Source organism: Sturnira hondurensis, unplaced genomic scaffold (genome assembly GCF_014824575.4).
Source record: "Sturnira hondurensis isolate 20B ecotype Veracruz unplaced genomic scaffold, ASM1482457v3 Scaffold0015767, whole genome shotgun sequence".
NCBI lineage: Eukaryota > Metazoa > Chordata > Mammalia > Chiroptera > Phyllostomidae > Sturnira > Sturnira hondurensis.
Window position 1 is genome coordinate 95,556 of NW_028088398.1, and position 67,533 is coordinate 163,088.

A 67,533-nucleotide genomic window follows, 5' to 3' on the forward strand; every position below is an offset into this window, starting at 1 on the left:
TCCCTCCCCTTGTTATAACTTAGATATATGACTATCCCTTAATAGACCCGCCTCAGCCTTGCTGTGCCATGCTCTCCATTGACCAAGTCCATGCAATCACAGAGAAGGGAAGAATTGCAACTTGCAACCTGGCTAAGACTCTGCTCCTCCAGCCTGACCAAAGGTTCCTGGTACACCAAGCTCCCCCAGCTGAGAGGAATAAAAGAGAAAGTATAATTTGAGGTTGAAGGATGACATTATAGAGCCCTGGCTGGTGTGGCTCAGTGGTTGAGTGCCGGCCTGCAAACCAAAGGGTCGTTGGTTCAATTCCCAGTCAGGGCAGGTGCCTTGGTTGCAGGCCAGGTCCCCATAGGGGGCATGTGAGAGGCAACCACACATCGATGTTTCTCTCCTCTCCTTCTCCCTCCCTCCCACTCTCTCCAAAGATAAATAAATAAATAAATAAAAGGATGACATTAGAAAGGAGCAAAAGAGAAAGTGATGGAGGCCGGGAGGAGGAGCTAAGGGGCAGGCCCTTCCGTACTGCCCACCTCCCCTTACTACCAGGTCTGGCCAGGCTTTTCATGCCCCTGCCTAGGCCTGTTTGAGACCACTCTGTCTGGTTCCAGAGACTGTAGGCCCACACACGCAGGCCTTGAAAGAGGCCAGTGAGTCTGGCCAGTAAGTCTCGATTGGAAAGCCAGGAATGCAACCTGACACTAACACCGAGGGTTCCCATGGGAAATCAGACCTGATAAATACATTGTATTCTTTGAGGCTTGCTTTGCTTTGTATGACCCTGTTGATACAAGCCAGATATTTAAGTTCAAAGCAAGGGAGTGAACTCCTTGCTTCATGAAATAAGCCTTTACAACCACCTGGCATCAGCTTGTCTCACAGACCCTGACCTGAGACAATCTCTGTGTTTCTTCGATTGTCATCTATAGATAATGTCAGTTTCTTATGACTATAGCTCTTAGGACATCGATTGATAAGCTATGCGTGTATGCTGTATTCCCCTGCACATTCCGATCCTAATAAAAGCCGTTTCGGAGAAGGGCTCAGGGCAGTCTCCATTAGAGGGAATTGCCACTCCCTTTTCTGCGAGAACAACAGATTACGTCCAGGATGACTTATTCTCACCTGCAGTGGCCAGGAGAGCTCCCTGGGACCGGGCATCCCACATAGGCCTCTGTGTCTATCAGATCATTAGGGCTTTCCCATTGGTGCCTGAGAGAAGGGGCATAGGCCAGCTTGGGAGAAAAGGGCAGATTTAAGAATTGCTCATGCTTTTATGTCCCTGCCCCTTTGGGTACAGCAGGCTTCACCTGCAGGCCAGTGGGCTCCTGGCCTCTGAGCAGCCCTTAGAGATTACAGCCGATGGACTGTGAGCACTGTTTCATATTTTCCACCTCTTTTCCATTTCCCATCACAGGGCAAGGAAAGGTGTTTTGGTCCATCCAATAGGGTATATCTCTTCTAAGCTTCCTCCATGCACCATCCCAACATTCTGCAAAAATAACCAATGAGATTCCAAAGTTGGAATGCCATCCCTGCCCCTGTCTCTTTAAACAAGACTTCTTCCTCACAGCCCCCCAGGTTTTACGTCAGGAACTCATTTCACGTTTTGTCCTTTGGGAATCCATGCTCCTTTGTGAAGCTGGTCTAGTCCCAGCCACTCTCCTTGTCCAGTGCAGAACTGACATCACAACAGCCATCTCCATCCAGTTTCTACTCAGATGCCGATCGTCTAGTCCACATAGTCCTTACTTTGCACCCCTGTCCTATTGTGTAGCTGGGTTTGCAGCCCCCAGCATGTTTGCATAGACATGTCCTGCATAGACCCTCATGAGACCCTGAGCTCTTCCCAAAAGCAAGATTCATCCTTTTCACCTAACTTAATGTCTCCCATAAGCCCCTCAGGCAGAATTCTCTACACTCCTAAGGAGCCTGTGCCCGTTTTCCCACAGGCCTGATCACCTTCAGCTGTGCCTATCTCTGTCCAACTCTATCTCCCTATCCAAGAATAAGTGCTCGCACATGGCAGGACCTGCATTCCTTTCCTCTCTGGGGGCTCAGAATAAATGACTTAAGAACACACATCCTGTCCGATTCCTTAGGAATAGGGTTTTTCCTACATCGTTAGTGCACTACAATGCCACCTGTCTCCAACATCACAACACAAACAGCTTCTTGCCCTTGAACCATCTTCTAAATAGTTTATTCTTTAGCGCAGCTTTTGTTTCACAGTAAAAGTGAGAGGCTGCAATTTCCTGTATCCCCTGCCCCACACAGACACAGCCTCCCCAGTTAACAACAGTCCACACCAGAGAGAGTACATTTGTTTCAACTGATAAATCTACATTGACATCATTATCACCAAAGCCCACGGTTTACATTAGGGTTCACTCTTGGTGTTGTACATTCTATGGGTTTGGACAAATGTACGAGTATAATGACATGTAGCCATCATTATAGTATCATGCAGAACCGTTCCACTGTCCTAAAATTTTCTGTGCTCCACCTACTCATTCCTCCCTCCTCCACCTCCACTCTTAGCAACCACTGAGCTTTTTCTGTTTCCATAGTTTAGCTTTCTTTCAGAATGTCATATAGTTGGAATCATACAATATACTTCTAAGATTGGCTTCTGTCACTCTGGCTGAGTAGCTCAGTTGGTTAGAGTGTCATCCTGGTACACCAAGGTTGTGGGTTAGATCCCCAGTCAGGGCACATACAAGAATCAACCAATGAATGTATAAATAAGTGAAACAACAAATGGATCACTCTCCCCTCTTTCTCTTTCTCTCTCTTTTTCTCTCTCTCAAATCAATTTTTAATTGGCTTCTGCCACTCAATAATATGCATCTAAGCTTCCTTCATGTCTTTTCATGGCCTGATATCTCCTTTGTTTTTAGTACTGAATAGTATCCCATTGTCGGGATGAACCACGGCCTCAAACCATTTTTAAAGCTTCTGTTGATAGAACCACTGAAGAAGAGAGAGCAGTCATCAGTTGCAGATTCAAATCCCAGATCAGGGTCTAACCTTGCCCTTGGTCAAGTGACTTGACTCTCTAAGCCTCAGTTACCTGGTTTGTAACAACCTCACAGAATTGTTGAGATTATGAACCTGTAAAAATTAACACCTACACAAATTCACACCAAGGCCACAGTGCTGAGAAATCATGTTATCTAAAATCAGAGACTGTCAGAAAGTTTGCTTTTTGCAATCACAACAATTGTGAGAATGGGACATCTCACTTTTGCCTGGAGGGTCTAAGTCACTCTGACACACAGACGCAGACACAACTTATAACCCAGGTGCAGAGTTTCAAAGGCAGGTTTCAAGAGATAACATTGCATATTTATCTTAACCTTGTGGTTTCCAAGGAAACAGGACCCTGTATCTTCTTCTCAACCTAGGCATAGTGTTGACTCAATTGCATAAAATCTGTTTTGCCTTGGATCCATCAGAAAACTGCTTAATATAAATTTTACCTAAGCTTCACCTCTCCCCAAATCCTTTATTAACCCTGCCTGTATCTTCCTTTGATGAGACACTACACAGTTCTTCTGAAGAGCTCTTTTTTTTTTGGTCTTTTTAAAGAAATGTTTAGTGAATTGACTCAAGGGAATTAAGGTTAAATGATTCGGCATTGATATTGGAAATGTACATCAGAAAATGTATAAAATTGAATATAAATACCCAAGTATAGGCAAATAAAAACAAAAATATTCTAGTATATGGACATTTATAGTTACACGTGGATACAAATTCAACACGTGTTGATTCTGGGTGAGAAATCTGAGATACTAAAACTATCCTCAAGCTTTATAAACAATGCAAAATAGGTTTCAACAACATTCTACAGTGTAAAGGTCCTCATTGAAATGCATGCTATTATCATGCTAGAAGCATGGTTGGTGTTACAAACTGAATGTTTGTGTCCCCCCACCCTCCAAATTAGTATGTTGAAACCTGATCCCCAATGTAGTGGTACTTGGAGGTGGTGCCTTTGGGAGGTGACTAGGGAGGAGGACTCACCCTCAGAGGGTAGAGTCCTCCTAGGCCCTCAGAAAGGAAGCCTCAGAAAGCTGACTTCCCCCCACTCTGCCATGACCACACACAAAAAAGACGGTTGTCTATGAACAAAGGAGCAGGCCCTCACTGGACACCACATCTGCTGGCACCTTGATTTCAGACTTCTGAGCCTCCAGAACTATGAAAAATAAATTTCTGTTGTTTACAAGCCAGCCAGGCTGGGGTATTTTGTCACAGCTGCCCAAACCCAAGACAGTTGGTTTTAATTTTTAACAGATACTGGTATAACATACTGGCTTAATAATTAAGGCATTGTGCATACGCAGTACCTCACTGCAGAAAAAAAATTACTATTCGCTCTGACGGTTTAAACTCTCAGTCTTTTAAACATAAGAAAATAGATACACACATTTAAATGTTTCCACTTTTGCAACAAGCTAACAGTTTCATCAGACCATTGGTGTGTCTTTCTTGTTCTTGAACTGTGTAAGGATTAAACTCGAGTGTGCATGTAATAATACTACATAATCTTTACCTGTGCCTGGCACACACGCAGAAAAAATTGTTGCTGGAATTCGTACGTGATGCACCATGTACAGAAGCAGTCACTTAAAAGAGATAAACAATTGGGATCTCGGGGTTTGCATTTAAATTCTTTCACTTTTTTTTAATGGAAAGACTTAAGACTTGACAGGGGAGATGGACGGCCTAAAGCTGCACAGGTCAGTAAAGCAGATAAATATAAATAAGCAAGCAAGAGTAAGGACTTCGCGAACACATTCAGGCACTAGGAGGCAGAGCTGAACTAAATTCTCCAGGTTCGTCCCGGCCCTGATCTCTCTGCCTCCAGCCTGAGCTGTTGTGAAGTAATTTCCGCCCTAAGAAGGGTGGGGCTTCGGTCGGCTGCTCTCGCGATTGCTAGTGGTCGAAACCGGAAAAGTGGTGGACATACTTGTTTCTACCACTTCCCTTAGGCTCCCCATCACAGTTCCGCCCTCACTATCCCCACTTCCGGCCAGTAAAGCCACTCGGAGACAACGGAACTAGGGGTTTTTTCTGTCCATCGAACTGCTCCATAACTTCCGCCATCACAGTGTCCTCCGCGGCTACTTTGATCAACGCAAACGAAACCAGATCCCCCAAGCTGAAGACAAGAACGCTCTCTCCTCTCTATTACGCTCCAGGAGAAAGAGGGGCGGAGAAGAAACGTGTCTTCAGGACCGACCCCCTTCCCTTTTCCTTTGCCTTCCCACTGCTTCACTGCACACCCTCCCACCTCAGAGGAAGCCAAGCCCCATTCGCCCTAAGATAGGCGGAGCCGCCTTTTCTAACCCTGTTCTCGCGAGCTCTCAGACTTCTCGCGAGAACCGGCGCCCGACTTGTGCGCACGGGAAACCCCGTTGCTCCCTTTCCCCTGGCTGGCAGCGCGGAGGCCGCACGGTAAGGAAAGCGCTCTGGGCTGGGCTGTGTGCGAATGGCCCGGATCCGACACCCCAATCCGAAACGCATGCTTGGGAGCTCCGGGGTGTCCGCGCGACGTCGCCCCGCCCCCAGAAGCTTCAGCCACGTGCGAGCGGCAGGCCCGGACATGCCGGCTCGGCGCGGTCCGGGAATCGAGACTGGGCCTGGTGGTCAGCCCAGAGCGCAGGGAGCCGTAGAGTCAGAGACTGCAGTCGTACGACGTTTCTACAGACGCGGGCGCCAGTCAGGGGAGCGCAGCGGTTTAGGTTGCGGTGGGACCCTGTCGCTCTTCTCCACCAGTTCAATTCCCTTGTTCACGTGCTTGGTCCTTCCCGCAGATGCCCGGAGTTACTGTAAAAGACGTGAACCAGCAGGAGTTCGTCAGAGCTCTGGCAGCCTTCCTCAAAAAGTGAGTGCGGGGCAGGGGTTCCAAGTGAATGGAGGCTGTGGTCTTTGCCTGACCCCTGGGTCCGCAGTGCCCCCTCTGGTAGGGGACTCTTGTTGGAGGTCTCAGTTGGAGCCCATGCTTTCTTCGTGAGGCCCGGGTTGTGTTTGAGTTTCAGCCTCTTTATGTATATTCTGAGACACCTCCAGCTTCTGTTAACCTATGGTCCTGTTGAGAGAAGGGTTTTGTGGAAACTCCTGAATTGTGCCTTTTTTTTTTTTTTTTTTTTTTGCTCTCTTGGTCGCAGGTCCGGGAAGCTGAAAGTCCCTGAATGGGTGGACACTGTCAAGCTGGCCAAGCACAAAGAGCTTGCTCCCTATGATGAGAACTGGTTTTACACGCGAGCTGGTGAGGAACTGGGGGTGTTGGTTGGGTGACCGTGGCACAGGCCATGCTTCTGTCCCCTCTCTGACCTCTTACTTGCCCCCCACCCCCAGAAACCTTTGACTATCACTGCATGCTTTGTGTGATGTTCAATACCTTAATGCTCTGTGTGTTTCTTCATTTGTAAGAGGTCTCTGTGAGGACCGGTGGCTTCCTCTGATCCTCAAGGGAAACCCAGGAACAAACCAGTGTCCAAATTTTGCTTAGAGGTGATTTGTTCTATAGGCAGGCATTATTCGTTTTCTGTCCAGGGATCCCAACTTCCTGAGTTCAGATCCTCCTCTACACTTAATTTGTGGTTTCCATCTGCCTGTACCATCTCTGAAATGGGGTTAATGGTGTGTCAGTGCAGACTATTGTTGGGCCAAATGAGTTTAATGCAGATAAACTGCTTCAAAGTATGCTTGCCTATTGCAGAATAATCATTGAAGAAAAGTCAGCTGTCTTATTTTGATTGCTCAGAGCTGTCTCCCACTCTATAGCAAGTTATTCCTAAGTGGTTGGGGATCTGGCAAGTCCAGAATGCTCAGAAGAAAACTTTACCATCGATCAGCCTGTGACCATCTGCCAGCTCTCTGTCTTACTGATCTTCCAGTAATAACTTAGGAGGATTAAAGTGTAGCCCCTGACTTCACAGTGCTAGTCTTTATACTTGTTCTTGATATTTCCAGTTTCTCCAAACTGTCACTGCCAACCTCCCTCCTCTGAAGTGTGGGGGCTCCATCCTTGCCAAAGCTTGCCTTCACATGGGAAATTGGTGGAACGCAGAGTCTTGAAATTGACAGAACTTTAGAATGGCAGAGAAGAGTTGCCTTGGGTACAAGCTGTCTGGCACTTTAGAACATGTGTTTTGCAGATTGGCGGTGCGCTCGTGCATTATTGGATATCCATGGGGGCTGCTCTGTGTCAGGCCCTAGACTGGGCACAGGTGCCAATATGACTGAGCCGCAGCCCTTGGCCCCTGGAGACTAAAAGGTCAACTTTGTGAGGTGGGAAAGGTGGGTGGCATATCTACCCACCCACTGCTTTGCTTTTAGAAACAAAATGGAGTTGGTGAGGGGAAGCTGACTTCCCTGGACACACCACCATCCCATTGGAGTGAGGCTCCCTGGTCCTAAACATTCTTTGGCAGTGCCCCAAGAGTCAGTAGGTCAGGGCAGCTTTGGATCTAAGATTTGGAGAAAGAATCTGATGGCTTTCCCCATTTGGTCAGGTGAATATATGTGTATATTTTAATCTGTACCTAACAAAAACTTACCAAGCAGGACTGATGCTTCTTGTCTTTTTTTTTTTTAATAGTTGATGTTAGAGAGTTTAAGTAACCTGTTCGGGGTCTGCCAGCTAGTGATTGCCACAGTTCTTCCCACCCTGTCATTGATGGAGGGGAGTGGGGGCTCCAGCTCTTTCCTGGCAACATTACGTACTTGTATTTCTTAGTGGGAGAGATTAGCGGGGAAGTGGGTCCATGCCCTGTATGATTCTCACTTGCTGTGACCCCTTTCTGCCCACTGTGCCCCTTCCACAGCGTCTCATACCGGGCTGGGTCCTCTGCCTGCCCTCGTGGTGACCCTTCCTCGGGGTTTCTGAAGCTGTCGTTTTGACCTCACTTGGTCCTCACTTCTGTTGCTCTGTCAGCATAGAGTGATGGTCCTACACCACGGTCTGTTGTGGACATTTCGTTGGGGGTACAGCCACGTCCATCTGGTTACATCCAGGCAGAGGCCAAGTTACAGTTTGAGCAGACTACGTGGCCTATGAAGCCTAAGGTATTTACTGTCTGACCGTTTACAAGAGAAGTTGGTCTGTCTCTGTTTTACAGTATAGAACAGATCTTACCTGTTAAGTATAGAACCTAGTTCAGTGGTCGGCTTGTACTCTGGACAAGGTGGTGTCACAGGAGAGTCTTGTTCACCAAAGAGGAAACGGGCAGGCGGGTGAATTGGCCCTGGGAGGGCAGGGCAGGGTATATGCTGTTTGCCTTTCCTCTTTTTCTGGATCATAGGGGTTTGCCTCCTTCACACCCTCAGTTTTAGGGTGGTGGCAGTGAAGAGGAGTATAAACTCTGGGGTGTGCCGGGCCCTGTGAGGGTGGGTGGGCTGGAAGAGGGGCAGGGCTGTAGGAGAACGGAGTCTCCAGGCAGTGGTGTGCGGCGTGGTGTGGCTAGAAGGAACCTGCCGCAGGAGAGTCGGGACCTGCTGGAATGGCAGGAAGGGTGGCAAGGAAAGACTTTAGGGGGGTGCGTGGTGGCCCTGGGCAAGCCTCGTTGATCTTGACTCTCGAAATGGCCCACCTGAGAGTGGGGTGAGAAATCAGTGTGTGTCTTGTTGGGCATCTGGCAGTGGACAGCTGCTTAGTTGGGACATGCAAGTGCGCTTTATTGTAGGGTGTAGGTTGAGCCGTCTGCATGGGGCTGGGGGCCTACCTCCTGTTGTGTTAGTGGGAAGAATGAGGCAGGGTGCGCATTACAGGAGCAAGTCAAGGGCTGAATCATTGTCAGGGAAGTGATTTAGCAGAGGAGGGGTCAAAGGCAAAATGCATCTAGAGGGCTTCTTTCCCTCACTTTGACTAAATAGGTCAGGCTGGGGCCACTAATCGGAACTTAAAACCAGCTATTGAGATGCTGAGCTGTGAAGACACCAGGCACAGCACTGCTTGGTCAGCCATGTGTTCCGTGTCGGGTCCCAACCTCGTGGCCCAGCAGGCCATGCAGCTTCCTCTACCTTGACTGGACTTACACTGGGCAGGGGCCCTACGTGCTCCCTGCTTCACAGGTGAGGGGCAGGTTGCCGCCCCAGGGAGCAGGAGGCCATTAGAGGGACCGCAGACATAGCCATTGGTGACAGCGCCTCGCTCACTCGCCCTTGTAACACCTGCAAGTGCGTCCCGGATCTGTGTGGTCACAAGGCCACTTCAGAGGTGGGGCTAGGGGCTGGGTCTCAAGGGCTAAAGCAAGGAGAGTGAGAAGGAGGTTGGTCTTTTGTGGACCTCCGTATTTCCACTGTTAAAGCTTCCAGTTTTTGACCTTAATAACCTTCCTCTTCCTCCTAATAGGCCAGGGAGATGACTATCAATCACAAACTGGGGTGACAGGGGAGGGCCTTGTAACACCTGACATCATGCCAGGTCGGTTAAGAAAGTTTGAACCCAGCCTACCCTGTTGAAGGAAACAACAGGCTTTCCAGGAAGGTGTTCTCCTCCAGTTGTTACCCAAGTGAGCACAAACCTGAGAGAGATAGGCGGGCTGACGCAGCCGATGAGCGGGTTGAAATTCAAACTATCTATTGGGCAGCTCGGGGCTGGGCCGCCTTTCCCATATCGAGCCCGGGCTGGGCCTGATCAAGGTGCTGGTCTCAGCTTGGTGAGACCAAGTTTCGGCATCTCATTTCTGGTAGGCAGCCTCTTCTGGGCATCTTGGGAGTGTCCACCTTACCCCCTCCCTCAGGCTGTCCTCTGCCCATCTCAAGTGGGGAAGCTGATCTCCCCAGACCCAGGGGCGGCGGTAGGTGTTTGGGCAACTGTGCGGGCCTTAAAAGGTAGAGTTTTTCTTGTGATGTCACTCCAGGCAGAGAGATTGTGGGTGCAGGCTTATACCAAGTGAGTTTCTCCATCCTGCCAGGGGGTGGGCAGCTTGATGCCTGCAGGGCAGGGGTGTAGAGGGTAGGGTGAGGGGAAGTTTAGGATGGGAAAGGACCAAGGAGAGGTGTGTTGTTGTTGTTGTTGAGTGGAGGCAGTGAGTCTGCAGGCTGCACTGTCGACCCCCAAAGCCCATGGCTGTATCCTGTCAGTCAGAGGGCAGGGAAGACGGGGACCGGGGGTGTGGAGAGAAGGCGGGCCCCACTCCCCACTCAGTCTCGGCCCGTCCCCAGCTCACAGCCCTGGAGGTGCTCGCAGCTCTCACCTGCCTCTGAGCAGTAAGTAGTTACAGCACTGGCCTCTGGGGTGGCCTGGGGTCCCTGCCCTTTGTGTCCCGTCCAGGCAGTGCCCTGTGACGACTGAAGTCTGGGCACTTGGTGCACCTCGGCCCCAGTTCCTTTAAACCTCAGTGGCCCCTTGAGGTAGAAAACCAGAACAGTCTGGAGGAGCTGTCCCTCCAGAGTTGTGTGACAGGAGGCCAGTGAGTGCCTGTTTTCTGTAAAGGACAGCAGCACTTGACACATTCACATGGAATCCTCACAATTACTCTCATCTGCAAGATAGTTACCCTCTGGTTCTTGGATGGGGACAGGTGCCTTGCCGGGGCCAAGCGAGGACATTTCCAAGGAGCCTTACCCAAGCCAGTGTAGGGACAAGAGCCTCCAAGTCCACAAAGAGGGTGATGCCCAGTGCAGGTTGCAAACATTCACTGCATGGGGGCTTGGCCCTGCCCCCCTTTTCCACCCCCACCACAGTCTTTCCGGGGGTTGAGGGCTCAGAATTGCACTGCAGTGGCAGTAGGTCCCTTCTCCGTACTCCTCCCCTCTGGCGTTCGGAGACAGACACTTGGGGCTTAAGCATTCATTGGGCTTTACCCACAGACCCTCAGGTTCAGCCTCGGCAGGACGGTTCTGGCACTCCCTCCACTGCTTGGGTGTCCTGTGGCCTGGACTGGGCCCGGGGTGCAGCGTGGCCTGGCCGTGGTGAGAGTGGAGGTCAGATGCTGGGTCTTAGTGTGTGTGCTCAGCCCCCCCTGGCTATGAAACAGTATTGGCTGCCACACACAGAACTGATGATGTGTCGGGGCCCTTCCCTCAAGTCTGCCTTGCACCCTACCCAGCTTCCACGGCGCGGCACCTGTATCTCCGGGGCGGCGCTGGGGTTGGCTCCATGACCAAGATCTATGGAGGACGACAGAGAAATGGTGTCATGCCCAGCCACTTTAGCAGAGGTTCCAAGAGTGTGGCCCGCCGGGTCCTCCAAGCCCTGGAGGGGCTGAAAATGGTGGAAAAGGACCAGGATGGGTAAGCAAGGAAGGGGAAGCTGGGAAAGGGGGGTGATGGAGAAGCCTTGGGGCCAAGTCACCTATAATGAACTTAGTGAGGGCTGTCCTGCTCCCCCCACGCAGAGGTGCCAGGTCTGTCTGTGCACAGTCTGGACCTGCCCCTCTGGTGGATGGGGTTCTGCAGAAAAGGGAGCAGCCAAGGGTCTCGCCCCGACCTCTCTGGCTGACTGCCCTGGACTCCAGGAAGGTAATTTAGCAACTGTCCACTTTCATTAGCCTGCTCGTTAACTTTGCCCAATTGATTTTTCGGGGCTTTTGATCTAATGCTTGCACAAATGACACCCTGTCAGCTCCCAGGGGGCCCCCTCTCTGCCCCAAGCTCCTTCGAATGCAGCCCACCAGGGCCATCAGTGGGACTTGGCTGGCAGCACGTGGTTCCATGGCTGGGTACCTTTTCGGGGAAGCCCCATTCACATCCAGCCTGGCAGGGAGGGTGGTTGAAAGCCTTCATTCAGCGGGGGCTGCGTAACCCTTTTCTCTCCCCACCTCCTCCCTCCAGGGGCCGCAAACTGACACCTCAGGGACAGAGAGACCTGGACAGAATCGCCGGACAGGTGAGGCCTGGGTAGAGGCTGAGGCTGTGGCCCTGGGTCACTATCTGGGCATTTCCCCTAGCCTTGGCTGGTGTGGTTCAGGGGGTTGAGTGCTGGCCTGGGAACCAAGAGTGAACCAAAGGGTCACTGGTTGAATACCCAGTCAGGGCCTATGCCTGAGTTGCCAGGTCCCCAGCAGGGGGCATGTGAGAGGCAGCCCTCTTTTTGCCTCCTTTTCCCTCTTCCTAAAAATAAATAAGTGAAATCTTTTTTGAAAAAAGAATTTACTCCCCTGGAGGGCACAGCCTGGGCTGATAGGGGTGAGAGGGGCCTTCCCTGGGAGCTGGCAGGGGAAAACATTTCTGACTCACTTTTTGCTAGAACTGGAGTGAAGGGAACCCAGGGGTTCGGATGGGCTGCTTTTTATGCAGGGCATCAGCTTTGCCCAGATTTCTGTCTTCGGTGTTTCCTCCTCACTCTTCTTGTTTCTGCATCAGGTGGGGTGGCTTACAGCTCAGGGCTCCATCCTGATGGCTGGCCGGCTGGACACCCTGGGGCAGGGTTAGTTCAACTGGAGCCAGTCTCCCTGTTGGGAGAGGGATCTACTTTTGCTTACTTCGGAGTGATTAGGATTAGAATTCGGTGAGCTGCAAAGGGCAGGAACCCTATATCCCGCAGCACAAACCAGCGACCTTGTTGGTTTCTGGAGAAAGAGGGAGGGAAAAATCTACTGGTTGCATTTCCAACGTCCCGATCTGGGGATCAGGCCTACAACCCAGGCGTGTGCCCTGGCGGGGAATCACACCTGCGACCTTCCACTTCGCAGGCTGGCACTCAGGCCTCCCAAGAGCCTTGAAGTGTGTAGTCACTTGAGCCAAGTGTCAGAGGAATGGAAGGTGCTGCCTTCTGAAAGCTGGGTGGCCAGGGTGGGGCTCTTCCAGAGCCGGGCCTGGCACGGACGTCAGGGTGGGTGAGGGCGTTTGGCAGTGTTGGAATCCCACTTCAGCGCTCTTCCTTGGGTCCCACCTGATGATTCTAAAAAAGGTGACAGGCCCAAGCTTGTGGGGGTTCTCACAATGTGAATACATGTGAGGCCACACATGTCAGGAGGCCTGGTGTCCTCTGGGCAGGGCTGGCTCACAAAAAAGTGCCGGAATACAGACCCACAAGTGTCCTCAAGGAACTTCTTCCATCTTTCCCACAGGTGGCAGCTGCCAACAAGAAGCATTAGGACAAATGATGCTGGGTTAATAAATTGCCTCATTCGTAGTCCTGGTCTGAGTCTCTTGACTGGCGGCTCCTCTTCCATGTGGGGGCCTGAGGAAGGGAGAGCCAGGGGTCCCTGCGGGGCTGTGGCTGCCGGAGCCTGGGGTGGGTGGGTGGGCCGCGCTCCAGAATCCCTTGCACCTCCCTCACATAGTGCCTGTGCAGTTCTCAGGAAATGAGAAATGAAAGAGAGGCTCTTCAAGCAGTGGCCCCAACAGAGGCCTGGGCTGGTGGAGTGACCCTGGCCCCTGCTGAGACAAGGCAGGAAAGGGCCCCTGGGGCTATAGTGTTTTTTCGGAAGGAGGTGGACAGGGATGGAGCACAGAATCCAGCTCAGGCTGAACTGTGCCTGCAGTGCACCTTTCCGTTGTCTGCGTGGGCAGGACGGTCCTGCCTCAGACTTCACTTAATCTGACCTTGGACTCTGCTGTGACATCCAGCTGGGTGTACCTGCTCCAGCAGTACAACAGCAGTTATGCAGCACAGAGCAGGCTGAGACCTGCCTGTCACACCCTGGGCAGGAGAGGGAGCTGACATCCTGTTCCCTTCATGTGGGGTGCCGCCCCCATCTACAGTCCTGCATGGCACTTGGTTCTTGGTGCCAATGGCATGGGTGCTCTGAACATGATTGGGCCTCTTGTGTGGGCAGCAGAACTAAAGGGTGCCTGGTGGACAGGTGCTAAGCTACTGGGATGGTCCTGGAAAGGGCCCCTTTCCAGGGGGCCACCCACGTGTGACTAGGCACATCTCCTGATTGGGGAGAACTCAGCCTGAGCTGGCTTGGCCAAGGACTGCAGTCCAAGTTACCCCTCAGAACGGACCCATATCCTTCAGGGTCAAGCCAGACTTCTGAATCCCAAACAACTGGGGTTCAGATACCAACTCTGCCCCTAACTGCACAACCTGGAGTAACTTACTGCCCCTCTGAGCCTTCCAATCCTTGTCTAGTGCTGCTTACTCCTGAGGCGTCCCAGAGATGCAGCATTGAGAGGGTGCCTTGGCTCAGAGCATCCTGCTCTGACTCACGTGGGTCACCCAATGTAAGACCGTGGTGTTCACAGTAGAAGGAATATCAAGCCAGAATTGTATACCCAGTGAGGACAAGCTGTTGTCCCAGCTCAGAATTTGTCAGTACTGGGAACTTGGTGCTGAAAACACTTAGAGCCTTCCACGTGCAAGGCACTTTGTTTACACTCTGCAACCTTTCGAAGTAATAGACAAAAGGCACCTGCAGTTTGGAGATGGGGAAAGTAAGTCACAGGCTGGGTAATTGTGATGTCTCATGCACTGTCCCTCGGAAGTGAGGGAAATGGTAAAATGAGGCCCAAGGTCACCCCTCGTTCTGGCCCCAGTTTCCTCTTTTGCTAACTCAGATTGCAGACTTCTCCAAGAGTTCTCATGAGAATGCAGTGCCAATCATCTGGTTCCCGGGCACAGCGCCAGACCCCAGAGGCACCGGGTGAGAGGGAGGTGGAGGCGCCCAGGCCGGCCAGACAGCCCTGAGAAGGCCGGCAATCCTGCGGCCGCGCCTCTCCACCACTGGGCGGCAGTTGAGGGCCTAGAAACCAGCTCAGCCGCTGGTGGATATGAAGCAAACGAATTTCTAGAGACGCAGCCTCTGTCTGGTTCCAGGCTTCTTCCTTAGAAGGGAATCATAAGGAAGAACTGAAGCAGAAGGGGCTAGTGACCTGCTGAATACATTGAGGGTCCCCACAGGACACTGGGGTCCCTGGAGGAAAAGGGAGAGGGCCACCCGGCCAAAGGAGAGGACCTTCCCCTAGGAACTATGCTATGCACCCTCACAGCCTCACAAGGTGGGGCGTTGTGCCCACATTACAGGAGAAGAAACAGAGGCTCAGACGACTGACCAGTCAGCTGGCAGAGTTGCGATTCAAACCCAAGGATGGTGGTTTGAAGGCCATGCTCTTTTGTGAGGGTTGCCTTTCTACAAATTATGAAATACTTCAAGCATGCAAAACAGTGCATGTGGCAGTGTAAAGAAGACTCATGAACCCACCACACAACTTCAGAAACAAAACGAGGCATAAAGTAGAGGTGGTCCAAGCCCTCTGTGCACCCTTCCCAGTCACAACCTCCTGGCTCCCCCAGAGGTGACGCCCTCAGGAACTGCTGTCACTCGCCCTCATAAGTCTACAACTTCCCTACAGACACACATGCCCCTAAGCTCACAGTGTTGTTTTGCCTTTTGAAAACAAGTCAACTGTATCATGCTACCGTGCCTTCTCATTTTCATGGTTTGTTTGGGGTTTTTTTTTCCCCTCGGTGCAGCCCCATGGACGTGGGAGGCTCTGCCTTTTCCGCCTGCTGTGCACTTCTTTGTGGGAGGAGGGTTCACATTTATTCTCCTATGCATGGGGTTTCGCTTGTTTCCTGGTTTTTTGCTACCAAAAATCGCCTGGCAGTACATTTTTTTCCTTTGTGTCTCCTTATATATGAGGGTGTGTGATGGTTCCCTCACTGCTTGGAAACACCTCAACAACCACGTATCATTCCCTACCCCCACCCCCTCAGACCTCGTTTCACTCCCGTGTGACCTAAAATGATGCTCAGAGGAACCTGGGCACACAGCGACTTTGAATCCCTGCTCCGCCACCAGCCTCCATCACACCAGGCATGTGACCGTGACAACGTCCCCTCTCGGGGCCTCAGCTTCTCCTCTGTAAATGGGCTTGCCCACTTGTGGGGAGGCTGACTGAAGAATGCCGACCATGGCTATTCACTCTTCGGGTACAGGGAACATCGTTTCATGCCAGCACTAGGAAGGTACTCGTACCCTAATCTCTCGGATTAAAAATGCCAAGGCTCAGACCTTCCACTCAAGATGGCAGCATACGCAGACATGGCTCACCTCCTCTCACAATCACATCAAAATTACAACAAAAATATAGAACAACCATCACTCAGAACTATCAGAAATCAAGTTGAATGGAAGTCTGATAACTACAGAATTAAAGAAACCACACCCACCCAAACTGGTAGGAGCACAGATGTGGAACAGGCTCGTCCGTGTGATGGATAAAAATTTGGGAGGGCTATTTCGGAGCAAGGAGCCCCAGCCCCACACCAGGCTCCTGCAGGCCAGGGTTCCAGTGGCTAGAAAATAAGTCCCAACAACTTCAGCTGCAAAAACCAGCAGGGACTGAGTCTGATGGAGGAAACTTCTAGAGCCCCAAGCAGTTCCTCTTCAAGAACCCTCACATGGACTCACCTACTCAGACTCGCTCCCTCTGAGCTCCAGCACCAGGACGGCAGCTTGAAAGGCACCAGTGGTGTAGAGGGAGAAACTGAAGTGTCTGGCATTGAGAGCTGCCAAGCCGGTGCCGTACCTGAGTGATGTGGCTAACCTTATTTGACTCACCTTGGAGATCCACACAGACTCTGCCCCACCCAACTTACAGGCCCACTCAAGCTGCTTTTCCATGGGAATGTCTGGTCTTGTCTCGTGCTTCACAACTTCCTAAATCTTCTCAAACAAGCAACAGCTATCTTCAGTGAGCCCCAGGCCCAGCACTAGCAGCAGCCAGCCTAGATTTACAGGCTTCACTGGGGAATCTCCAAGCCCAGCACAAGTAGCAGCCATTTCAGACTGCTCTATAGCTGAACCAGGGTGGCCCCGGGCAAAACACAGGTGGAGGCTGATCTTGGCCTGTACCACCCAGGAAATGCCAGGGTCAGCATACCTAGTGGACAGCTACAGCCATGTTGGAACACCACCACCCTGCCCTGCACAGTTGATCCTCCATAGAGGGTGGACATTGGTGGTCAGTGGTCACAGCCAATCCTTGCAGGTGACTGGCCTGGGTAAATTCCTCCCATTGGTCTGCCAACAGCAACTAAGGCTCAACTACAAGAGGAGGGTGTACTCTGCCCACATGGAAGTTGCACCTCCAGTACCCAGCTTGGGTGATAGGAGAGGCTGTGCCACTGGACCTCACAGGACACCTACTACATTATGTCATGCTACCAAGACAGGGAGTCAAAGCAGCTCTGCCTAATACATAGAAACAAACCCAGGGAGGCTGCCAAAGTGCAGAAACAAAGAAACATGGTCCAAATGAAAGAGCAAATCAAAACTCCAGAGAAAGAAATGGAGATAAGCAATCTCTCAGATGCAGAGTTCAGAACACTGGTTATTAAGAAGGCTCAAAGAACTTAGAGAGGACCTCAGCAGCACAAAAACAATCCACTCAGAAACGAAGGATACACCAACTGAAATAAAGAACAATTTTATTGTTGGTGTAGCTCAGTGGATTGAGCGTGGGCTGCCAACCAAAGGGTCACCAGTTCAGTTCCCAGTCAGGGCACATGCCTGGTAGGTTGCAGGCCAGGTCCCAGTATGAGGAGCGTGAGGAGCAACCACACATTGATGGTTCTCTCCCCCTCTTTCTCCTTCTCTTCTTCTCTCTCTAAAAAGAAATAAATAATATATTTTAGCCCTGGCTGGTATAGTTCAATGGATTGAGCCCAGGCCTGCAAACCACACAATCGCAGTTCAATTCCCAGTCAGGGCACATGCCTGGATTGCAGGCCAGTTCCCAGCAGGGGACTCACGAGAGGCAACCAAACATTGATATTTCTCTCCTTCTCTCCTTCCCTTCCTCTCTAAAGATAAATAAATAAAATCTTTTTTAAAATCTTTTTTAGAAAAGAACAATTTTCAGGGAATCAACAGTAGGGTGGCTGAAGCCCAGAATTAAATCAATGATTTGGAACAAAAGGAAGCAAAAAACAACCAATCAGAACAACAAGAAGAAAAAAGAATCCAAAAAAATAAGGATAGTATAATCAGCCTCTAGGACAACATAAGGCAATCCAACATCCGCATCATAGGGGTGCCAGAAGGAGAAGAAAAGGAGCAAGAAATTGGAAATCTGGTTGAAAAAAATAATGAAGGAAAACTTCCGTAATTTGATGAAGGAAATAGACATGCAAGTCCAGGAGATACAGAGAGTCCTAAACAAGATGAATGCAAAGAGGCCCACTCCGAGACACATTAAAATGCCAGAGGTTAAAGATAAGGAGAGAACCTTAAAAGCAGGGAGAGAAAAGAAGTTAGTTACCTAAGTGAGAGTTCCCACGAGACTGTCAGCTGATTTCTCAAAGGAAACTGTGCAGGCTGGATAGGACTGACAAGAAATAGTCCAGGTCAAGAAAAGCAGGGACATACAGCCAAGATTGTTCTATCCAGCAAAGATACCGTTTAGAATTGAAGGGGAGACAAAGAGCTTCCCAGACAGGAAAAATCTAAAGGAGTTCATCACCAAACCATTATTTTTTTTAAAAAGACTCTACTTACTTATTTTTAGAGAGAGGAATGGAGAGAGAAAAAGAGGGAAAGAAACACCTATGTGTGGTTGCCTCTCGCATACCCCCAACCAGAGTCCCAGCCCGCAACCCAGGCGTGTGTCCTGACTGGGAATCAAATCTGCGACCCTTTGGTTCGCAGGCTGGCACCCAATCCACTGAACCACACCAACCAGGGCACCAAACCATTATTATATGAAGTGTTAAAGGGACTTACTTAAGAAAAAGAAGATCAAACCTGAACAATACAATTGCAAAAAATAAAATAAAAAAGTCTATCGAGAAGTGTATCTAAAACACAAACTAAGCAAACAAGAACAGAGACAGAATCATGGATATAGGCAGTGTTTGGCTGGTTGCCAGAAGGGAGGGGAGTGTAGGGGAATGGGTGAAGAGGTGAGGGAATTAAGAAGTACAAATAGGGCCCTGGTTGGTGTGGCTCAGTGGATTGAGTGCCCACCTGCACGTGGAAAAGTCACCAGTTCAATTCTCAGTCAGGACGCATGCCTGGGTTGCAGGCTGGGTCCCCAGCTGAGGGCATGTCGGAGGCAACCAATCGACTGATGGTTCTCTCTCTTTCCCCCTCCCTTTCCTTCTCTCTAAAAATAAATAAAGTCTTTTTTTAAAAAAAGGAAGTACAAATAGGTAGTTCCAGAATAGCCATGGGGATGTAAAGTACAGTATAGGAAATAGAGCAGCCAAAGAACTTACACACATGACCCATGGACATGAATAATGGTGGGGAGGTTGCCTGAGGGATTGCGGGGCTGCTGGATGGAAGGAGGCAAAGGGGGGAAATCGGGACAACTGTAGTTTATTGCTTATAGCATAAGCAATGAAATATAATTTAAAATTTTTTAACGCCAAGACTCTTGGCATTTTGGGAAAGGGAAGCCATTGCTTAGTCATAAATAGGCCTGCCTCATTTATTCCTTGTGAGCATTAATAATAGCCAACATTTACTGAGCAACTACTACGTAGCGGGTGGTGTGTGCCAAAGGTATCCCGTGCACGATACCTTTGAACCCTCACCCCCAACCCCACGAAGTGAGGACACAGAGGCTCAGACAGGGCACATGCTTCCCCCAAGGCCAGTAGGGCAAAGACTAACAAAGCTCAGCGTCGCTGCCCTGACCACCTGCACACAGCGGACACCCAGGGAGGAGCCAGGCTGTGAACTAGCCTCTTCCCCCCCCCCCCCCCCCCCGCCCCAGCAAGCTCCTCTCAGGGGAATTGTGGCCACCACAGGTGCAGGGAGCAGTTCCTGTCCGCTCACAGCCTGAAGCTCACTGGCAGGAGCTACCCCAAAGGGCCCAGCAGTGGGGCCAGTGGAGCCCATCTCCGGCAGGGCTGGGCAGGAAGTAGGGTGGAGTTTGGGGCCCACCGGGGTGGGATCTGGTACCCCAGGGCTGCTGCATACCCACACGAACCAACCCACCGGGAGAAGATGCCTGGGGGTCCTGGAGTCCTGCAACCCCCTCCTGGGACAGCCCTCCTCCTCTTGATCTGTGCTGCTGGCCTGGGTAGGTGGCTCACAGAAGTGGGGGAGGGGGCGTGGAGGGAGGGAAACTGGGGAGGCTGGAGAGAGAGCACAGGCAGAAGGACGGGCTTCAGGGACTGGGACAGAGAGGAGCCAGCAGGAGGGGAGTGGGGAGAGGCGTCTGTTGAAGCTCCCTCTGTGTGTCTCAAACAGGCCTAGGGGAGGCTAGAGGAGGCTCAGCCATATTGAAAGGGCACCCCCACCCCATGGAGGGAGGCAGGGGCCAGAGCTGCCTTCCCCACCCTGTCCCACAGGTCAAAGTGAGGAATTAAGACGACCCCTGACTGAGCTTCAGAGCTGGGGACAGGAGGGGGAACACTCAGCTCCAGAGGAAAGGAAAAGCTCTCCCTTTCGCCGGCTCGAATCCCAGCCCCCCACCTCCGCCCCACTAGGAGCCCCTTCTCCTGCTGGGGGAGGGGTTCTTCCCACCACACCACCCTGCCCAGCCTCCCTCAGCAAAGCCAGCCGCTGGCAGGGGCTGTGACCACCTGTTTCAACGGAGGAGTTCAGAGAGGAAGCTGATCACACAAGGTTACACTGAGTCAGGATTAGAACCCTTGACCCTGAGGTTGCTGCCTCTTTCCCCACTTCTTCCTCCTTGTTTCTTCCTCACCTCCCCCGCCCCTCCTTCCCTCTCAGTTAAGAGGCAGCACCAGCCTGTGGACGGGCCTCGGGCACTGAAAGCTGGGGTTTCCCAGAGCACCCAGTCTGGGCCACTCGCCCTGCTGAGACACTCCCGTAATGCCCAGCGCAAGAACTAAGCTCACCCCTGACGTCCAGGTCGACACATGCAAGTTACAGAGAAAGAGGGCCGAGCTCAGACACAGGACAAGGCAGACCCACAGACTGGCCGGGGGGCCGGGGTTTGAACTCCCAGCCATTCCTGCTCCTCTGGGCCTCTGCTGTCCCACTTACAAAAAATGGCATCACGAGAGAACATTCCTCTAAGGGTTTTGTGAAGATTATATAAGATAAAGTATATCAGGGGCAGGGCTGGGCTGGGAAAAGTAGGCAAGGAAGGCCTTCTGGAGGAGGTGATGCCCTAACTAGCTGTGGAAGTAGCTGCCTGGGCAGGGGCACTCTGGCACTGGGGAGATGAGTATCCAAACGCAAGAGGTGGCACTGGAGAGGGGAGTGGGGACCCCTCAGGGGTGTGTCATCACCCCAGGGGTCTCTCTCTCCTCCTCTAGGTAAGCCCCTCACTCCTGCCCCAACGCTACATGCCCTCTGTACCCCCCACCTCCCCATCCTTCTCCAGTTGTGCCTTCATACTCCCCGCCCCCCCACACACGTAGGAATGGGGCGGGGGTGGGAGCCAGGGCTGCAGTGGGTGTGCCCGCCCACAGTCCCTGGCTCATCCAGCTCTCTGCAGGCCCAGGGGGCCAGACCCTGTGGGTGAACTCGGGCCCACCATCGGTGATGGTGAATGTGGGGGACCAGGCCCGCCTCCAGTGCCCACACAACAGCAGCCCCCAGGACGTCAAGATCAAGTGGTTTCTAGTCCCCCAAAGCAACCACGGAAGGCCCGCTCAGCTCCTACTCGATGGCAAGGACCCCACGGGCGACCTGATCTTCTCACCAGCAATGAAGAACCACTCAGGCCTGTACCGGTGCGAAGTCACCGACAACAACAACATCACCAAGTGGCGCTCCTGTGGCACCTATCTCCGCGTGCTCGGTGAGTGCCGGTCCTGGCTCCAGGGTCCCCCCAGAGCCAGGGACTCTGGGGCCTCCTTGTCTGTGAAGTGGGGACGGAGCCGGTGCCTGCGTGGCCAGCACCCTCGCTCCCTGCTGGGGTACACCAACCCCTTCCTCCTCTGTGGAGGGGGGACTCCTGTGGGGCCTTGCTGGGGGGCGGGGCCAGGCCGGGGCCAGGTGGGCACGGGGCTCTGAGCCGCACACCCTCCTCACAGAGCCAGCCCCCAGACCCTTCCTGGACATGGGGGAGGGCACTAAGAACAACATCATCACGGCCGAGGGGATCATCTTGCTGTTCTGCGCCGTGGTGCCTGGGACACTGCTGCTGTTCAGGGTGAGCCGCCCTGGGGGCCGGGCCCAGAGTCTGAGGGTCCCCACCTAAAGCTAGGGAGAATGCACGCACCCGTCCCACAGGGGCTGTGGGGGGTAAACAAGGGAACACAACAACAGGAGTTGACATGGTGCTGGGAGGGGCGTCCTCGCCCAGCCTTCCCTCAGGCTGTCCTCACTGCCATTCTCCAGGGGTGTTCTTGCTCCACAACCCCCACCCCTGCTGGCCCCCCGGGGGAGTTCTGTACTCTCTTCAGACCCAGAAGGGCTGCCACCCTCCAAATGTAGCCAATGCCAGGGAAGAGGGGGCTAGGGGCCTCCCAAACTCACTGACCTGCAGTCTCTTTAGGCCATAGGGCAACTGTAGCTCCTGACCTCTGATATTGCTATTAGTGGAGACGGCCAAAAGGGACTGGATCCCACCCAGAGAGACTCACTACTTACCAGATATGTGGCTTTGAGCAACGTCCCTTACTTGCTCTGATAAAGCACCTCCTGGCATCTAGAAGGGCCTGAAAACATATCCCCCTCCACCATCCCTGCCACCCCCCCACTGAGGCTCCCCATCCCCCACAGAAACGATGGCAGAATATGAAGTTCGGCGTGGATGCACGGGATGACTATGAAGATGAAAATCTTTATGAGGTGAGTGGAGGGTTGGGACAAGTTAGGAGCAGGTACTCCGGGGGCCTCAGGGGTGGGCGGGGGGCAGGGACCAGGGCATCAGGTCACTGAGGCCCACCACCGTGTCTGCACCCCAGGGCCTGAACCTTGATGACTGCTCCATGTATGAGGACATCTCCCGGGGCCTCCAGGGCACCTACCAGGACGTGGGCAGCCTCCACATCGGAGATGTCCAGCTGGAGAAGCCGTGACTGTGGCCAGCTGGCCTGGCTGGCCCTAACTGCTGTGGCCCCAGCTCCAGTGTCTCCCCCTTCCCTGTAACTTGCTCTTTTCACAGTCATTCCTGGGAGTGCCCTGCACGGCCTTCCCCCTTGGAAGGTCTGCTCTTCCTCCAGATTGTCCTCCCTTCTAATGACTTTTCCAGGCTCCCACCCACTCACCCACCCAGCTGGTAATGAGCCCTTAATTGCTGCCCCTAGGGGATTGATTGTAGCGGCCTCTGGGTCACCTCCCCCCCTTCCCAGCTCTGGCATGGCCACTTAGTGTTAATAAATGCTTCCCAACTGCAGATCTTGGCAGGAGTCATGGATCTCATGGGAACCACCCACCCTCCTGCTCTGGGCCCAGGCGTCCAGGCGTCCAGTCCCCTCCTCCCTGAGACCCAAGATTCTGGGCCTCCAGCTGCTGCCCACTCCCACTGCCCAGGACCAGGTAGCCAGTCTTGGCTGCCCCCTGAGAGAAACAGAGAGTGTCTTGGGGAGGGCCCCTCCCCTCCCCAGCCCATGTCTTCCCTGCGAAGCGGGTACACATGAGTGAATGGGAGTGACCACGTTTGTTTACGCGAATTTAAGTCCCAGAATCACAGGGGGTCTGTGATGGGGCTGGTTCCGAACTCTTCTGCGGCTACACCTGTTCTCTGAGAGTGGACTTGGGGCAGGGGACGTGGCGGGTCCGTGGCCCTGACCCGAGGGGCAGTGACAGGCACAGAGGTGCCGAGTCTCCAGACGGAGAGGGGAGGAAGGCAGACGCGCGGAGGGACAGTGACTGAGGCAGAGCTGGTGAAGGGCCAGTCAGTGAAGGGCAGGGAATCAGCGACACAGCAGAAAGCGACAAAAAGGAAAGAAGAGAAAAACGGACACGGAGAGGACAGCAACAGGTGGGGAAATGCCGAGGTGACTGCGCGGAGAGCAGGGACAGAAAGGGAAGGGCGCCGAGGACGCGAGTGACAGCGAGGGGGGCGGACGGGCGGGGAGACCCCAACGGAGAGACGGGGAGCGGGACGGAGAGACGCTCCAGCACAGACGGGCAGGCCGGGCGGGCCGGGACCGAACCCCAGAGAGGCGGCCGCGGGAGGGAGGCTGCCTTTCCGCGGCGACGCGCCCGCCGCGCCGGGAGTGGCCGCGGCCCGGGGCAGACGCAGGGAGAGCGGCGCCCGCGCCCGGCACGCCCTCGGGCCGGCCCGGGGCGGAGAGGTGGGGCCGGGCGCGCGGCGAGAAGGGGAAGGAAGCGGAGGTGCCGGGCGGGCGCGGGGCGCGGGCAGGAAGCGGGGAGGGGCGGCGGGGCGGGGGCCTCCGGAAAAACGCCCCGACTTCCTGCCCCGCCAGAGCCAGGAAGCGGGAGCCGGGACGCAGGGCCGGGATCGCCAAGCCCGACCCCGGGCGCCCCGCCGGCCACCTCCCCGCGCGGACACCAGGTACGCGGTCCGCCGCCCCTCCCGGCTCCTCCCCTCGGCCGCTCGGGGAAGTGGGAGGCGGACCGGGGGCAGGGGCGCGACTGGCCCCAGAGGGACCTCCCCGGCCGCCCCACGCCCCGGGCCTGCGGCCGCCCTCCGGGCCTCAGTTTTCCCATCCGTCAAAGGGGCGAGGGCAGGAGGACCAATTCCTGCCGAGTGCCGGGGCGGGGAGTAGGGGGCGAGGCCTCCTGGTGTGCAGCGGAGGACGGGTGCCCTCTGCACGGGTGGGGAAACTGAGGCCCGGGGACGGGACCGACTCGTGCCCGGGCGCGCGCGTCGTGAAGCCGAGCGGAGCTGGGATTCGAACGCGCAGGGGCCGTCTGCCGAGCGCCGTGCTCCAGCCCCTCCTGCTGGGCTTCGGCCACCTGCACGGAAAAGCGCCCGTTAACGCGGTGGGCCGCTGCGAGGCTGACGGCCGCAGAGCGCTTGCGAAACCGTTTCGGGAATCTCTCTTTCTGGGCCTTGAGTTATACCCTGAGAGCTGGGTTGGAGGGGACAGAGCTGGCGGTCTGCCCCCATTGCACAGATGGGAAGACTGAGGCTCGGGGGAAAAGCAATCGCGTATTCCGGGGTACGCCGCACGTCGGAGGGAGAGGTATGCTGGAACCCAGGGGCTTTGCTTTCCAGACCAGCAGAAGGGGTGCCGGGGTCGGGGTGGGGATGCGGGAAGAACTAATGCACGGGCGTTGGGCATTCGACTGGTCCCCGAGCTGGGGCGTGGACCTGAGAGGCCCGGGTGACTTGAGAGTTCCGACTGAGCCCTGGCGATCCCACTGAAACTGTCCGCACCTCGGGCCGGCCTGGGGGCGGGGCCCAGGGGAGTGACGGGAGCAGTCGAGATACGGAAACGCCAGTCCTCCGAGACGGCCAGAGCGGCCCCGTCTGGCCAGCGTGGCGCCGTGGGGCGCTAGAGCAGCGGGCAGGAGGAGTAGAGTCTCAGGGCAGGAGCTGGGCTAGAGTAGCTGGCGGGAGGAGTGGAGTTACAATCAAAGGCGGCCTCTGGGGCGGCTAGAGCGACTTGGAGGCCGGGGTGGGGGGCATCCCGGAGCCAGCTCGCTGAGGATTCGGTTCTGGCAGCTGCGGTGGCTTCTCCGTCCCCGAGCAGGTGAGGCACGCGGCCCCTGGCGGGCGTGAGACCCTGACTCCGCACGTCCGCCCCAGCATCCCTGGCATTGCACACATCCACACACATCCACGTTTTCTGTAGAATTTGGGGCCCCTGTAGACCCGCCACTTCCCATGTAGATTTGGGGGCTCGTGTACACCCGCCACGTTCTATATAGATTACAAGGTCCCACAGACTCCCCAGGTTTCTGCTAGCCGCTTGCAGAGACCCAGCTCCTTACCGACGTGGGGACCCCATGGATCAGTAGCATCGCCTAGAATTCAGGGCCCTGTAGATCCTGGGGTGGGGATCTACCACAGGCCCCTATAGAATTTTGGTCCCCTTTTAATTCTCCAGACAACCCATAGACTGGCTACTTTTCCTGTGGTTTTATGATCAGATGTAACCTTCAGACCTGTCGACCCACCGTGTGTCAAATGGAATCTGGGCCCCTTATAGACTCACATTGACTGCTCTGTATTTTAGGTTCTTTTTTTTTTTTTAAGATTTATTTATTTATTTATTTATTTATTTTTAGAGGGGAAAGGAAGGAGAGAGAGAGAAATATCAATGTATGGTTGCCTCTGGTGTGTCCCCTGCCGGGAACTGGCCTGCAACCCAGGCATGTGCCCTGACTGGGAATCGAACCGTGATCGTATGGTTCGCAGGCCCACACTCAATCCACTGAGCTACACCAGTCAGGGCTCTGTATTTTAGGTTCTTTAAGGCTCCCAGAGGTTCTTGGAGACCAGGATCATCCTTCAGTATCTCATATAGACCCTGAGCCCTGCGTAGAACCCAGGTGCCCACATCGTCTCTCACAAGTGCCCGCTTTGCCCTAGGATCTCCACCCCTCAACCCCTCTGACTCTGTCAGCCCCATGCACAGAGCACTTCAGGCCTTGTCAGTTGCCTGCAGATCCATCTGACAGCTTCGGCCTCTGTGGCAGCCCCTCACCCTCATCTCCTAAGCAGCCAATCCCCCACCCCCATCCTTCTTCAACCCCAACCCTCTGTGGAGCAGCACTCCTGCCCAGTCCACAGGGCCCACATACCTCTGACTTTTCCAGGCCCCATGAGGAAACCCGATGTGTCTCAGCTTCGGGTCAGACTTGAGTTTCCTAAGGCTGGGTTCCCCGTGCTCTGGTAGTTAAATGCACCGACTGTGAAGTCAGACGGCCTGGGTCTGAATCCTGGTTCTATGACCTGTCTGTTTCCCTCTCTGTGAGGTGGGGATGATAGTAACAATGACATCATGGGGTCGCTGAGAGGATTAAATTGGTTACTGCCTATAAAGAAGTAATGCTGTGCCTACTTAGTGTCACTTAGTGCACGTGAAGTATTAGTTATTGTTTCACATTACTGTAACGAGGAATGAAGGAGGTAATATGTATCAAGTGTGTGATTTCGGGGCCTGCCTCACATTCACTCAGATAACCTGTGTCCTCTCCTGTGCTCTTTTGGGATCTCCCTGCTTCTGTTGAACCTGTTCACTCCTAAGTGGGGTGAACATGGCCTCTCCATGTTCATGGTCATGTTTTCCAGCCCCTGAAATTGCAGCCCACAGCCTGAGGGGTCCCTATTCCCTCTCTGATGGGAATAGCAGTAGCACGGGGTGCCTGTGCTGTGCTAAGTGGACTACTATGTGAGATGCACTCAGAGCGATGCCTGGCACCCTGTCAGTGCCGTGTAAGTTTAGCTCTCAGAATAAATAACTGCTACTATTTTCTGCCTTGGTTTGCAGTGTTATTTTTGTGAACATTTAACAGCGCTCAAATCTTAAATTACCCAGCTTGAATGTTGGACAGATACCCTTTATGGAAAAGAATAAAAATGGTGCCTGCTTGGGTGAACTCATGGGGTGGCATTTGGACACCCCAGAAAGCATCACCGTTTAATGATCATGATCCGAAGCATAGCTGCCGTTTATTGAGTGCTGGGGAGGTGGCCTGTGGGCCAGGGAGAAGGGTGGTTCTCAGGTGACTAGGGTTATAAACAGTCCCAGGCCGTGCAAGGGGGAGAGCGCCCCCCACTGGTCTACCTCACCCCTGTTTCTACAGTTCTTCCCACCTGACATGGGCTCCTGTGGCATTAATCAGACTAATTAAGGACACAGAAGACACGGGTGGGAAGACACACAGAGAAGTGGAGACTAAGGGAGATGACAGGGCAGAGAGAGATGAAGCAGCAAGTCAGAGGGGTTCAGGGGCAGTGGCTGCGGAAGCCAGTGTGGGAAGATGGCCAAGACGGGGAAAAGCAGGGAGCCACAGAAGCAGGGACAGGGTGAAGATGGCCAAGGGGGAGAGGAGGAGGGCGGGCGGCAGAGACGGTGGGAAAAATGAGGCAGGTCTGAAGGAAGGACGAGAGAAAATGAGGAAACAGGGAGAAGAGAGGCAAAGATAAGGTAGATTCAAAGGGAAGATACCAGGGAGTGCTGGCTGGGGGAGGAGAGCCAGGGAGATGGACAGGTGAGGGAGACAGACGCACCTTGGGGATGAGCTGTCCGAGGACCGCTCCTTATTTCTCTGGGACTGGACGCCGGAAAGATATCAGACCCCCGAGGGAAAGAACTTGTGGGTCCAGGGACACTTGGTCCTTGAGGGAGGAGGGTTCTGAGTTTTGTTTTCTTATGTAGAGAGAGTTGGGGGTTGGAGGGTTTGCCATTGTGATTTCCTGTCACAGGAAGTGGGGCTGGTGGGTTCAGAAGCAACATCCTGCCCCAAGCCTGTCACAGATCAGAGGAGAGCCCCCACACACCCCAGTTTTATCCCTCCTACGTCCCCTGTAACCTTCCCAACTCTGCTGGCATGCGGCCCTGCCTCCCCAGGGCCCAGCCCCCAGCCTCTCTCCTCCCTCAGTCCTGGGAGTCCAGGCCCCCAGCCTCTCCCCCCTTGGATCCCAGAGTCTGAACCCCAGACCCCTCCTGCATTAAGGACCCAAAAGGGCCAGGCTCTCCTGGACCCAGGCTCCTGAGACTCCAGCTTCTCCTCCAAGACTCCCTGCCCTTGGTCTCCCCGCCCTGGCTGGCCTCTGAAGGGCTCTTTGTCGCCACACAGAGGCCCCATTGAGCTGTGGAGGCCCAGATTGGGGAAGGCTGTTTACTCACCTTCACACCTGGGCCAGGAATCTGTGAGTAACCGCCCGGTGCCACCTCCTCCCATCCCCTAACCTCAGCCCCTCCTCCTCCCCCAGCCCTGCAGAGCCCATGGAGACAGACAGCGTCGTGGCCCGAGGGGCGGTGAGTGGAGAGAGCCGAGGGGTGGGAGGACTGGGGGTCTGTGAGGTGGGGAGCACTGTGGGCTGAAGCCAACCCTCCCCTTCCTTAGGCTCCAGGGGCTCCCCGGCCTGGCCTGGTGCCCGTCAGCATCATTGGGGCTGAAGATGAGGATTTTGAGAACGAGCTGGAGACGGTGAGGGGGGTGGAGTGGAAGGGCTTCTGTTCTCTGCTCCCTGGGGCCCCAGCCCCTCAAGTCCCATCCTCAGTGTCCCCTCCCCCGTCTTAGATCCAGTCCTCTGTCCTTGGAGGCTGCCCCACTGCGCGCTCTCACTGCCCTTTTCTCTTCGTGGTCCCTCCTTCCTCACCCCACCACCCCGTTCTTGTTCCCACTGTTTTTTACTCCAGCCCCAGTTTTTACCGCCGGCACCCCATTGCAGCACACCCCCCATCCCATCTCTGCTAACTTCTGTCCTCATCGCCTCTCATTGTGATATCGTCCTCTCCATTCTTCCTGACACCTGTCTTGATGCCACCATCACAGCATAGATACCGTCATCACCCCCGTCCCCCAGCTTGGTTCCATTGGACATGCAAGGGAAGGGGGAAGGGCAAGCCTAAGCCCCCCCCCTCCCCCCCGTCTGCTCTCTGCAGTCTCACCCCCATCCTCACCCCCTAGAATGCAGAGGAGCAGAACAGCCAGTTCCAGAGCCTGGAGCAGGTGAAACGGCGCCCAGCCCACCTGATGGCCCTCCTGCAGCACGTCGCCCTGCAGTTCGAGCCCGGACCCCTGGTGAGGGCGGGGCTGGGCCAGGCCACAGTGGGCAATGCATTAGGCCAGTGCAGATGAGCCGGGAGGGTCTAGAAAAGAGATCCGAAAGCAGATCTAGAACTGGAGAGCCGGAGGGACCACTGTTGATCCAGACAGAGATTGCAGGCGCCCCATGTAAGTCTCAGTGCGCAGCGAGTGTGGGCTGGGAGAGCACACCCAGCTGGGCTATGCAGAGAGCAAGAGTCCAGGAGGCTGGCGGAAACCCCGCCTCCACCCCGCTCGGTGCCTGTGGCAGTGACACCCATCCGAGACGTCACCCCTTTCCAGGGACTCTGGAAACTGAGTCCCTTGCTCCACGGCCTTGGCCGGTGCCACCAGTCAGTCATTAAGGGCTGGTGCCTGGGATGATCCATTAGCCACCTCGGATCTAGGTGGCTCAGCAGGCCTGGATTTAGGAAAAGACACCGCCACAAGCAGCCTGAAAGGCAGAGAGACCGAATGTAATTGATGACCCAGAAACCTTTATCAGGCAGAAGACACCTGGGAGCTCCCAGTGCAGAGCCACGCTAGGCAAAATACCTGGGAATCTAGAGAACCGGGCAGGTGACGTAGGAGGGAAGAAAAGCTCTGTGAACACAGGTCCCCTCCCCAGAAGCCCCATGCCGCCCAGCACTGGCCAAGAGTGGGTTTAGTCAAGGTGCTAGGCCATGTAGCTGGGGGGATGCCGAAAGCAGGGCAGGCAGACTGACGCTGAAGCTTCAGAAACAGGCAGGAAATTGCCTTCTCTTCAGGGAAGTGGCAGGCCTGAGCCTGGGGGGCTTGTGGAACTTGAGCTCCGGGACTCAGTCCAGGGGTGATGCTGACTGCCATGTCCTGGCACAGCTGTAGAACCTGAGGCTTGGCTGAGGTGACCCACATGGCCTTGTGAGAGTTGTCCTCATGCTGCTCCCTCACCTCCTTGGCCAGGGGATAGTTGTGGTCCCCTGGGCTGCTCCCCAATGGCCTTTCATGCTTTTTTGCTTTGGGGTAGGGGTGACAGGTTGGTTGAAAGTGTTTACAGGGGCAGAAACGGAGTCCCATCCCCACTGGGCCGAGTCCTTAGCACACTGAGACCGAGACCATGTCCTTGACCTGACAAGAGCCCCTCACCCCAAGGAGTCAGGACAGATTGGAGTCCCCACGGTATTGCCAGCGTCACCCAGCACAGAGCCGATACATAGGCAGTCCCAGGAAATGCTTGATGAATGAATGCGTGAGCCCCCTCGTGCGCCTGTCCACTCACCCAGTCCCTGCAGTGCTCTGGGCTTGGTGTGAGACACAGTGAATCAGAGCCTGCGTCCCCACCCCCACAGCCCCAACCCTCGAGTTCCTCACGGGATTTCTAGTCAGTGGCTGGACTCCATGCCCAACTTGGCCACTTCCTAGCTTTGTGACCTTGAGTGAGCTTGAGCTCAGTTTTCTCATCTGTGAAATAGGATAGCGGTGCCCCTATGAGCTACCAGGTTCATGTGTACAAAGGGTTTAGGAGGAGCCCGGTGTGTCCCTGGGCAGCTGGTAGTGGTGGCAGCAGGGAGGGGACAGAGCCACAGAGAACCATTCCACGGGGCGAAAAATGACCCGCTGCTCCCGGGGTCCCTGGGGAGGCCTTGAGAGGGGCAGGGCCTGGGGGTGGGGGTGGCAGTCAGGGGGCACACTTCCTAGAGGGTTTGAGCCTCAGGCTTTGCGAGGGGAAGTGCCGTCTGGGTGGTCGGGAGGGAGACTAGGCCATTCTCTGTCCCCCCAGCTCTGCTGCCTGCACGCGGACATGCTGGGCTCCCTGGGCCCCAAGGAGGCCAAGAAGGCCTTCCTCGACTTCTACCACAGCTTCCTGGAGAAGACCGCGGTGAGAGACACCTTCAAGGGGCCCCAGTCCCCCCTGCCTTTGCCCTGAAGAGCCACCTGTGCCTCCTAACCCCCACCCCGCTGAGGGCAGCGTGAAGGGCGACTCGGCCTGGGGAGCCCCTGGGCCAGGCTGTGCCCTGCCGTCCAGCCCTTCCCTTCATTTGGTTCTCTCTCCTGAGCAGGTTCTACGGGTGTCTGTCCCTTCCTCGGTCGCCTTTGAACTTGGTAAGGGAAAGAGAAGGGACTTGGGGATGTGGGAGAGGTCTCTAGCAGGGGCTAGGCCCCCAAGGAGGCCCAGGGAGAGAGGGAGGCCATGCGCCCATGCTCCTCGGTCAGCGGAGACGCCTTCCTTCCTCCTGGCCACGGCAGAGCAGCCCAGGGAAGCATGACTGTTGGAGTCCAAGGGTGGGTGGGGAGCCGGGGCCCAGGAAACTGGCTCCAGCCTGCGCCCTGTCCCTACAGACCGCACGCGGCCTGACCTCATCTCCGAGGACGTCCAGCGGCAGTTCGTGCAGGAGGTGGTGCAGAGCCAGCAGGTGGCCGTCAGCCGGCAGCTGGAGGACTTCCGCTCCAAGCGGCTCATGGGCATGACACCCTGGGAGCAGGAGCTGACCCAGCTGGAGACCTGGGTGGGGCGGGACCGAGCCAGCTTTGAGGCCCGGGAACGGCACGTGGCAGAGCGGCTGCTGACCCACTTGGAGGAGATGCAGTGAGTGGGGCCGGCCCCTCCTCCGCTGCCCCGCCCATTTCAGGGCCCCCTGCAGCCTCGTGGCTCACTCCTTAGCATCTTCCCTTGACTTCCGGGTCCCATGGCCCTGGCATTTTAGTGCATCTGGTTTTTCACCTTTCCTTCCCAGTTTTGGGGTCACTCCCGGTTTCCAGGCCTGTCCAAGGCTAGTCTTCGGGCCTGGTGCTCAGGTCCTGCCCTTGTCACTCCTGTCCACCGCACCAGGACGAGATCATCTTCCCCCAGAAATCCTCCTTCCCGTTGCTCCAGCAGCACCCACTCTGCCCCTCCTCTGTCCTGTCCCAGCCTCAAAGGGACAGCAACCTGGACATTTGTGCTAGGTGGATGAGGGACCCCAGGCTTAGCACACTTGTCCTTTCCTTACAGGCACACCATCTCGACTGATGAAGAGAAGAGGTGATGGAAGCAGAGCGAGGACAGCCCGACAGGCGCTTTAGTCTCCGGGCCCCAGGGGGGAGGCACTGGGGGTGTGCGGTCCTGGGCGGAGCAGTGTCTGGTCCTGTCCCCGGACCCTCTCCCCGTTCCTCGGACGCGCAGCAGGAAGGGGCTGTGGAGTCGGGGTGGGAAGTGAATGTGGAGGGGAAGGCCGTGGGGAGCAGCGCACACGTCCGCGTCTGGTGTCCTTACCGTCCCCTCCCCACAGTGCTGCTGTGGTCAGTGCCATCAGCCTGTACATGCGCCACCTCGGGGTGCGGACCAAGAGCGGGGACAAGAAGTCAGGGAGGAATTTCTTCCGAAAAAAGGTGCTTCCCTGAGTGCGCACACCTGGGCCTTCCCCCACCACCCCGTGACCCCCTGGGGGGGCCTTGTGACTCTGAGCCCTGGGTCCAGTTCCTCCATGTGGGTGGCTCAGAAATAGCAGCCCCCCGGCCTGCTCACCTCTCACAGGTGATGGGGAACCGACGGTCAGATGAGCCCACCAAGACCAAGAAAGGGCTGAGCAGCTTCCTGGACGCCGCCCGCTGGAACCGGGGAGAGCCCCAGGGTGAGGTGCCTGGCCGCTGCCTGCCCTGCCTTCCCCCACCTGCCGCCCCCACCCCCACCCCGTGGTCCCATTGGTTCCATGTCTCGTTTCAGCCCCAGATTTTCGGCACCTCAAAGTGGAGGCTGATGGTAATGGTCCCCAAACCAGAGCCTGCACCCTGGGAACCTCAGAGGAAGGGGTCTCTTGGGTCTGAGGGAGAAGGGGCTGGAGGCTGGACTCCTGGCACTGAAGGAGGGTGGGGACTCTCCGGGATGATGGAAAGGACGAGGCTGGAGCGCAGCATCTCAGACCTCCCCCCCAGACCGCTGTGGGTTAGATTCACTGGACTCTCACTTCCCCCTTTCTCCCTCAACGTCGCTCCAGCTGAGAAGCCAGGCCTCACAGAACGGAAGGGAGGCCTGGGGGTGCCCTCCCGGGACCGGAATGTTGGAGCTCCTGGGCAGGACACCCCTGGAATTTCTCTGCAACCTCTGCCTGGAGAGAGTCCTGACCGCGAGCCAGGTGAGAGTTTCCCGGTCCCCATGGTGAGACCGCCCCCTGGCTCTCCCCGAATGTTCCTCCCTGCTCCCTGTCGCCAGTGTTATTAATAAAAACCACCCTTTCCCTCAGTGTACCCTTTCCACAACTTGCCTCCCAGACTCTGACCTGTGTCCTGGTGGTGTGTTTCCCACCTCCCTGGACTACATTTCCCATCACCCCCATGGCTTCTTTCCCAGAATCCTTTCTGAGGACATTGCCAATCAGCCCCCTTTCATTGGTCCCCTACTTTTTTGGCTCCAGGGACCAGTTCACAGACCAAGGGAAGCCGGCAACGGGGAGTGGGCAGGGTGGGGAGGAGGGGTGCGGATGCGACTTTGATAGCTTGCCACGCTGCTCGCCTCGCCTCGTGCTGTGCTCCCAGTTCCTAACAGGCCACTGACCAGGACTGGTCTGCAGCTGGGGTTTGGGGACCTCTGCCTTAGAGGGTGAGCCCACCAACCCCATTGACTTCATTTCTCACCATCCATGTGTGGCCCTCAGCCCCTGGGACCTCAGACAGCTCGGAAGGGCCCAGGTTCAAATCCCAGCCCTCGGTTTATTGAGTTGTGTCTTGGCAGTCACTCTCCCTCTGAACCTCTATCCTCTCGTCTAAATGGCGTATATCCTCGTCGTGAAAGCCCTGGTTGAGGGCGGAGAGAACAGGTGGATGTGGAGGCATCGGGCAGAGCATCTGGCCTCCTCACCAGTTCTGTGGGCCCCCGCTGCCCGTGGCTGTGTTCTCAGAGGTCTTTCCATCTGTCCATCCCCCTGTGGAAGTACAGGCCCTGGATGTCTGGTCCCTCAGCCCTCACCCCATGGCGGAGGAAACTGAGACCCCCATTCTGGGTCTCGATGCCGAAGGGCCTCCCAGCCCGCCCTGATCGCCCTCCTGCTCCCACAGGTGTGGATGCCTCACCAGAGCTGGGGGACCCGCCCCCACAGGGCCCGTCCAGCCTGGAGACCCCTGCGCTCATAGAGAGCACCGAGGAGGGTCCTGATACTGAGAGGTGCCCAGGCGGGGGGCCGGGGCCGGGCGGGGCAGAGTGCAGGGGTCGGGGCGGGGAGGGCGCGAGTCGGGGGTCTGCTGCCGTCTGCACCTGCTCTCTCCACGCCCTCCACTCGGCCTGTGCTCCTCTGTCTTCTCCCTCTTTTCCCTTCTCCCCCCTTTTCTTTTGTCGTCTCCTCTCTCATTCCTTTTTCTTCCCTCTTTTCCCACTCTTCTCTCATTTCACAATTATTTCTCCTCCTCTCCCTCCTCTCCCCTTTCATCTGCCTCTGATCCTCTCCCTCTCCTCCCCTGCCCACCCTGCCCTCCCTGCCCTCCCTGCCCTTCACCCCTCAGCTCCTCCTGCCCCACCCTCCACCCCTTTACTTTTCTCACCCCCCTCCTCTCTTTGAAGCCTCAGCCCAGCTGCCTTGCTCCTGCCTCCTGGTGCCCCTCCCTTAGTCCCTGAGTCCTCTGTGCTCCGTGCCTGGGGGCCCTGTCCCCCTCCAAGTTGGGGGGCAGGCTCTGCCCCCTGCCCGTCCTTGTGCTGCTGCTTTGGGGACCCTTTGGTGGGTGGGGGAGGTGCGTTGGGTTCCATCTGGGCCCACCTCTGACCCTGTGCCCCTCTCTCCCCAGAAGGTGGAAGAGGTGGGTGCCTGGGCCCTGGGTGGGGGGAGGGCTAGCCCCTCCCCCATTTCTCCCAGCCCCTCCCCTCTCCCCATGGGCCACCTACTCCCCTTCACCCCTGAGAGGGGTGGGTGGGGACATCACCCTCCCAACCAAAGAGCTAAGTATTAAAGTCCCCCTCTTCCCACCCCAACTCCTGGCTCTGCCCCCACCCCCTGCCTCAGGGAAGGGAGGGGCCAGTCCCCTGTGCTCCACACTGGGTTCCCCTCCCCTCCCCCACCAGACATCAGCATCCCTCCGGACCACCCCTGACTGCCCCAGCACCCCTAGACCCCACTGCTCCTCTGACTCTCTCCTCTCTTCTGTTGCATGTTTGATCGCTGTCCTGGTCTGTCCCTGTCCCTGTCCTGGTCTGTCCCTGTCCTGGTCTGTCCCTGTCTCTGTCCTGGTCTGTCCCTGTCCCCATCTCTCCATGTCCCGGTCCCTCCCCATCTGTCCCTGTTGTGGTCTGTACCTGTTCCCCATCTCTCCCCATCTCTTCCTGTCCTGGTCTTTCCTTGTCTCTGTCCTCGTCCTGGCCTCTGCCTGACTCTGTCCTTGGCCTCGGGTCCAGGCTTTCGGGGCGTCTGGGGCGCTCGGAGAGCCTGCGGGTGAGTGACCTCCGCCGGCCTTCCCGGGGCAGCCTCGGGGCTAAGGGCCGGGGTGGGGGCCGCTCCCGGAGCGACGTGGACATGAACCCCAGCTCCGCCACGGCCGTGCTTGGCCCCGCCCGACGAGCCACGTACGTCACTCCCCACCCCTCCAATCCACTGAGTCAGCCTGGAGAGTCGGGGAAGACGGGTGGGGGGCAGTGGCGCTGTTGCCAGAGTCACGGGGAACTGGGTATCAGATGCTGGGGTCGCTGAAGACCTACAGTGGTCACAGGAGAGGGGTAGGACAGTTCTTTCTGAAAATCTGGGGGCTGGTCCGTACCTGGGGGCGTGGAATGCTGAAGGCATGGGGCGGGGGGTGGGGGGGCACTAGCAGTCAAAGTCTCCTCTTTGGGACACCCTAAGCCAGGGCCCTAACAAGGCCTTTGTCCCACAGCCCCGAGCCTGGAGAGGAGGGGGAGCCGGGCCGGGCCGGAGTAGAGCTGGAACCAGAGGAGCCCCCCGGCTGGCGGGAGCTCATCCCCCCAGACACCCTGCACAGCCTGCCCAAGAGCCAGGTGAAGCGGCAGGAGGTCATTAGCGGTAAGTGCCACCCTCTCCAGCCCACTGTGACCAGGGACACGCTCCAGCTCTGGCAAAGACGGAGGCGGATACAGGGAGATGACCGTCAGGGTGTCTCTTAGGAACGGCAGGCAGAGCTTGAAGACAGAGGTCTGTTTATTGTGTGCACTGTCGCTCGGCCACCCCGAGGACCAGGGTGCTGCAGGCATGGTCCCACAGAGTGTCCGGTGGTGCCAGCCCTGCTGCCGCTGAGAGCTGCATTTCCAGCAGAGGCCACCTGTCCCGTCCGTGAAGCGTGGGCAGTGGGGGTTCCCGTCTGCCAGGGCTGCCACGACAACGAGATGACAAGACGGCTCACGGGACGCGCTCGGCACAGTGCTGGGCGGGAGTGGCTGATGTCACTGCTGTGACCCCAACTGCCTGGGGGGGCAGGGCGGGGGCACCCTGGGGAAGAGCCTGGGGGCAGCATCAGTAGGTTAGTCTGCTTGCTTCTGGCACAGAGACGATGGGGGGCGTCATTTGTGTCTTGATTCTCTTCTGTGATTTCGAATCGTGTGTGTGTGAAGGGAATTTGGCAAAGGTAGATGCTTTTTGGAACTCTTTTAGAAGTTTACTTAAAGGAGGTACTCATTCAGCATTTTTAGGGCAGCAGGTAAAGGCTTTTTCGGTCACAGATTCTTCTAAGCATGTCATCAAAATGAGCAGTGGTCTCAGAACTTTCTGGAATGATGGATTTTGAAGAGCTGTATGTGACTGGTGGCTACCACATCCGACAGCAGAAAAACACACCTAACACACAAAACCGTGTGTTTGGTCTCCGGACACTGCTGGGCCCCTTGGAGCCTGGGCGAGCGCCCTGTGGGGCCCCGGGACCTGAGGCTGTCCCATGCACAGAGCGGTCGTCCCAGGACCCAAGGCTGATTCCCTTGTGGGGCAGTCAGACACTGAGCGCAGCTGCAGGCCCGCTGGCCGTGGGGCAGCCGAGTCGCCCTGGTTTGCCCAGGACGTTCCCCTGTTTGGCACCGAAAACCCCATGTGCCGGGAAGCCTGTTGGTGCCGGGAAGACTGGGACACGCTGGTCGCCCTGGCTGGCTGCCACGGCTGAAAAGCAGAGGCAGTGGGTCCACGAACCCTCAGTGGCTGTCATCAACCCAGAGTTGCCCCTGTCCTGCCCCACCCGCAGAGCTGCTGGTGACGGAGGCGGCCCACGTGCGCATGCTGCGGGTGCTGCATGACCTCTTCTACCAGCCCATGGCCGACGGGGGCTTCTTCCCCCTGGAGGAGCTGCAGAACATCTTCCCCAGCCTGGACGAGCTCATCGAGGTGCACTGTGAGTGCAGGGCCACAGCCCCACGGGCCCCCATTGCCTCGGCAACTAGACTCAGGGCCTGCTGCGTTCTCCTTGCGTACCCCACCCTGAACCCCCAGAGCTCCCATTCCAGGCGGGGGGGGGGGGGGAAAGTCCCCAAGTGTCCCACCGGCCCTGAGTGTCAGACAGACACACTTGCAGCCCCACCCCTGCCAGCTCCTCCTCCCTCTTGCGACCCTGACAGCACCTCCCATTCTCGCCTCTCCCCACAGCCCTGTTTCTCGATCGCCTGATGAAGCGGAGGCAGGAGAGCGGCTATGTCATTGAGGAGATCGGAGATGTGCTGCTGGCCCGGGTGAGGGCGCGAAGCCCCGCCCCTCCTCCCTCCTCCCAGCCAGGGACCTGGAAGCCAGGGATCTGGGCCCCCAGCCCTGTCCTCTTGTCTGGGCTTCCATGTCCCGCCTGAGACACCCCCTGGCCTGAATCTCACTGTAGTTTGATGGTGCTGAGGGCAACTGGTTCCAGAAAATCTCCTCCCGCTTCTGCAGCCGCCAGTCATTTGCTTTAGAGCAGCTCAAAGCCAAGCAGCGCAGGGAGCCTCGTTTCTGCGCCTTCGTGCAGGTCAGCTGGGCGGGGCTGGGGGCCTGGGCCAGGGTCCCGGGGCGGAGGGGCTGGTGTCCCTGTCCCAGAGGTGAGCTCCAAGGGTGGGCCACCTCAGCACTGCTGTCCCCCCAGGAGGCTGAGAGCCGTCCGCGGTGCCGCCGCCTGCAGCTGAAGGACATGATTCCCACGGAGATGCAGCGGCTGACCAAGTACCCCCTGCTCCTGCAGAGCATCGGGCAGAACACAGGTACAGGCCCCAGATCCCCATCCCGGCTGGGCACCGGCAGCGCCCAGGCTTGGGGCTTACCGGGGCCGGCCCCCCCTTCGCCCACAGAAGAGCCTGCGGAGCGGGAGAAAGTGGAGCAGGCGGCCGAGTGCTGCCGGGAGATTCTGCACCACGTCAACCAGGCCGTGCGGGACATGGAGGACCTGCTGGTGAGCCTGGCTTCGCCATCTCAGGCCACTTCTGCTCTGAGGTTAGGCCTGCTCTTCGGCTTGACCCTGAGGAGTCACTGCTTGTCCAGGGGTTCCCTGGACCCTTAGCTCCTCCCTCTCAGGGTCACTGGAGGTCAGGCCTTGCCCGGGGCTTAACCCCTGAGGGTCCCTGTGGGATGGCCCCAGCTCTTGGCATGTACCTAAGACACTCTGTTCCCTACTCCAGCGGCTTAAGGATTATCAGAGACGCCTGGACTTGTCCCACCTGAAGCAGAGCAGTGACCCCATGCTGAGCGAGTTCAAGGTGACCCCACTGGCCCTTGACCCCAGGGATTCTCTAATAACGCACCCAGGAAGCCAGAGAAGCCTCTCGGCTTTGACCCCTTCCCATTGCCACCCAGTGCCCATCCTGACCCCCGACTGCGCTACCCAGCCCCATGGCCATCTTCACCCTCCCCTGCCCTGGCCTGTGCCGACCGTCACTCCTTCCCGCCTGCAGAACCTGGACATCACCAAGAGAAAACTGGTCCACGAGGGCCCGCTGACATGGCGGGTGACGAAGGACAAGGCCGTCGGTGAGCCCCAGGGCGTCAAGCGGGGGCCTTGGGGGTTGGGGGTGGGAGCTCAGGTGGGGGCTGCTGAGCACGGCCACGCCCCCGCCCCTGCAGAGGTCCATGTGCTGCTGCTGGACGACCTGTTACTGCTGCTCCAGCGCCAGGACGACCGGCTGCTGCTCAAGTCGCACAGCCGGACGCTGACGCCCACGCCGGACGGCAAGACCATGCTGCGGCCAGTGCTACGGCTCACCTCTGCCATGACCCGGGAGGTGGCCACCGGTGAGGCCTGGCCCCATAACTCAAGGCATGGCTGCCTAGGGAGTGGGTAGGGAACCCTGCAGAGAGCCGGGGACACGCATTCTGGGGAAGGGGAGGCCGCGGCAGAGGTTAGGACACAGGAGGCTTGGCGGCCGAGGCCGAGGCTGTGGGAGGGAGGCCTGAGAGCTGGGTGGGGCCAGGGCCTAGGCTGGGTTGTGGGTTTTATTAAGTAGATGGGAAACCGCCCCAGGTTTCTGCACAAAGGAACAGCCAGCTCTGCCTGCTATTTTGAAGACACCTGGCTGCGGCTTAGGGATTTAGGAGCACGGCAGGAGCTGGGAGCCCAGTGAGAAGGAATTTGCAAACAAGTTGCCAAGGAGCTGCCCCAGGGCCATGGTGGTGGAGATGCATTAGCTGGTTGGAGGCGTGAGGAGGGCCCCTGGGGGGTGGATATTAGAGACACAGGAGAGGGGATTAAGTCAGGGGAGCCCTGAGGGCTCTGCCATCGCTGGGGGCGGGGGGGGCACCCTGGCTCTGAGCTCTGCCTCTCCCTTCCCTTGCAGATCACAAAGCCTTCTATGTCATTTTTACATGGGACCAGGAGGCCCAGATATACGAGCTGGTGGCACAGACCGTGTCAGAGCGGAAGAAGTAAGGGGTCTGGGTTCTGGGAACAGGTCGGGGACAAGGGCCAGGCCGAGGGGTGCGGGGAGGCCCTGGCAGAACTTCTGGGGCTCTGAGCGCCCAGGGGCTGGCCTGTCTCCACAGCTGGTGCAACCTCATCACTGAGACTGCTGGGTCCCTGAAGGTCCCTGCCCCAGCCTCTCGCCCCAAACCCCGGCCCAGCCCCAGCAGGTAAGGGGGTCAGGGCGGGAACAGGAGGGCTACAGTCCGGGCCCGGCTTCCTTACATGTCCCTCCTCTCCCTACTCAGGCCTGTCTTTTACTGACCAGGCTTCTCTGAGCCCCTGTCTCCCAGCCTGGACCTCTCTCCCTGTCTCCACACATCCCCACCTCCCCGCCTCCAGCTCCGTGTCTCCCTGCCCCTGCTCCCCACCCCACCTCCGGGGTCAGGGGTGTGGCCGTCACCCTGCACTTGCGCCCCACAGCACCCGCGAACCCCTGCTCAGCAGCTCTGAGAATGGCAACGGTGGCAGCCGTGACATGTCCCCAGCTGACGGTGAGCCCGGATGGGCCTCAGATGGGGGCGGGGGTGCCCACAGGGAGCCGGGCAGGATCTGACCACCTGTCCTGCTCCCGACCCAGGCCAGATGGAGAGAACCCTCAGCACCCTCATGCCCTTCTGCAGACCCGGCCCTGAGGGCCAGCTCGCTGCCAAAGCCCTTCAGAAAGGTAGGCGACCCTGCCCCTGGCGGGGCCGTGGCAGCCCACACCGGTGCTTTCCAGCTTGGCTCACCCCCAACCCCCGGGCATGTCCCACCCAACCGCACGCCAGCCCCAAGCCTCTGTTGTGGCTTCGGCCCCTTCCTTGACTTTCAGTTCAGTCTCCCTGGACCCAGCCCCACTCTGCACTTCCTTTCACACCCCGGCCTGTCTGCAGGCCCGGCCTGGTGCCCACCCTCACCTCTACACACAGGCCCCTCGCCTGTCCCCGTCTGAATCCCACATCCCAGCCCCAGCCCCACCTCTGACTCCGTCCCCTTGTCTCTGGCCAGTGTTATCCCTGAAGCAGCTCCTGCTCACCTCAGAGGAAGACAGCGGGGCAGGGCCTCCCCCTGAAGGGGATGGAGTCCCAGGGGGCGGCCCCCGGAGCCCCACACAGACCCAGGAGATCAGAGAAGAGCTACTCAGCCTGGAGGAGACCATTAAACAGCTGGAGGTGGGGGCCGGGGCCGGGGAGGGGAGGAGGGCAGGGCTGACTGGGCAGAGGACCCTTCTCACGGGTGACCCCCAACCAGGAGATGGAGGAGAAGTTTTGTCGCCTGCGACTCGTCCTCTCTCAGCTTGGGGAGAACACTGTCCCACAGCCAGGCTGCACCTGAGGTTCCCTGCCCCAGGCAGGTAGGTGGGGCGCTGGGGGGCCCGCGGACTGCCCAGAGAGGAGAGACCAGAGTCACAGCCCCATCCATCTTTCCCCTCCTGTCTTCATCTTCCTGAGTCTCCCCGGTCCACCTCCCTGCACTCCGTCCCTGTCTCTGTCAGTTTGTTTCTCTGGGCATATTTTTTTTTTTATGTTTTTCTCTCCACCCACCACTTTTCCCATCTCCCCCTCCCCGTCTCCCTTCTTCTCCTGCATCTCCCCAGGCCTCTGCAAGATGGAGAGGATGTGAGGAACACCCACCCGCAACTGCACAGCTGCCACAGCACCTGCCACCCCGAGGGCCCAAGGAGAGGGAGCCAGGCTTCAGGGCCACGTCCGGGGGCCACCTGGGACCACCGCCTCCACCCGGCCTACCGCTGGCCTTCTGCTTGGGGGGCGCAGGACTTCGTTCCCGGGGCACCACAGCAACCCCCATTCCTGGGCTGTCTCAGTATTGTCTGGGGGACCACCCCACCACCTCCCGCCCCCAAGTGCCTTTGCTCTGTTTTTATACCCTGAATTGGAGGTTTATTTTTTAATATATATTATCTAAGGAGAGGCCTGCGTCGTGAAGGGTAGGGTGCTGCAGCTCCCGGCCGGCCGGCCACACTGCCTCTGTGCCCCCCGACTTTCTCCACTTGTTCTCCCTTCCGAGTTCTGACGGCTCTTTCCCAGGCACCCCCACACCCCCTCCCAGCTCCCACCCCCAAGCCCCCATGGTCACCCACAGTCCTTTCTGTTCTTTTATTTTTGTAGTAAACTCTGGAGGTGGCTGTTGGGGGTCGTGGGGAGGGGAGCCCTCCTGGGCGGGGGCTGGGGGCGGGATTATTGCTCTGAGCGCCCTGTCCCAGGGGGCCTGTGTAGAGGGTGTCAGGACTGGGGCCAGCACGGGGGACACACGGCCGCACAAACACAGGTCACAGCACGGGGGGGTGGGGGTGCGGGTGGGGGAGGCTGGGCGCCATATTGCACTTTGGGAGTGGGGCCAGGCGGGGACCCCCTCGAACTGGAGCCTGGGGAGGACACTGGAGGCCATCATGTTCCGTCTCCCCTATGAGGAGGAAGTGAGACCCCCAGCCTGGGGTTGGGGAAGAAGACTAGGGCAGCCATGTGTCTGGCCCTGGATGGGGCCACGGGCTGGTCCCTGGCCTCTGGTGGGACATCAAGGGCAGAGGAGACAGCAGCAGTGGCTGCGTGGACAGTGGCCCTGGTCCCCACCCCTGCGGAATCTGTCACCCCACACTGGCTCAGCTGCTGAGCCCGCCTTTGCCGGCCTTGGCCTTGGGGGGCACAGGGAGGCCTTCTTCGCCCTCGCTGTCAGAGCTGCAGCCGCTGACATCCGTGATCTCCAGCTCCGAGTCGCTGTCCTCCTTCCCTCCTAGCGCAGCCTCTGGACCCCCAGCCCCCGGTAGTGCCAGGCGGGGGGCTGCTGCCAGGCCTGAGGGGCGCTCAGGGCCCAGGCCCTCTCCTGTGGCAGCCAGAAGGGGCGTGGCTGCGGGCCCTCCCCCTGCACCCGTGGAGGGCAGGTGGCCCAGGGAGCTGGCCAGAGGGTTGGGGTAGAAGTGCGGGGGGTAGAGAGAGGGCGGCAGCTTGGGGAAGGGGCCAGCAAGGTATGGGTTAAAGTTCCAGGGGTATTCTGGGAAGGCTCGGCTGTAAGGACCCAGCAGACCAGGGGGCTTGGAATAGCCGGTGGCACCTAGGGGGCAGAGGGGTGCCGTGCATCAGGCTGGGCCACTACGGCTGCCTGCCTGGGCCTTAGTGAAGGGTGCCACCGCCCTACTGCACGGTTCTCCCCACTGTCCCTCCCCCATGAGACTTCCACCACTGTCCCCATCCCTTTAGTGCCCCTGAAAGCCCTTCTCCCAGCCCACCCCCCTTTCCCGCTTCCCTCCCTGCCTCCCTGTGGATCCTTCCCCAGCTTTTAAACCACATAGCAGCCTGCCTGGCCTCCTGCCTAACTGCTGTCTCCTCCCCGGGTCTGCCCCTCCCCTGCCCTCAAACATGTGCAGCACCCTCACCAGCTCCCCTGGAACCCGGGCCCTTACTACCTGAGCCCAGGAATGGGAAAGGGCTGTCCAGGCGCAGTTTGTCCGTCTCAGGGGTGAACAGGGGTGCCCGGGCCCCGGGCTCTCCCAGGCGTGGGGCAGAGAACAGGGTCTGCAGGGTCTGGAGAGGGAGGCGAGGGGGGCGGTGCTGCTCAGACTGGCCGCCCCCTCCCGAGGACCTCAGTGCCCCCTCCTGGGACCTCAGCCTCCTGACTCACCTCGGGGGTGAGGGGAGGAGCATCTGGCCCTGGGGCACCCGCAAAGGGGCCAGGGGTCAGCAAAAGCGGGGAGCCCGTGGTGGCTGCCGCCACGTCCAACAGTGGGTAATTGACAAGCACGACTTTGCTGAAGTTGAACTTGTAGGTGAACCTCTTCCCTTTGGTCTTGTGGAGGATCCGCTTGTTGTAGTAGTAGCTGTGGGGAGAGGGGGAAGGGAGGTGGAGGGGGGTCCCTGGGCCCATGCTGGGTGCCAGTCACAGAGCACAACTGGGGAGAAAGGCGCTCAGGAGTCCCTGACCAAGGTCCCAGGGCAAGGAAGAGGTGCGGCAGGGGCTGGGGTCTGGCCTGTGCGGCTCCCACACCCAGAACGTGGGCCCTTTCTCCCGGCCTGCCTTCCACTCAAGGAAGAACTTAGACCGCAGAGACCCTGGGTGTGATCTACTGGGATTCTGCCCCGGACGTTCGGGAAAAGCTCCCAGGGTCGGGGGTCCAGGGGACCAGAGGGGAGACGGGAGGAGGCCCCGGCCCTCCTTACCGCAGGGCCCGGCTCAGCTTGTCATAGTTCATGTGGGGCTTGCATTTGCGGATGCCCCAGAGCCGGGCCACCTCGTCGGGGTCCTTGATGACGAATTCCCCGTAGTCCCCCTGCCAGGCGATGACACCCTGGTACTCCTCCTTCTGCAGCAGCTCCAGGATGAAGTGCCACAGCTGGATCTGCCTCGAGCCAGGAGACGACTCGGGCTTGTAGGCCCAATCCGGGAAGGCAAAGCCTGGGGACGGGAGGCAGGGGAGTGGCCCCTGCTTGGAACCTGGGAGGCAGCCAACCCTCCCTGGCTCCTGGCCTCTGATGAGCAGCTGCCCGGCCTCAGCATCTTGAGGGACCTGATTCCCCAGTCTCCATACCCGGCTTGCTGTCTAGTCCCCAGATTGTGCCCACAGTGGAAGAGAACTCGGCATCGGGTCCCTATCTTGGCACAACTCTCCCAGGTTCAGTGTCCTGGGGTGGAGGGTAGGAGGCACCAGCTTGCAGCATCCTTGACTGGGGAGAAGCTGGGAAGGGCCGGCTTGCGGGGCGGGCACCCCCTGACACACAGCATGAGCCCTACTCTACCACGCACCCACCCTCTTGCCCCAGAGGTCTCTGGTCTCTTCTGCATTCCGAGCAGCCCAGGTTCTTGCCGTCCCCCCTCCTCCCTGGCCCACCTCCCTGCTCCATCTCTCCCCAAAGCTCCATGCCCCCCAGCCCCACCCTAGCACATCCAGGCTGGGCCTGTGTGCACAGGTCTCCACATGTGTCATGTATGCATGCCTTTCACACCCCTGTGCCCCTCCCTGCATCCACACTGTGGGTCTGATGGTGGTGTGTCTGCAGACACACACAGCACACAGCATGCCACACACATGCCCACTCGCCCTCCAAGGACACCAGCTACACCCTGCTACACACGTGCCCCAGACTGGCACACGGCTGCTGGGGCACAACCCAGCACAATGTGCCAAGGAGACAGGCGTGCCAGACGCCCAACATCGCACATGCATCCCACACACAGTCACACGAGCTCCTCAGGCCCCTCACAACTGGGGCTCACAACAAGAAACACGCAGGACCCCAGAGCCCCAAATAAGATAGTGTGGTGGAGATCGTGAGTCAGCATCAAGACACACAGATCGACCTGGCTGACAGACACACACAGGGCGACACCAACCTACCCACACGCTGAGCACCCACAGCTCACTCAGCATCACACATGTCACACCCAGATGGCACCCTGCACTCCGTGGTCTGAATGCGCCCAGACGCTGGGGGGAAATGGGATGTGCTCGCCCACCCCGAAACCTCACCACCCAGAAGGCCCCAGGCCCTGGGTTCCACCTCCGTGCTCACTCCTGGGCTGCACCCTCTGTCCCCTTCCTGTTCCTGAGACCCCAGGCCCTGGCACTGAATGGGAAGGCAGGGCTGGCCTACAACGAGCAGAGAGCCATGCAAGAAAGGGAGGTTAAGCAAAGGAGCCAATGTTGCACAGGGGGCCCAGCCTGTACCCACTTGCTCTGACACCCACCTCCCCCCCCCCCCCGAGCAGTTCCTTGCCCTCTCTGGCTTATGATGATTTCAGGGGAGGGAGGCAAGGGTGAGCACGGTCGGCCCCGGGCTGCCTGGTGTGTAAGTGTGGGCACTAATGCTGCCAGCCTGAGGCTGGGGAAGGCTAGGTGGTCCTTCCCCGGAGGGGAGAGTTTTCTCCCGGCTCCATTTCGGTCTCTCTCACCTCAGACCACAGGGCTCCATCAACATGCGAGCTCTGGCCCATTTGACACCTGGAGCACATCCCACCACAGACACACCCACACGACCCGAAGACGACAACGCAGACACACAACCCCACCCAGAAACACCTCCTGTCCTCAAACGCGTTGTGCCTGCTAAGACAACTAGAGAGAGGGCCCACAATGTCAACACAAAGATGCACATTGTGACAGGTAGCCTCCAGTACCCAGTCACACTCAGTGACACAGAGATGCAGGGAACCCCCCACACACACCCCAACGCAGACACAGCCCCCAACACAGAGGCCCGGGGGCCACCCACCCTCACAGTGCCAAGACACCCACTGGCAATGCCGTACACCATGCAACAACAGACCTGTACGGATCAGGCGGAGGGTCTTCACGCCGTTGCAGCAGGCGTGCATTCAGCGAGCTGGGGACAGCCCCCCAATCCTCAAACAGACACATTGCACGTCCCAAAGAGACATGGCACGCCCAACCAAGACTCACTCCGACAGCTTCAGCTGCGCACGTACAAGTGAGCACACCAGCTTGCACATGCAGATATGCTCGCCCAGTGTGACTCCTTCTTTCAGAAACACTCAAGTGTGACCCAGGGACACACTCTGCGGCCCCAAATAGCCAGGCACAGAGTCTCAGTCTCCACAAACACACACAAGTGCACACACACACACAGCCTGTCTGTAGGGGCGTGTGACTTGGGTTCAAATGCACAGCCAAGCCAGTCTTACTGTCCACATCCCCAGCTCTGAGCATCCACTTCTGGGCAAGCCACCGTCGCTCCCAGGCTCTGGCTGGCTGGGCCGTGTCTCCCAGTCCCCCTCCCCGGATAGTCCCATCTGTCCATTTGTCCCCCAGCACCCGGCCTAGTGCCCACTCTGGTCCCAGTCCCTGCTCCATCAGTGCCTGCTGGTCTCCAGACACCCGGCACCTCTCTGCCTGCAGGGCCCATGACAGCAGGCTGAGGTGTGCAGGGCAGGCACCTAGGACCTCAGAAGCCTCAGTCCTTGTTCCTCCCCAACCTCAGTTCCTCACCTCCTCTCCGAAAGACCCTCCCACCCCAGTGGGCAGGTGGCAGGGACATCGGGCTGTGAAGTTTTTAGCCAAGTTTTTCATTAAGGAATTGGATTCGGGGGACCCTGACGGAGACCCGGAAGGTGGAGGAAGGAGAGTCTGAGATCAGAAAAGGAGGAGCTGCTGGGAAGGCCCGAGGGCTGGGGGTGGGAGGGTCCAGGCCAGTTACCGGGGGTCCAGAGAGCCGGCAGGGCAGGCGGGGCGAAGAGAAGGTCGGAGACGCAGCTGCAGTCCATGGTGGAGCCGGCCCTGCAGAGAGGCCGGGACAGACACGCAGGGACAGGACGGGAACAGGCGGGAGAGACAGACAGGGGTCAACACCAAGGCCCTGCCCAGCCTGACGCTGGCCACCCTTTCCCCACCACATTCTGCCTGGGCACCCTTGTGCTGGTCCCTTTCCCTGCCCTGTGCCAAGGATCCTTCCCCCAGGCTGCGCCGCCCCTTACTCCGTGCCTGGATCACTAAGCACCAGGGTGCTCCCAGCCTCCATTCTCGCTCCTTGCCCCTCTCTCTTGCTCACTCACACTCGCTGGCTCTCCAACGGCCCGCCCCGCACCGTCCCTGCCGCTGTCTGCTGTCTCTCCGTCCCCTTCTGGTGCCCGACCTCTCCTTATGTGCGTCTCTGGTCTCCCTCTGTCTCTGCCTGTGGCTGCCTCAGCTTTATCTCACTCTGAACCTCGGCCCCCTCGGGGTCCCCCGGCTGACCCCCAGCTGTTTCGTCCAGCCCCACGAAGAAGCCCCGCGCTGGCATCTGCCTGCCCCCAGCTGGCCGAATTGGGTGCCCGCCCAACGGGCTGGGAGGGGACAGGCCCAGCCCTGCCCTCCGCCTACCTATCAGCAGAGCGGCCCCCAGCGCCCGCACGGGCACTCCCACAGACACCCGTCCCTCCACCCGCCCGCACACCCGGCCACTCCACCGGCATCTCTTCCCCAAACACCTCTCTCCCCTCAGACCCGCCTCCCCCCTCACACACCCCTGCCCCCCACCATGCCTCCTCGCAGACCCCGACTCCCTCAGGTGCTTCTCCCTCTAAGACACCCCACTCCTCCTTGCCCCCCTCTCTGAACCTTCCCCCTTTCCAACAGCCCTCCCCCTCAGGTACCCCACCACCCTGGGGCCCTCCCCTCAGGTACTTCAGCCCGCATACTCTTAAATGCACAATTCCACTCAGACTCCCCGCTGCTCCCCAAAGGCCCCCATGCCCTTCAGAATCCCAGTCACTCTGCTCCCCCCAAAACCCCACCCACCTCACCCCCTGGACACCAAACGAGCCTTGTCAGATAGCCCATTCCCCCCATAGACGTCTCCCATCTCCCACAGCCCCCCTCACCCCAACCCCCATGGTGGTCTACTGACACCCGCCTACACAGTTGCTTCCAGTTCAAGCCCCTCTGGGGGCCCTGCCCGCCCCACCTCGTCCGCCCCCACAGGGTCTGCCTCTGTTTCCAGCCCCATCCGCCCAACTTTCTCCGCTGGTCTCCCTCCCCCTCCCTCTCTGTCTCTCTCTCCTTACTCGGGTGTTTCTTCCCCTTCTCTGTCTCCTCCCACCATCTCTCCCATTTTTCTGTCTCTCTTCTCTTTCCTTGTCTCCCCCCAACCTGGGGTGTCTCTGTCCCCATCACTGTGACCTTCTGCCCCTCGGCATCTGCCTCTGTCTCCCTCCCTCCACCACTGGACCCCTCTTCCCATTTCTCTGTCCTCCACTTGCGCCCCATCTCTTCTCCACGTCTGTCCCCCGTCCCCGTGTCTCTCACTCCCTGTCTCCCCAGTTCTTCCATCTCAGTCTCTCTCGCTGCCTCTCGCTCAGTCTCTTTCCCTCCTTCTCTCTGCGTCTCGGTAACTCTCCCGTCTCTGGGTCTCTGCCCCCACCCAGCCCTTGTCTCTCTCTCTCCCTCCCCTCTGACTCCCGTCTCTTTCCTTCACCCCGACTCCGCACCTCTCCCCGTCCACCTCTCCCACCTCCCCAGCGCTGTATGCCTCTCTGGGTCCCCTCCCTCCTCCCCCCAGCCCCCCCCCCATTGGCCCCTCTCATTTCCGTGTTGGTTTTGATTTCTCTTCCCGACGCTTTCAACTCCCCGCCGCCTCCTCCGGACACGTTATAACGAGGAGCCGTGGGATCGGCGCTCCAGGCCCTGCTCCCACGCTCCCCCGCCGTCTCTCGCGCGCGTCTCTGCCATCTCGCGGTCTCTGCCTGCCACTCCTCTCATCTCTGTCTCCCGCCTCGGCCCTGTCAGACCCACCCCGCCGGGACGGGGTCCCTGTGCCCCCCTCTCGTTTTTGTCCCCTTCCCTGCGTCCGTTGCCCTGATCGTCCTGGTTCGAAGCCCCGTCTCCTTTCCCGTGCCTCTGGGTCCCTGTGTGTCTCTCTCTGCGTCACGGTCCCCCCAGTCCCTGTGTCCCCGCATCGCTCCGCTTCTGTGGCTCTGGTCTCCCTGTCTCTCTGTCCTGTCTCCCGCTGTCTCCGGGTCTCTCCTTCCATCCCAGTGCCCATCTCTCGGGGCCCCTTTGATCTCGCCCTGCCCCTGGCGCCCCCCTGGCCCCATTGATCACTGATCGACCGAAGGAAGCAAGTGGGGCCTGCGGGGGCCAGGGCTGCAGGGCAGTCAGGGGTCCGGTAGGACAGCAGCACGGACAGGCGGACAGACGGACAGCCCCAGCCAGGGTGGCTGTGGAGGGGAAGCTGCTGCACCCCCTGCAGCTCCCCACCGGCCTGCGCTGTGCGGATGGGGACTCCGGGCGAGCTTTAATTTTTAATTTTATTTTGCTTCCTCCATCCCCCCTTGCCCCCCATCTCCACTGCCTGCAGCCATGGCACTGAATGTGTGTGTGCGTGTGCGTGTGCACGCGGCAGTGTGGAGAGGGGCTAGGCAGGCCCAGGCTGCCTCCCTGCTCTCCCTGCCAAGCAGACACACAGACCCACACCGCAACCCAGGCACACACACCACACTGTCACACAACACACCTCACAGACCTGTGTCACCAAAGTGAAGCACACCTCTCTTCACAGACACATGTAAGCAAACTGACACACACTGCACCTTCACACACAACACACCTCACAGACACGTGTAAGCAAACTGACACACACTGCACCTTCACACACAACACACCTCACAGACACATGTCAGCAAGCGGACACACACCACACCGTCACACAGCACATTTCACAGATCTGTGTCAACAAACTGACACACCACACTGTCATACCACACACCTCACAGACCTATCTCAACAAAGCAACACACACCAAACCTTCACACACAGAACACCTCATAGACACATATCAGCAAAGTGACACACACCACACCATCACACACAGCACACATCACTGACCCACGTGAGCCAACTTACACACACCATACCAACACACAACACACCTCACACACCCATGTCAGCCAACTGACACACACCACACTGTCACACAACACACCTCAGACACATATAAGCAAAGCACCACACACCATACCATCACACAAAACACACCTCACAGACATATGTCAGCAAAGTGGCACACACCACACCATCACACAACACACCTCACAGACACATGTCAGCAAACTGAGACACACCACACTGTCACACAACACACCTCACAGACCTATGTCACCAAAGCAACATGCACCAAACCTTCACACACAGCACACTTCACAGACACGTGTAAGCAAACCGACACACACCACACCATCACACACAGCACACATCACAGATACATATCAGCAAACTGAGATACACCACACTGTCACACAACACACCTCACAGACCTATGTCAACAAAGCAACACACACCAAACCTTCCCACACAGCACACTTCACAGACACATGTCGGCAAACTGACACACACCACACTGTCACACACAATACAATACACAGATATGTGATGCATGTGTCAACAAAACCTTATGCACAAAGAATTTACAACCAACACACATCGCATAGACTCACAGAGCAACTCAGGGACAAATACCGCCATGTCAAACATGACACAGACATGTGTGCCGAAACAGTCACACACATCATGACGGTCACACAAACACATCATGATCAGATATTTGCACAAACGAGAACACACAATTGTACACAGATACACATACAAGAGAAATGTTCGTTCAGTCCCACACATAAACAAAGACCCCAAAACACAAAGCACAGACACGCTCTAACAGACACAATCACACACCAAGGTTTATAGTCAATGCGGATACACAACCACAATGCCACACAGAGGCAGAGCGGCGATCAGGCAGCCAGTCCCACACAATGACACAAAAGCAGCGAGTTACCCAGACAAGCATGAGAGTCCCTGCGTGCACATGTGCTGCGTCATGCATAGGGACAGAGACGCACACTCACACGTGCACACGGACCGGTCTGATCATTGGCACACTCAGACTCACAGGCCCTCTGAGTGAGGGGCTGTGTGGGGACTGGGGTGGACACTCAGAGGGAAGCCCACCTGGGGCCCTGCCGGTCCTGCACCACCTGCCAGCTGTCTGCCTGTCCGCCCACCCACCCACCCTTCTCCAGCAGGTATCTGTGTGTGCGTACATGTGTGTAAGGTGTGCCACTGTCTCAGGCACGCTTCTAGTGCTGTCTCTTCAGAGACAGGTCTTCTGGCCTCTCACAGGCCCCGCTGGGTGTCAGTGTCTCTGCCTCTGTCTGTCTGTCTCTCTCACTGAGGGTCTTGTGGCTCCATCTCTCTGTCTGCCTCTCTCTCCAAATATCTTTCCAGGGGTCTCCATCTCTTGTCTCTGTCTCTGGGCGTCTCTGTCTCTCTCTGTCCCTGTGTGTCTCTCCGCCTCTTCTCTTCACCGCCCATCCCTGGGGCCCCCCAGGCTGGGGTTTAACCAGTTGTTTTGATTTCTCTAAGCTGCTCCGGCCGCCTCGGGAGCTGCCTCGGGCCTCACCCACCCCCCCACCCAGCCCCTTCATCCCTCACCCAGTCCCCCCAGCTCCCCTTAACACAATCTGCACAAGTGGAATGAAAATTGATTTTTTTTTTAAATTTCATATCTTCTCCGGGGCTCTGTCTAAAGAGGAGAGAGATGCGGCCCGAGACCCTGCTCCCTCCGCCGCCCTGACACGCACACACCGACAGGCACACACACACACACACCCTGACAGGCTGCCTGCACCCGCCCAGGGAACACCCCCCCAGGACACACACCACGCAGGGCACATCCGTGCGCACACACAGTGCAGACACACGGCAGACCCCCGCACACTCCCTCTTGAGACACCCACCGCGGGGCCCACTTCCCACACCACACACAGCCAGGCTGTGTGCTGTCACACACAATACGGGTGTGTGCTGACATGCACACCTGTCCTCTAGATTACGTCCACGTCTGCATGCACGCAAACACTGGCACAGGGACTGTCCCACCACAGGCACTGAGGGGACCCAGGAAGACAGGTTCAGGAGGGTGACGGGGACCCCCCTGCCAGGACTTGCCCCACCCCTGAGGTCACCCCCACTCCTTCCTCTGCCCACACCAACCAAATGCCCTGTCCTGACCCTGGGTCAGGGTGCATCTGCGCCTGGACAGCATGCACATGCGTGTGCGCACCCATACCCACCTCCCTATGCCTCTGAAGGCTGCACACTGTCCTCCCCACTGGGGCACACAGAACACACACACAGGCACCAGGCACATGCCGACATTCACATGTCATCACAAGAGACACAGCCCCCCACATCATAGGGCACAGCTCACGCAAGGAGCACACACACCTCACACAGTCACACAACCACACACAGCCCCAGCAGTCTTAGGGCTGGTCACACGCAGTGTCATTCACTCAGCTCTTATGAACTGGCACACTCCTCGTCCAGCCTGTGACAGCTTGCTCCCCCAAAGGATGCCACACATGCACAGGCACACACACAAAGCATTGTTCACGCCTGACCCCAGACTCAGGCACATGCCCACAGGCTCACACACACAACAGACCCCTTAACACAGACGCACTCCCACACAAGCTCACACAGCCAGTCTCTGAGGCAGATTTGGGGGCATTTTTGTGACCTTTTCCCACAGTCGTTCTTCCCCCAGCAGCTGGGCCCCTGGGGTCCTACCAGGAGGCACTCGCTCAGTCCTTCCGCCCTGTCTCCCTTGGCCCTCAGAGAAGTGGGCTGTCCTGTGCTGGCTCTCGGACATGCCACACGCCACACACCACATGGCACCCAACCTGGGAAGTCCAGACCCGGCACAGCTCCAGAGCTCGGACACTCACACTGGCCTCTGCGTGGAAGTCACACCCGTGCTCTCGAACACAACACACGTGGCTTTGCCTGGGCACCTGGACTGAGTCACCTGCATCCAGGAATGCACACGCCTCCACAAATCACGCTCACACCTGCTGTGACACAAGTCGCACAGTCACAGGAAGAGACAGCCAAAACGTCCCCGTACACATTCATAGTGTCACACACAGTCACCAAAGCTTACACACACAGGCACGCGTGCACACGCACACGGCAACTTCCGCCGAAGCGGCATTATGTGTGACAGACGGAGGGACGGTTTGCAGACAGACAATGGGGCACAGGCCCCCAGGCCCGGGGAAGGCGTCGGAGACGCTGGCTGGCTTGGGGTGGTGAGGAGGCACCGAGCCAAGGCAGGGATGGAGACCTCACAGCACCCTCCCTGGGTCTCTCCCTCTCGCGGGCATCTCTGTCTGGGGCCGTGCATCTCTCTGGGTCTCTGTCTCTCTCCCTGCGTCCCAGTCTCTGCACGGACGTCCCTGGGGCTGCGGCCAGCATACAGAATGGTGTCCGTGGCGGGGGGGTGGCAAGAGAGCGTCCCCAGGGAGGTGGGAGCAGAGCCGCAGTGCCACGCACCCCGCCTACCAAACAGCACTGGGAGAGGGAGGAGCAGGCGGAACCGCTATGCGGGCCCAGAGCTCAGGCTGCTCCCCTCACCCCTGCAGGGGGGGCCCTGCCCCTCCCTTCAGAGACCCAGAGAGATGGAAGAAGTGCTGGGGTGGGAGGGGAGACAGAGGGAGAGACACCCAGAGAAGGGCAGAGACAGAGAGAGGGAGAGAGAGAGGGAGACAGAGGTCGGGGGTCCAAGTCAGAGAAACCCGGAAAAGGCGAGTGAGTCAGGCTTGACCAAGTGAATTAAAGAGCTGGAGGTTAAGGGGAGAGAGCTGCTGGAGGAAAGACCCCGGGTCAGGGAGGAAGGAGAGGAGGGGGCAGAGATGCGGAAAATTGAGGGATTAGGGCAGAGTTGCAGGAGTGGGTGGGGGGAAGCTGCAGCCAAAGGGCAGAGGCGGGAGGGACAGGAAAGGCCCAAGAGTCTGGGGTGCAGGCCGCGGGCCCTGTGAGCTCAGGGCTGCGGAGATACCGGCCTCGGCCCTTCAGCAGTGCGAGGGGGTCAGCTCAGGGCTCCAAATCCCTCCCCTCCCCCTCCTCACCTCCCCCTGGGCCTATCCCCACACCCTAACCTGCCTCACCCTGAACCCCAACCTCCCCCCAATGCAAGTTAGCCCTCAATTCCAGCTCTCACCCCTCTTGACATCCCCAAACCCCAGGCCCACCAGGCTGCCTCAGCTGGACCTTCTGGCCCGCAAGCCCTCCACCTGAGAGACAATGACAGACAGGAGCTGGCCGGAATGGCCAAGGGGCAGGGCGCTGTGTGTCCTGTTCATGGGGCTCGGTGCCAAGTATGTGCTCAGGGAAAAAATGTTTAAATGGAATTCAGATGAAGCAGAGCAAGGCAGGGAAACGGAGACAGAGAGCCGGTGAGTCAAAGGGACGGGAAGCCGGAGAACAAGGGACAGAAACGGAGGTGGAGCAGCAAAACAGAGGGTGAGGGGTCAGAGGGACAAGGGTGGAGAGAGAAGTGGAGCGGTAGGTGGCAGGGGCGCAGGGCAGTGGGGGACTGAGACACAGAAACAGAGAGGAACAGGGAATGAGATGATGAGGAAACGGGCTCCGAAACAGTGGGGAAGTGGGTGACCGCGGGTCAGAGAAAATGAGGAACAGGCACACTGGGTCAAAGGCCCAGGAAGGCAAACATGAGGGGCAACGTGGGGCAGTGAGGGGGACAGAGACCCGGGGACAGGGACACCGAGGGCAGAGAGCAGGGCCAGAGCACCTGGCAGGGCCCGGGGTGGGGTCGGGCCGGCTGGAGCTGGGTGCCGGGGCTGAGGAAAATCCCCCAGGGCTGGAGAAGGGCTGGGGTCCCACAGGCTCGGGGAGGCTCAGGGCTCCAGGGGCAGCGCGCGGTGCTAATTCAGCGCCATCGATCAGACGGGATGAGAGCAATAAATTATTGTGACAAGATGCAATCCTGGCCCGCGCACTGCCGCCGAGCGGATCGATCCCTGTCCCCAGCCCCACACTGGTCCCATGCCCAGGCCTCGGCCGGGACGCCTCTGCCCACCTCTCTCTCCATTTCCCCCACCGCACACAAGCTCACCGACAGCCTGGTGGGGCTGCGGCCTCCCCGGGAAGATCAGGAACAGAGAAGGACCCTGGGACAGATCAGCCCCTATCTGTCCCAGGTCCTCTCACTGCCCTCCGCACCCATCGTCACCACAACCTGGGCGGCGGCAACTGTCATGACGCCCATTCCTCAGGTGTGGAAACTGAGGCCAAAGTTTCACAGGGGTGAATGTCAATGCCTGGACTCAAATGGGGGTCAGTATGCCTTCAAGCCCCCCAACATCTGCACTGTCAGAGAAGAGAGCAAAGGACAGAGAAGAGGAGGGAGGACACAGACACCTCTGTCAGCGCGCAGTGAGACAGCGCACAGGACCCAGAAACAGAGTCAGAGAGTGATAAAGAGACACGACGAGACACGGAGACACTGAGAAAGAGCCAGAAATGGGGAGACAGAGAGCTCAGGAGGGAGGAAAGGACGGAGAAAGAGACACGGAAAAGAAGACTCAACTCAGAGACAGGCAGAGGAGGAGACGGCAGAGGGAGACAGGACAGGAGCAAAGGCCGGACAGGCACACAGGAAACATGAGCAGGTCCAGAGGCGCCTGTGGGGATGGTAATTCCGTAAACCAAGGTGTGTCTGGGGAGACAGGCAGGTGGCTGTGCTGGCTCCTGGAGGCTGCAGGGGGGGTGGGGTGGGCAGGGTGGCGATGGGAGTGAGAATTCAGCTGACAAGCTTGGCTGGGAGTCAGTGTCAGAGAGTGACAGGTGTTAAGACAGGAAGGTGGGCGTGTCCGAGGGCAGGAGGGGAGAGTAGAATATGAGGTTGGGGTGTTGGAGAGCTGGCAGGTGATGGAGAAGCAAGTGTGGCCCCAGTGACCACGGGACAGAGAGTCTTCGAAGGAAGTAGGAGGCAGGGACACCAGAATGACTTTAGTCGGATGGCCTCCGTTTGTCTCAAATGTCCACTATCTACCAGTTTCTGAGACCTTAAAGAAATGACTCCACTTCTCTGGGCTCCATTTCCTCCTCTGTAAAATGGGGGTAAGAGGGAGCGCCAGCCTCCTATGGGTCTCCTGAGGATGAAATGAGACGATGGATAAGAAGAATCCAGAACAGTGCCTGTCGCAGAGACAGGTGCAATAAGTGGGAGCTGGGAAGGTGTGCTGCTCAAGGGGGGGCCGTGGGCCAGCAGCAGCGGAACCCCCTGGAGGCCATCAGGAACGCAGGGCCTCAGGCTGCCCCAGACCTGCGGCAGCAGAACCTGTGGGGGGAGGCCCGGGGCCTCTGTGCTCCAACAAGCCCCCACCCCAGGGGTTTCCGGTGCAGGCTGCAGTCTGAGAACCTCGGACCTGAGGGATTCTGCATGACGCAGCGAGCAGGTGTGCGGACGGCTGGGAACAGATGTGACGTCTGCAACAAACGCTACAGGTGTTACTTATGCTCTCCAAAAAGGCATTCCTGAATCCTTCGGGAGATAGACGGCTGGGGGCGTGTTCCGTGAAAAGAGACAGGTGTTTCCAGAGGGGAGCAGGCTGGAGACAGCTGTGAGGGATCTGAAGGTCTATCTCTCAAGGTGTGGAGGTGACGGGTTGCATGAACAGGTAGTGAGGACAAGCGGAGCAGAGACCAGGTGTTCCTGGGTGCACAATGTTTGAAAAAGCTACGACGAGATGAGGGTTACATGGATGTTGAAGGGGAGGAGGAGCACGGAGGGGACCCAGTACTGGGAGTCAGGTGGGCGTCCGTGGGGCAGGAGTGTGGCCAGGAGTAGCTGACCCCTTCGGGGGTAGGATAGGAGGGCCAGGATGACCGAGACTGAGCTGAAGACTAGCGAAACAGAGAACGAGAGAGATTAAGGTGGGCAGTGTGGAGTTCCCAGGACTTGTTTGCTGAAGAAATGAATGAACATAGTACCAGGACAGCTGAGGATGTTGAGGTAGAAACAGGTCAGGCACAGGCAGGTGCGTGGAGATACTGGTGTGACCTTGTGCAGCAAGAAAAAGGAAGTGGAAAGCACGGGATGTTAGGTGTGCAGAGAAAGAAGGGAAGTGGACGGAGAGTACAGGAAGGGTAGGGGCAGGGAAGTCGGCACGCAGGGGAGGCAGACACCTATGCCCCAGCACAGATTCGCTGCCCTGCCCAAACCTGTGCATGTGTGAAGTGGTGCTGCGTTTTTGTGTCTGTTTTGAGACAGACAGGCAGAGACAGAGACAGGGGGGAGCCGGATACACAGTGAGCAGCAAGTATGCATGTGGGACAGGTGTGACTTTTGGAGGACAAGGGCTTGTAAGAGACCTTATGGCAGGAGAGAGCCATGAGGAAGAAGGACACACGTGGCACCCAAGGACCAAGGCGTGTGTGAGCACTCAGCTGGCGTTGGCTGCGGAGGCAGGTGACCCTGGCACACGTGTGGACTGGGATGAGTCACCCGAAATGACAAGGGGGGAAGACAGGTACGGCGGAATGAAGTTGCAAGTAGGTGTGATTATGTACAACGATGGGAGATGAAGTCCTCGGGAACTAGGTCCGGGCAGAGAGAGTGGTATGAGGCAGGTGTGTTCCTAGGTGGCACATGTGTGGGAAGTGCTTCTGGAAGGACAGGTGAGAGGGTGGACACCCTTAACTCTGCCAGGGCGCAGTGTGGCTGAGAGCCAGGAGCGTGGGACAGGACAGGTGTTATCTGAGGACAGAGTAGGAGGGCGCACGTGCAGTGTGAGTGCTTCTGTGCGAAGGAAGGGGCCTGTGTGTGTGCGCGTGTGTGCACATGTGTGACTCTGCGGTACGCAGGTACTGCTTGAGGGGATACAGATGTGAAGAAACACGAGTGTGTGAAGAACAAGTGTATTCCCAGTTTTAGAGGACAGGTGGGATGGTGCAGGTGCCAGTAGCAAGGGGACAGAGGAGAGGAGATAGATGCAGGGACTCAGGTGGAAAGGGCAAATTTTGGAGAGCAGGTGTAACCTGGAGAGGCAGGTAGGAGATGCTCAGGTGTGAGAGATCACGGGTTTCTTCAGGGAAGGTTTCAAGGGGGCAGGTGTTACCTGGAGGCAGCAGGTAAGAGGAGGGGGTGAGAACTATGGGGGCTGATGAAGAAAACAGATGCAGAGGACAGATGTCACCTGCAAGGGGCAGGTACAAGAAGACAAATGTTACCTGGAGGCCCAGATGTGGGCAGCTGAAAGGAACACGGTGTGGCAGATGTGTCGCTAGACAAGTGTGGATAAAGGTGTTACCTGAGGCCACAGGTGTGTGTGCCATGACTCTTCCCGGCGGTTTGCTGCCTGGGTGTCACTCACTCCCCGCCCCTCCCCAGAGGTCAGTTCTGGCTCTGCGATCCCTCCCGTGGTTCCAGTCCTCAGACGGGCACACAGTTAGTTCTGGGCTCCTCGAGGCTGGGCCTGCCGGGCGGCGGTGCTCCTGAGGCTGCTTGGCGATGCGGAGCGCGTCTGGGCCTCGGCCGGCCGGCAGGGCGGGGGAAACGGGAGGGGGGGCCGTTTAGCCGTGATAGATCCGCGCGCCGCTTGTCTCTTAATCTCCGGAGCGACCGATCGATTCGCTATTTCCCTTTGTTGCCAGAAAATTCGATCCTGGGCCTGGAATTAGGTCCCCGGCTTAATCTGAGCGGAAACCAGCGAGGGGGAGACAGAGACAGAGGTGCTGGGAGAGACAGAGACAGAGAGACCGTGAGAGACCCAGAGGCAGAAACAGAGAGACAGAGAGATGCTGAGAAAGATGCAGAGGGAGAGAGGCCAGCAGCTTCTGAGAATCCAAGAGTTGGACCCAAAGAAATAGAGGGGCTACAAGAGATGGAAGAGACGGATGCTGGGAGGGTGAGAGCGGACGCAGAGAGGCTGGGAGAGACAGAGACACAGCGGGAGAGAGGCCGCCGGGGAGAGGGGGCAGAGGGCTCAGCATGGCCCTGTGCCAAGAGTGGAGTCACTGGGACAGAAAAGGTGTGTGGCGCAGCAAGCCACCTGACCCCAGAAGGGCAGGCCAGCGCCCCCGCCCCGAACTGTGCAGACCCCAAAATGGGCCCAATTGTCTTTCCCACAGCCCCGTTGACCCCCTCACACCAAATACCCAGATCCAAATGTGAGGCCCCTCAGCCTTGAACTCGAGCTCCAGATAGAGACCTCCCAGCCCCCCCCCAATCCAGCCCCCACGCCGACCCAGCCCCGAATATCCACACACCCATTCCTGACCCCCAGCCCCAAACAGTCAGCTCTCAACCCCAAATACCCAGTGTCCTGGCTCTGTGCGCCCAGGTCCCAAATTTCAAGCCCTCAGCCCTGGCCTCTAAACCCCACGAGGACTCTTGCCAAACGTCCAGACTCACCCTCAGGTCGGCCCGCCAGCCCCATTCCCAAATATTCAGACCCAGTCTCTCGCACACTCTCACAGATTTCCTGGCCCCGGAGCCTGATCCCTATCCCGGCCCCCTGCCCGGAGGGCACACCCCCAGCTCTTTCCCCCATCCCCCGCCCCCAGGGATGAGCGAAGCCCCACCCGTCCCCACTGCTCGGGCCGCGACCCCACCGCCTCCCCACCTCGGGCTCCCGCGGCCCAGCTCCGGAGGTCCCCCGGGAGCGCTCCGGCGCCCCGGCCCCCGCCCCGGGCAGGAATCCCCGCCCCCCATCCCCGCCCCTGCGCGTCCCGCCGCTCACTCACTTGCCGGGTTTGCGCATCCGCCCCGGTCCGGAGAGAAGTGTTTAAAGTTCGGGTCCCGCAGCCATGGCACCGCGGCGTCCTGGGGAGGAGGAACCGGGGCGAGGACGGGGCGCGGGAGGCGCGGGGAGCCCCAGGGACGGGGGCGCAGCGAGAGGGGGCCTAGAGCGAGAGCCACTGAGAGACCGGGACGGAGGGAGACCCCACACCGAGAGACAGCAGAGACGGGGCGGAGCAGAGACCGGGAGACGCAGAGAGACGCGCAACAGAGACGCGCAGGAAAGACGGAGGCGCGGGAAGCTGGGGCCGGGGCTCCGGGCGGCGGCGGTGCCACCGCGAGCGGGGCGCGGGGCCGGACGGAGGGCGCGGGGGTCGGCCTCTTGCCCCTCCTCCTCCTCCTCCTCCTCCTCCTCCTCCCCGGCTCCTCCGCGCGCCTCGCGCCTCCCGCCCTCGCGGCCGCCCGGCCCGGCTCGGCGCGCAGATATATGGAGGCGGCGGCGGCGGGCGGTGCGGGGGAGGGGGCGGGAGCACGATCGATGGAATATAATTTTCCTCAAACTCGGAAAATAAAGTTCAGAGCTGATCAAATTTGAAAACAGATGTCGAATCGCGACTCTAAATAAGGTTCGATCCCGGGACTGAGAGAGTGGCGGTGGGGGCGGGGGTGGGTGGAGGGGCGGAGGGACCCCCGCCCCTTCCTGCCCCGCCCGTCCCCTCCCGGGGAGGACGCCCTTGGACGCTCGGGCCAGGCCGAGGTGGAGGCCAGAACCCCTGCTGGACGTGCCAGACTGGACCTGGACACACACACGCACAGCACGCACAGCAGACACATGGACATGAGGACACACGGAGACGGCAGCCCTGACAGCGCAAACACTCTCACACAGGACTGCCCAGTGGGCACGCGGACACTGGACCCTACTCGGGAACACACACGCAGAGAAGTGTGCACACAAAGAGATGCACGCACGGCCTGTACACACTGACCCGCCCTGACCCACGAGCTGGACACGCGCACACACAAGACCCATGGGGACATACAGCTACACCCCCACCCCTGGCACACAAAGCCTTCACTGACACTCGAGGCTGGGGTGTGTAGACAGACACACAGACAGGCCGGACTCAGGCAGGCACCCCGAAGGCCTCCCTCCAACACTGAGGCAGTCCCAGGAGCACAGGCCCACACCTGCAGTGACAGGGAAGGGCCCCCAGCTGTGCGCCCACTGAGATAAGTAACTACCCCCTGGTCTCCAGCCCAGAGAGCAGCAGGCCCTGGCTCCCCGGCCCTCACCCGCCCCCACCCTTATCATCCACCCTTCCCCTCCCCTCCCTGCTGCCTTCCCCTTACCCCTCCTCTCTCTCCCCCTCCTCACTTCCCTCCCCACCTTACTCTCTCATTCCCAGGTCAGGCTCCCCTGCTCCCCAAGCCCCAAAGCCACATTCTCAGCGGCTGCCCCTAAAGTCCTCTGTCTCAGGAAGGGGGAAGGGTCTGGGGACAGACGACAGCCCCTGAGTGGACATGGTGGCCATGCCACGGCCAGGACAGCTCTTCCAGGCACAGCGGGGATGGAGGGGGCTCCAGCAGGCTCCAGCTCCACCACCGCTCACTGGGGCAAGTCACTAAGCATCCCCGGCCTCAGTTTCTGCATCTGTAGAATGGAGCGATAATGAGGACTCCCTGCTAGAATTGCTGGGAGGGTTAAGCGGCAGGACAGGGAGCATAGCTGGCACAGTTCCAAGCACCAGGGAAACACCCACTTGCTCTGAGCATCACTACTTTGATTTAATCATATTAAAAATACTGAACATTCTGCTAGAAAACAAGAATCCCCTCACTGCCTCCACCTAGAACTTCACTCTTTCAGGGAGCCAGCAGGAAGTCCGCGCACTGGGTGTCTCTGCCCCGGCATGAGGCGGTATCAGACACCCCTCGGGAGGCCCCCGGTCCTCTGGCATCCGCAGCAAACCTGACTGCACACTGCGTGCTTGAAGACAGCTCGCCAGCTAGACACTCCTGCCCCTCGAGGGTCTGCGATGCCCACCAGGCTGTGGAGGGAGAACACCCTTCCAACACCTTCGTGGTGCGTGGCTCCGAATGCCAAGGAGGGGGTTCTGGAGTGGCCTCTGTGGGGTGGGACTCCTCACCTCCACGTGACGCCCTTTGGGAGAGAGAAAAAACCCCTCAGGTGGCTACGGCACCCTTCAAGAGAGCTAGAGCACCAATGGGAATGGATTGGATGACCAGGAAATGTGCAAAAGGACACCTGCGGAGAGAGGAAGAACACCTGAGCGGAAAGAGCCTGATGGACCCACCGCAGGGAGCAGCCCTCGGTGAGACAGAACGCTCTCTCGGGGAAGAAACCGCTCGTTACAGTGCACACAACACCCTTCCAGCAAACAGAACACCCATTGGACAGCCCAGAGCATCAGCAAAGAGGGCTCTCACACTCTTGACCTCTAAGCCCCACCTCTGGGAGCGATGGAACCATCCCAGAGTGTGAGGAACACTTGTTAGACTGTAGACAACACTTGTGAGGGGCTCACAATGCCCAGTGGGGGGTATGGGAGCCCCCACCCAGGGAAGGCCCTGGTGCCTTGGGTGGCCAGGACATACTAGGCTAGACCACATGCCAACAGACATGTGAAAAACACTCATGTGACTGCTTAGAACGACCCCTCCCAAGACACCTTCCTGGTTTCTGTAACATCTCTTGAGCTGTGCGTTCTGAGGCCTCCTACGTTCCCTCTCTGAGCCCCAGGTGGCTGGGAGGATTCATGAGAAAGAGGACATTGGAGCGTGCCATGCCCTGTGCACACCTAGATGGTGCCCGGTAAAAGTGAGAGTTCCTGCTATACAGCATTTCCTGAGGAGGGTGTGCCACCCACCAAGGCTGTGTACGCGCCCCTTCGCGGTATCGCCAACACCTCCTTGACTGAAGAAAGCCTCTCACAGGAGGGGGACCATTGAGCTGTCGTTAACACCCCCAGGGAGGCTGCAGTAGCAGGCACTGTAGGTAGGACCCCCGCCCAGAGAACCCCCTCAAGGTGTTGAATGCCCCCTAGAAGGGAGAGAGACCCAGAAAGAAGGCAAGCACACCCTCACCAGCCTTTAACACCCAAGGGATAAATTCATTACCCACAAAGGAGCCAGGACGCCTCTGGAGTCTGTAACCGCCATTAAACTCTTTATAACGCCCCCAGACAGTTCAAGGACCCCTCTGTGAGGACTCACACCCTCCTGCAGATTGGACCGATCACCAGAGAGGGAAACCAGGGTGGGTGTGAGCTGACCCCTTTACCCAGGAATGCATCCCTACAACCCACTCCCGGCTCGGCCCGCCCTGAACCTCAAGGTCGCAACAGCTGGGGCAGGGGGTGGGACGGAACAGTTTCCGGGCACAATGAGAATGACCACGACACTGGACATTTCCATGGTGTTTGCCCTGGACCAGACACCCGCCCAGACTCTATACACAGACGAACTCATTCCATTCTCAGGACAACACCTCTGCGAGGCAGGTGCTGTTGGTGTTATTCCCATTTTACTGATGAAGAAACTGAGGCCTAGACGTCCCTTGTCCACTGTTACACGGCCAGATAGTGCTGGAAGCAGGGTCGGAGCCAAGGCAGGCTGGCCCTAGGGGGCAGGGCTGCGTTCCTAACTATTGGCAGTATGGGCACGCCCCACCCCACGCCACCCTCGTATCAGACCCTCGTGGCCACCTCCCACCGGACGCCAGCAACAAGCAGAGTCCACCCTACCTACCCCCCACCTCTTCCAGCACAGTCTGACACCCCCAACCCGCAGGGAGTGGGGGCGGTCCCTGGCTCAAGGCTCCCTGAGGGCAGGCCCCGGTCTGACTGGGGCGGTCTGGGGCCGGCGGAGGAACAGGAAGGGCGGGAGGGCAGGCCGATAAGGAGAGCAGGGAGGGCGGAGGGGAGAGGGGTGCAGGGAGAGGGAGAGGCAGCTTCCCGGGGAGGTGGCCGGAAGGCAGGGGCGCGGGGCTGGAGCTGGGCCGGGCTACCCCCAGGGCACTGGGGGGCGCTGAGGGACTGCAGAGCCTGGGGGGTCCCGTCCCCGGTGGGGGAGGAATGGGGTACAGCCGACAGCACCGCCACCCCTCCCCCACCCACCATTCCATCGCCCCCCCTGGAAGGTGGTGGAAGGGTGAAGAGGGGGGACGTCTTGGCTCGCGGCGGGGAGGACACACAGACAGCCACACAGACCGCCGCAAAGCAGGAGAAGGCAGCCAGCCGGGGAATGTGTGCGGAGGGGGGCGCGGGGGCTGTGAGTCAGACAGACGGACAAGGGCGGCGGGTTGTGGAAAAGACCGCTGGACTGACGTGGAGGGGCCCCAGGAAAAAGACCGACAGGCTTAGGGGCAGAGAAGACAGACTGCAGGGGAGGGTGGCCACGTGGGAAGCAGAACAGACAGAGGGCGCGCAGGGAATTGGCGGACAGATGGACGCCGGAGGGACCGCGGTGCAGGCAGGCCCGTGAGGCCGGGGCCAGGCCGAGGGCGCGCGCGGCGGCGGCCAGAGCGGGAGGCGGAGGCCGGGCGAGCGCGGTGTTTGTGGAGCTGTCGGCTGCGGTGGAATTATGAAAAATAGCAGGCATCGGAGCCGGCCTTCAGCTTCGATTAGGGGAGATGGGACATGACAGGTGCGATCAATACGCAGCCGTTCTATAAAGTGTCAAGTAATGAATCAATTTCGACTAAATTTTCCATTTTTCAGAGGCCGTTCTCCGAGAGAAGAATATCCTCTTTTGTAAAGATATTATTATCGATTTCGGCGGCAATTTGACATCAGGGGTAGTTAATTCCACTCAGAATAAAATTGAAAACACTTGAGAGAGAAAAGAGAGAGGCGAAGAGTGAGACAGAGAGGGAGAGAGGGGGAGGCAGGGAGGGGCTGGGAGGAGGGAGAGATGGATGGACAGAGAGACAGAGACAGAGAGAGGGACAAACAGTGAGAGAGAGGCCCAGAGAGATGCAGAGACAGGGAGACACACAGAGAGAAACTTAGACACGCTAAAGCTTAGAGTTATGGGGGGCGCAGAAACAGAGACGTTGGGAGAGAGACTCAGAGACAGAGAGACAGGATGAGGGCCTCGGGAGAGACAAATGGAGCGCGTCTCACAGAAACACCCAGATGTCAGAGACTTGCCAGAGGGTGCAAAAAAAATGGGCAGATTCGGGGGAAGAGAAAGACAGAGGAAGAGACACGGAAAGTGGGAGACAGGGAAGGAGGAACTTGGGGAGCTGGGGAGAGAGACCCTGAGGGACCCGCACAGCAGAGAGGAGAAAGTCAGGGAGGACAGAAGGGGGGTCAGAGGGGAGGGGGAGGGCGGGCCGGGGCTCCCGGGACAGAGGCCCAGCCAGAGGGGTCCTGGGCTGAGGACAGACGGAGAGATGGAGGTCTGGGAGGAGCCTCCTGCCCTGCCTGTGCTGTCCCCCAAAGTCCCTCTGAATGGGGGGAGTGTGTGTGTCCAGGTACAGACTGCAGGGCTGGCAGAAGCAGAGAGTGAGCGTGGGTTGTGTGTCTTGGAGTGCCTCTGAGGGGTGATGGCAGTGTTTAGGATGGGGGCGTGTGTGCCCTTGCACACGGCGCCCCGGGGAGCCCATCTGTGTGTCAGGACCCCCCGGCTCCTGACTGCGCATGGTGTGGGTCCTGGCTTTGCAGCCCCCGTGGGTCTCTGCAGCAGGCAGTGGTGACAATATTTCTGGTTAGTGCCTGTCACATCCCCAGCTGAAATCTCTATTTATCCTGGGGCAGGCCACAGGCTGCCTGGAAGAGAGGAAAGAGGGGCTGGAGAATAGGACCCCTGGATTCTAAGCGAGAAGGTGGCTGGGGACCCGGACTCCTGGGTCTGAGGGAGGAGGGGGGTGGTTGGGACAGACCCATGGACGGGATGGTCTGCAGACTCGCCATAGGGCTGGCTGGGAAGCTCCTCAGCCGTCCAGCCCACCGACCCACCTGAAAACCCTGTACCTGCTGCCCCCTAGTGGACACGGAGATTGGGCCCGTGGACAAATCAAGGAACCCAGGGAAGGGAAGGCAGAGGGACAGACCCCATTGGCAGCAGAGACAGAGACACACAGAGAGAATATGGACAGAGTGACAGGTGGACACATAGAGGGACAGAGAGGAATATGGGACCTAGAGATAGGAAGGCAGAAGATCGAGACCCTGGTTGAGAGAGTGGGAGAGGGAAAGGACATGGAGACAGGGACCAAATCAGAGAGGGACAGGGAAAAATGGCAGACAGAGGGGGTTCCCCGAAGACAGGGGGCAGAGAGTAAGGGTGACAGGGACACTGCTGTTGGGCAGGGAGAGTCTGGGCTGGTGAGAAGACTCAGGTAGAGATAGTAGGAGAAACAGACAGGAGCCCTGAGGACAGAAGCACGGTGTGGCGGAGGGATGGCAGACAGACCTAAAGAAGGGAGGAGAGGGAGATGTAAAGAAGAAGAGGAATCACCCCTGACTGGTGTAGCTCAGTGGATTGAGCGCGGGCTGCGAACCAGACGATCGCGGTTCGATTCCCAGTCAGGGCACATGCCTGGGTTGCAGGCCAGTTCCTGGCAGGGGCCAGTTCCCAGCAGGGGATGCACCAAAAGCAACCATACATTGATGTTTCTCTTCCTCTCTCCTTCCCTTCCCCTCTAAAGATAAATAAATAAATATTTAAAAAAGAAGAAGAGGAATCCCGGGGAGCAGGCAGAGAGAAGACAGATGGACAGAGAGATGCAGGCGGTGCAGGCAGACACGGTGAGAAGAGCAGAGAGACAGACAGACAGACAGAAGGAAAGAAACAGGTGACACACCCCAAAAGACCAGAAAAAGGCAGATGTACAGCAAGACAGGCAGGTGGACAGAGGGTCACAGAGAAGCCAGGGCCCCAAAGGGCAAGCAGATTCCCTGGGGTGGAGCAGAAAGTGGTACGTGGGGTGAGGCTGGACCCAGGGCTTGGGGAGACTGGCCTGGCCGGGGTTCCCCACTGGTGGTCTTCCAGAGGTGCAGCTTAGCAGTGGAGCTGGGGACAGGGGCTCCCCTGGCTGGGGTCTCTACCCGCCACCCCACCCCCTTCTATCCCCCCCACCAGGCGGGCTGCCCGGCGGAGGCGACAGATTGAGCGATGAGACGCATTACGCACTTAATCCGCCTGATTGAATGTTTTGCTTTCGCCCAAATTGAAACATTAAACAACACGGGACGAGAAGAGGCGGCCGCAAATCACTCATGAAAGATTCATCTTCTCCCCGGCAG

At 58.2% G+C, this 67,533-nt stretch overlaps 4 protein-coding genes across 13 annotated transcripts; 3 read left to right on the forward strand and 1 right to left on the reverse strand.

Moving 5' to 3' along the window:
- The first annotated feature begins 5,354 nt into the window (after positions 1–5,354).
- On the forward strand, positions 5,355–13,093 carry RPS19 (ribosomal protein S19). Its single transcript, XM_037065462.1, has 6 exons — positions 5,355–5,463; positions 5,823–5,893; positions 6,177–6,277; positions 11,067–11,250; positions 11,791–11,845; positions 13,029–13,093. The coding sequence occupies exons 2-6, from the start codon at positions 5,823–5,825 to the stop codon at positions 13,053–13,055; spliced, it is 438 nt and encodes a 145-aa protein (XP_036921357.1). The 5' UTR covers positions 5,355–5,463; the 3' UTR covers positions 13,056–13,093.
- Positions 13,094–19,641: 6,548 nt separating this feature from the next.
- On the forward strand, positions 19,642–23,175 carry CD79A (CD79a molecule). The gene is made up of 5 exons (XM_037065475.1): positions 19,642–19,938; positions 21,328–21,633; positions 21,869–21,987; positions 22,560–22,628; positions 22,745–23,175. The coding sequence occupies exons 1-5, from the start codon at positions 19,863–19,865 to the stop codon at positions 22,856–22,858; spliced, it is 684 nt and encodes a 227-aa protein (XP_036921370.1). The 5' UTR covers positions 19,642–19,862; the 3' UTR covers positions 22,859–23,175.
- Positions 23,176–24,168: 993 nt separating this feature from the next.
- On the forward strand, positions 24,169–42,143 carry ARHGEF1 (Rho guanine nucleotide exchange factor 1). 6 transcript variants are annotated; one of them, XM_037065463.1, is made up of 32 exons: positions 24,169–24,300; positions 26,989–27,121; positions 28,636–28,681; positions 28,770–28,853; positions 29,337–29,450; positions 31,213–31,311; positions 31,493–31,535; positions 31,773–32,019; positions 32,425–32,454; positions 32,702–32,801; positions 32,947–33,043; positions 33,136–33,171; positions 33,407–33,544; positions 34,464–34,569; positions 35,184–35,195; positions 35,788–35,955; positions 36,261–36,406; positions 37,569–37,715; positions 37,967–38,049; positions 38,190–38,315; positions 38,430–38,544; positions 38,632–38,732; positions 38,959–39,036; positions 39,232–39,307; positions 39,401–39,568; positions 40,111–40,198; positions 40,316–40,402; positions 40,656–40,726; positions 40,813–40,899; positions 41,223–41,386; positions 41,466–41,568; positions 41,812–42,143. In XM_037065463.1, exons 2-31 carry the CDS (start codon positions 27,108–27,110, stop codon positions 41,547–41,549), a joined length of 2,955 nt encoding a protein of 984 aa, XP_036921358.1. In that variant the 5' UTR covers positions 24,169–24,300; positions 26,989–27,107; the 3' UTR covers positions 41,550–41,568; positions 41,812–42,143. The 6 variants fall into 6 exon arrangements, with proteins under 6 accessions (XP_036921358.1, XP_036921359.1, XP_036921361.1 ...); XM_037065464.1 differs by lacking the exon at positions 35,184–35,195; XM_037065466.1 differs by lacking the exon at positions 26,989–27,121 and having other exon boundaries at positions 28,500–28,681.
- On the reverse strand, positions 42,093–60,377 carry ERFL (ETS repressor factor like). 5 transcript variants are annotated; one of them, XM_037065470.1, is made up of 6 exons: positions 60,265–60,377; positions 47,378–47,457; positions 44,387–44,621; positions 43,851–44,046; positions 43,636–43,753; positions 42,093–43,283 (listed from the first exon to the last, which is right to left on the reverse strand). In XM_037065470.1, the coding sequence occupies exons 1-6, from the start codon at positions 60,279–60,281 to the stop codon at positions 42,835–42,837; spliced, it is 1,095 nt and encodes a 364-aa protein (XP_036921365.1). In that variant the 5' UTR covers positions 60,282–60,377; the 3' UTR covers positions 42,093–42,834. The 5 variants fall into 5 exon arrangements, with proteins under 5 accessions (XP_036921365.1, XP_036921364.1, XP_036921366.1 ...); XM_037065469.1 differs by having other exon boundaries at positions 43,633–43,753; XM_037065471.1 differs by lacking the exon at positions 60,265–60,377 and adding an exon at positions 49,146–49,172 and having other exon boundaries at positions 43,633–43,753.
- Positions 60,378–67,533: the final 7,156 nt, after the last annotated feature.

What these genes read in the sequence shown, in the direction of transcription:
- RPS19 (XM_037065462.1), top strand. Translation starts at nt 5,823, where the DNA reads ATGCCCGGAGTTACTGTAAAAGACGTGAACCAGCAGGAGTTCGTCAGA. An exon ending in CTGGCAGCCTTCCTCAAAAA is followed by an intron (nt 5,894 to 6,176) that starts GTGAGTGCGGGG and finishes TCTTGGTCGCAG; the next exon opens with GTCCGGGAAGCTGAAAGTCC. An exon ending in GTGGAAAAGGACCAGGATGG is followed by an intron (nt 11,251 to 11,790) that starts GTAAGCAAGGAA and finishes TCCTCCCTCCAG; the next exon opens with GGGCCGCAAACTGACACCTC.
- CD79A (XM_037065475.1), top strand. Translation starts at nt 19,863, where the DNA reads ATGCCTGGGGGTCCTGGAGTCCTGCAACCCCCTCCTGGGACAGCCCTC. An exon ending in CACCTATCTCCGCGTGCTCG is followed by an intron (nt 21,634 to 21,868) that starts GTGAGTGCCGGT and finishes CCCTCCTCACAG; the next exon opens with AGCCAGCCCCCAGACCCTTC. An exon ending in AAGATGAAAATCTTTATGAG is followed by an intron (nt 22,629 to 22,744) that starts GTGAGTGGAGGG and finishes TCTGCACCCCAG; the next exon opens with GGCCTGAACCTTGATGACTG.
- ERFL (XM_037065469.1), bottom strand. An exon ending in AAGCTGAGCCGGGCCCTGCG is followed by an intron (nt 44,047 to 44,386) that starts GTAAGGAGGGCC and finishes CTCTCCCCACAG; the next exon opens with CTACTACTACAACAAGCGGA. An exon ending in CCCATTCCTGGGCTCAGGTA is followed by an intron (nt 43,284 to 43,632) that starts GTAAGGGCCCGG and finishes TCTGCCCCCTAG; the next exon opens with GTGCCACCGGCTATTCCAAG.
- ARHGEF1 (XM_037065463.1), top strand. An exon ending in CGAGCTCATCGAGGTGCACT is followed by an intron (nt 37,716 to 37,966) that starts GTGAGTGCAGGG and finishes CTCTCCCCACAG; the next exon opens with CCCTGTTTCTCGATCGCCTG. An exon ending in GACGAAGGACAAGGCCGTCG is followed by an intron (nt 39,308 to 39,400) that starts GTGAGCCCCAGG and finishes CCGCCCCTGCAG; the next exon opens with AGGTCCATGTGCTGCTGCTG.